We start from the raw sequence: 57,134 nt of genomic DNA on the forward strand, positions 1-57,134 counted from the left end.
AGACTAATATCCTTGTAGATTGTAAGCTCTTTTGAGCAGGGCCCTCTTCACCTCTTGTATCGATTATTGATTGCTTTATATGTTACTCTGTATGTCCAATGTATGAAACCCACTTATTGTACAGCGCTGCAGGGTATGTTGGCGCTTTATAAATAAATAATAATAATATCTAAAAGTGTATGGCCAGCTTAATGAATGAGCGGATCTTCTCCCGATAATCCCCAACTACGGGTGGTTGATATCGGGGGAATTAAGGCTAATTCGGTTGTTTGGCCCTGGGGGGCATAGGCGCAGTCGGTTCGAGGACTGCATCAATGAGCGGTCCCTTAGACCGATTCGGCAGCTAATTAGCCCGTGTATGGGCACTACCGACGGGCCTGCCCGACCGATATCTGGCCTGAAATCGGCCAGATATCGATCGGGCAGGTTCAAAAATCTAGTCGGATCAGGGACCGCATCGGCTCGTTGATGCGGTCCCCAAACCAACTTTGCCTATACCCGACCCCCAGGGCCAAACGACCGAATTAGCCTGGATTCTCCCGATGTCACCAAGCGAGCGGATCTGAAGGTGTATGGCCACCTTAAGGGACTGATATCGGCAGCTACAATCGGCCCGTGTATGGCCGCCTTAACAGGCCATTGTTCCAACAGGGGGTAAAATTAGAACTCAGTATTGTGTGTGATCTTGATAAGGCTTTCTCCTCCTACCCCCAATCTGTTATTCCTTCTTTGATCAACCCCCCCAAGAGATAAGTAAAAATACAAGGACATCAAGGGCACCATGTAAAAATGAAATACCTCTGTATATAATGGTGAGGGGACCACAAAGCAGGTATTCACAGTAGAAGGGAATGAGTAGGTGCTGATGTCTGTTTAATGAGAATATCATTGTTTGGTAAAAGGGGTGTGGGGCACAGTCCCGTATGTGGATCTGACACCAAACGCTGGTAAGTTTCCCCTTTAAGCTAGCCATACACATTAAGATTTTTAAAAGTTATTTTCCTTATCGCAGGACCAAGCTTATAATGAAACAATCATTTATTTGTCCATCAACCAAAGCGACCATTTGAAGCTATATCTAGTCGAAGCTACTGTCGGTAACTACCTGCTTGGCCCTGCAAACAATTGTACAATTGATAAATTGAATTGTTATTGACGAAAACTATCAATTTAATTTCTTTAGATGAATGATTGTTCGGTGCCCACTAACCTCATGATAATTTGCTAGATTTGTCAGATTGTACTAAAATTGGTTGTTGGGAATAGAAAAATCTTAATGTGTCTGGCAACCTTTAGACAGTATCAGGCCCAGACTGGGATTCTAAATAGGCCCGAGCAGTTCAAGTACAAATGGCCCCCCATCAGCCCCCCATGGGCCTGGACAGTATATTAGGTAAATATTTCATGGACTAAAAACTGAACTTCTGGACCTTAGGTGACATGAGAAGGGGTGTGGTGCATCTGTATAAGGCGAGAGAAGAACCTGCTCTACTGTATTCTGTATATTGGAGTAGAGGTGCCCTGATGGCTTTTTGTAGTTTAAAAGAAAATGACCAAATATCTGTATTTTAGGCAGGAGAAGTGCCCTTGTGCCCTTGTGCTTATATGTGATAGAAGATGATGTTTGACGTCTGTATAATATAGGGATTTGGCCAAACCGTAAATCCTTTGTGAAAGATTCGGCTAAATACCCTAGGGCTAAACGATCAAATTACTACATGAATGAGCTGATACGGTCCTTGATCCAAAGGGAATGTCAAACCAAGCCGATTTTCAGCCAGATATCTGTCAGGGTTACCCATACACAGGCAGATAAGCTACCAAATTGACTCAAATTGGCAGCTTAAATCTGCCCGTGTATGGCCCTTAGGGCTCTGGCACACGGGGAGATTAGTCGCCCGTGACAAAACTCCCTGTTCGCGGGCGACTAATCTCCCCGAGTTGCCTTCACCTGCCATCCCACCGGCAACAATGTAAGTCGCCGGTGGGATGGCACACGCGGCGGCGCGATTTCGGGAAATCGCCGAAAAAGACTCACAAACAGGGAGTTTTGTTGCGGGCGACTAATCTCCCCGTGTGCCAGATCCCTTAAGAAAGTGCTTTCATGCAAATTTCTGTGGTCGGGGTGATATTTTGACAGTTGCCTGTATGATATGGAAAAGGATGCCTGTTACTTGGATGACTGGTTCATGGACGTGTTAATGGACATCTGGTCACAACTCCATACACAGCATGACTTAAGGTGGCCATACACACTAAAGCTGGCCATACACGTGGCGATCTGACGATGTTCACGAAACATCGTCAGATCTGCCACACACAGTCAGGGCTGAAACAGCAGATAAGGAGGTAGAAACAATAGGATTTCTACCTCCTTCTGCCGATTCAGCCCTGACGGCAGATTTTGGTCAGGCGCCTTCTATGGCCCCCGATCAAAATTTTCTAACCTGGCCGATCGGCGAGTCGACCGATATCAGCAGCTTCCTGCGATATCGGTCGACTCGCCGACATGCCATACACGCACCGAATATCGTACGTAACGAGGTTTCGTACGATAGTATCGGTGCGTGTATGGCCAGCTTTAGATCCGCTTGGGTTGGCTCAGTTCTCCCATTATCCCCACCTACTGGCCCCTGGGACCAAACGATTGAATTAGAACGATGGGTATAGGCGTCTGTCGGTTTGGGGACCACATCAATGAGCCCATGCAGTCCCCGATCCGACTACATTTTTTAACCTGCCCGATCGATAGATGCCCGATTTCAGGCCAGATGTCGGTCGGGCAGGCCTGTCGTTAGTGCCCCTACACGGGCAAATAAGCTGTTGAATCAGCCGATATCGGCAGCTAGAATCAGCCCGTGTATGGCAGCCTTAACACTGAACCACAGAAAATATTTACATTAGGTATTTATCACATTTATTGTTCCATCATCCCCAAGTGTATCAGTGTTTCAGGACTCCTCCTTCCCTTTGTTGGGCAACAAAGTGTGAACAGACCACAGTGTTTAAAGATAATTAACAAATAATCATCTTCCCTAGATGACTCCGTGAGTCATTTATATACATCTGTCTCTACCACTCAGATTACTGCACCCTATACTCCTGTTGTACAGAAAGCCTATTCATAAATATATAAAATCATCTGAGACTTGCTGCTGTTTAACTGGAATTATCTTTTAGTATGATGTCGAGAGTAATATTCTGAGACAATTTCCAATTGGTCTTCATTTTTTAATTATTTGTAGTTTTTTAATTATTTCACTTTTTATTTAGCGCCTCTCCAGTTTGGAAATTCAGCAGCTATCCGGTTGTTAGGGTCCAAATTACCTTAGCGACCAGGGAGTGGTTTTATTCAGAGACTGGAATATGAAAAGTAGAGAACCTGAATACAAAAATAATTAATACAAAGTAACAATAACAATAAAACCGGAGCCTCACAGAGCAATAGTTTTTGGCTGCCGGGGTCAGTGACCCCCATTTGAAAGCTGGAATGAGGCAGAAGAGGAAGGCAAATAATGAAAAAACTATAACAAATTAATAATGAAGACTTAGCATTGGTCATTCTATATCATACTAAGAGACAGAGTTTCAGGCTTAATACATAAAAACTCACCCACGTTCTATTCATTCCTATGGGATAAATACCCCCATTGATAAATACGCTTCTAAAAATCCCATAGGAATGAATAGAACGTGGGTGAGTTTTTTTTGTATTAAGCTCTAAACTCACATTTTGACACCCCTAAGAGTTAACTTAAAGGTGAACCACTCCTTTATTAAACTCCTGTTTAAACTGAATAAAACAGAACTGCACAAAAGATACAGTTATGTGATTTGCCTACTTGTATCTGTAAGTTACCCTCCCATCTAGATTGTAAGCTCTATGGGGCAGGGACCTCCATCCTCTTGTGTCTTTGACGCTTATCCTATTGCAACTGTATCTTGTATTTATTGTTATACTTTGTATTTATCTATTATTATCTTAATAACCCCCTGTTTGTATTATTATATCCTACTGTACAGCGCTGGGTACACAAGTAGCGCTTTATAAATAAAGATATACATACATTTGTGCCGGCGGTTGTGCCCCAATGTGGGTGAGGGCATTAATGGTGCCCTGATTTCTTTATACTAGAAAGAATCAGGAGGAAACGACTTGGGTGTATACAAAGGTGCTGAGAGGGGCACACCCTAATGGTTCTATTAGAAGTGGGACAGTAGTAGATACCCTTGCTGGCACACAGGGGGCAGTTAGTGCAGCACAGGCAGCATATTCATTACCTGCCCCACAATGTGAGGGGTTAGTCTCTCCCTAATCCCTGTGCATTCAGTGCCTGCTCCTCCTCCTCCTCCTCTCTCCCAAGCTAAATATCCAGCCGCCTGTTTTCCCTCTCTCCAGTCTCTCTCCGAGCCATTGATCACTGCTCAGGGACTAGGAACAGGGGCAAGATGTGAAGGAGGAGCAGACAGGACCTAATCGTGGGGTGCAGGGGGCCCTCCAGCCATGCACTACAAACTTGCAAGGTCAGTGAGGGGATCTTTTTGAATTATTCCACTTATCAGCTCTCTTTTCCCAAGCACCATTTCTTTTTGGCACCATTCATTTTGCTGGGATAGCTACTCTCCCGGATTTGATAGATTGTAAGCTCTTGGAAGCAGGGTGCCCTAAACCTGTTTTTTTTATTCTATAACCCTTGTTTGGTTAAATTAATGTAAATAGCACTAACTAACTTGCTGATGCTATAAAGGTAAATGTCAGTATATTCATATATAAAGAAACTATTCTTTCCATTGTTCAGACTGAGGCGGCTGATGTGCCTGACAAAAAGCACTTGGTTTGGTTACATGGGAGTAGGATCCCCTTTGTTGTAAAGTAGGGATCTCCAAACTAAAGCTCAGTTCCTGCTGGCAAATACAGCTTTTAGATTGTAAGCTCTGAGGGTAATTTGTAGGTTTGATCCGTATATGCCCAGTTCTGTTGTAAAGCACTGTGACATATGTTGGCACTTATATACTGTATGTATGTGTATATATATATATATATGTGTGTGTGTGTATATATAAGAATAATAGTAAAGTAATACAGGTACAGGACCTGTTATCCAGAATGCTTTGGACCTGATGTTTTCTGGATAAGGGATCTTTCTGTAATTTGGAACTCCATACCTTAATTCTACTAAAAATAAGGATTAATTATATCTTAGTTGGGATCAAGTACAGGTACTGTTTTATTATTACAGGGAAAAGGGAATCATTTAACCATTAAATAAACCCAATAGGACTGTTCTGCCCCCAATAAGGGGTAATTATATCTTAGTTGGGATCAAGTACAGGTACTGTTTTATTATTACAGAGAAAAGGGAATCATTTAACCATGAAATAAACCCAATAGGGCTGTTCTGCCCCCAATAAGGGGTAATTCTATCTTAGTTGGGATCAAGTACAGGTACTGTTTTATTATTACAGAGAAAAGGGAATCATTTAACCATGAAATAAACCCAATAGGGCTGTTCTGCCCCAATAAGGGGTAATTATATCTTAGTTGGGATCAAGTACAGGTACTGTTTTATTATTACAGAGAAAAGGGAATCATTTAACCATTAAATAAACCCAATAGGACTGTTCTGCCCCAATAAGGGGTAATTATATCTTAGTTGGGATCAAGTACAGGTACTGTTTTATTATTACACAGAAAAGGGAATCATTTAACCATTAAATAAACCCAATAGGGCTGTTCTGCCCCAATAAGGGGTAATTATATCTTAGTACAAGCTACTGTTTTCCCGTGATTCAGAACTTTCTGCATAATCGGTTTCCGAATAACTGGTCCCATGCCTGTACTGGAGGAGATGTAAACCCAAAATAAAAACGAAAGAAAATATCAGTTCCAATATGCATTCATTGAACGTTTTCAGTGGTTTTAATATCATTTATAAATGCAACTGCTAATGAAAGCAGTGTCCGTCTGTCCCTTTCTGCACTGCTGGTTCTGGCCCTTTACACAATGTAACAAAGGTCGGCCCTGCGTGTTTCTTCACAGGTCTGTTAATCAGCTGGCTTCTGCTGCATTGTTTCACAAGTCAGAATAGAAAGGGACAGACATCGCTTTCAATAGCAATTACTTCACACATCACATTAAAACAACTGGACGTTTGCTATGAATGTATATTGGAAAGTTACTTAGAACCGCATTTTCTTAAATTAGGCAAACTGTATTTTTGGGTTTACAATGACAAACGATAACACCGCACAAATTGTTTGGTCTTTCGTGCTGTCGCCACGTCCTTGTTACTGTTGTTAAATAACATACAGTCACTTCCTACGTGAAATAATTACGTCAGAAGGGAACAATTTATTTGTACCTATCTTTTTGTGGACAACAGGATGCTACTAATGGCCCCCTATTGTGAGGCTGCTATATGGGACAGCAGGATATTATGTGAGGATACAACATTCCCAAAACAAAAAACAAAGCCAGGCGGCAACTGTCCCTTCTCGGCTCCTTATAGCAGCACATGGATTACAAATAGGGATTTACCGAATCCAGGATTCGGTTCGGGATTCGGCCTTTTTGGCAGGATTCAGCTGAAGCCATGGTCCTAGCCAATCATGTGACTTTTCAGCACATAAACATAAATGCAGAAGATGAGTTCTCTAAGTTTTTTTTGCACCTTCTACGCCTTAAGCTGGCCATACACAGCCACGTATGGGTGGCGATATCGGGGAGGCATGTAGGCGAATTCGATCGTTTGGCCCTGGGGCCAAACGATCAAATTCTGCACGCGGCAATGGGGCAGTCGGTTCGGGGATCGCATCAATGAGCCGATGCGATCCCCGATCCGACTGGATTTTCTAACCTGGCCGATCAATATCTGGCCAATTTCAGGCCAGATATCGGTCGGCCAGGCCCCTTGGTTCTGCCCCTACATGGGCCGATAAGCTACTGAATGCATGTAATTTAGGATTCAGATTCGGTTCGGTATCGAATCTCAAAATAGCGGTACCAAAGTTAAAATGTAGATTTTATTTATGGTGAGATTTGCAGTCGGTATTATGTGTGGTTTTAGTGCAGGATTGTTTACCCTTTTTTCCCAACTGGATTTTGGAACATTTTTGGGACTTTGGGACATTTGTAAACCCGGGCAAAGATGTTAAGGTGGCCACACACTGGCAGATTTTAGCTGCTAATTCGAGCCTTTAGACCAATTCAGCAGCTTTTCCCCCCAATCGATATCTGGGTGAAAATTGGCTAGGTGTCAATTGGGTAGGTTAAATTTTTCCTGTCGGATCGGGGGCCACATTGGCTCATTGATGTAGTCCTTGGTCTAATGACTCCTATAATTATATAATTGTAATTTGATTGTTTGGCCCTGGGGCCAAAGCTGATATTGCCCACCTAATGGTCCCCATACACGGCCGATTCTAGCTGCTGATATTGGTCCCTTAGACCCAATTCGACAGCTAATCAGCCCCTGTATGGGCACTACTGACGGCCTGCCCGACTGACATCTGGCCTGAAATCGGTCAGATATTGATCGGGCAGGTTAAAAAATCTAGTCAGATCGGGGACCGCATCGTCTCGTTGATGCCTATACCCATCGTTATAATTCGATCGTTTGGTCCTAGCATGGATTCCATATATTGCCCACCCGTAGGATCTGAAGGTGTATGGGCACCTTTAGGCACATAGGGAGAAGATCTGCTTATTTGGTGACCTTGCCAAACAAGCAGATCTTAACTTGTATTAACATCCAGGCCTGGATAGTAATTGGGGTTCTGATTCATCCCATGGGTGTTCAGTTGGGTTGAGATCAGGGCTGATTCTGCATGGACCTGACTTTGTGTATGGGGGGCATTATTGTGCTGAAACAGGATAGAGCCTTCCCCAGACTGATGCCACAAAGTAGGAAGCACAAAATTGTCATGGCGTCCTATGATGTATCCTTTAGGTTTGATTCTATTGGAACCACAGGCATAATGGATAAGTATGGTCCCTGCCCCGTGCAGCTTACAATCTAAGCATAAGTTGGCTTTACTGATTCAGCCAGGTAGTGTTTTCCTGATATCTGCCAAAACCCTGTCCTTTCCATCGGGCTGCCAGCTGCAGAAATTCCACTTATCACTCCAGAGGACGCGCTTCAACTGCTACAGAGTCCAATGGCAATGACCTTTACGTCAGTTTGGCATTGCACATGGAAATGTTAGGTTTGTTTGCCTCTCATCGCCCATAAAAACCCCTATGCTGTCTATGGATAGTTCTTGTGCTGACGCTGCTTCTGGACTCAGTTTGGAACTCAACAGTGACTCTTCCAACTGGAAACCTGTATCTAGAGCGTCCTTTTTCGGAGCAGTTTGTCACTCGCGATAGCAGAGATCTATCTCGGGGGACTCAACTGCTCCGTGGGTTCTTACCCTTAAAGTGTCCCAGTCACCTGTATGTGTAGGTGCACCTTGGCTATGGGCACAAGGGACTCTTTCTCCAGCCCCAGATACAGCTGATCAGCTGCGCTTAGCTTGGCCTGGGTGCAGACACACACAGCGGATTTCGGCACAAAAATGCATAGTTTTATTTCTGTGCCGAAATGTGCCCTTTGTGCACCAACGCAGTGCCCATGAATGCAGGCACAGGAGCGGGCTGAGTGTAGTGGATCAGAAACAGCCCTGTGTGCCCATAACCTTAGGGCAGTGGCAGACGGGGAAATTAGTCGCCCCGTGACAAATCTTCATTGCCGCGGGCGACTAATCTCCTCGCAATTCCATCCCACCAGCAAGAATGTAAATCGCCGCTGGGATGGCATACGCATCGCAACAATTTGCCGAAGTCGCCCAAAGTTGCCTTGAGAGGAATTGCGGGGAGATTAGTTGCCCGCAGCAACGAAGATTTTTCGCAGGGCGACTAATCTCCCCATCTGCCACTGCCCTTATATATTAGGGTGAAGACACACGGAGCTACTAGTAGCAGCTACTTGTTGTGGCTACTAAAATAGACAATGCTGATCATTTACTGATAATTGTCTCTACGTGTGTTAAGCAGAGGCAAATCTCAGTATTGTCTATGGCAGGGAGTTTAGTAGCCTTCAAAAAGTAGCTGCTACTAGTAGCCCAGTGTGTCTTCACCCTTACACAGATGGTGCTTTGTTTGCCACAGTTCTCTATACCTGCCTAAGGGCCGTGACACGCGGGAAGATTAGTCGCGCCGCGACAAATCCCTGTTGCCGCGGGCAACTAATCTCCCCGCAATGCCATCCCACTGGCTAGAATGTAAATCGCCGGTGGGATGGCATACGCGGTGCCGCAATTTGCCGAAGTTGCCTTCCCACCGGCGATTTACATTCTAGCCGGTGGGATCGCATTGCGGGGAGATTTGTCGCGGCACGACTAATCTCCCCGTGTGTCATGGCCCTAATGGGCAGCCTTAGTAGCCTGGGCACTTAATGAGGATGGCATTTGGATGGCCTTGATGGCCCTGAGCCTAAATGAAAAGTGGGAAGCCATGGCCTAGAATCTCAATGGACATATTGCATTGCCCGACAATCTGCCGTGCTGTCCGCAGCTGGCACAGAACACTCAGCTCATTGATCTATGACCCAACTTTCTGGGCACACGTGCCTCGCTTCCTATGGATCTGTGCGATTTCCCGAGTCAGGAAATGGCAAGAGAAAATCTCCTACCTGACCCCAAGGCTTATACCGAAACTGTGTCACTTGCATCAAATAAAATCCCTTCTCTAATCAGAAAACGCCATCACGTGTTGTGCCCGGATTAACATCTCTGCCCGTACAATTAAAAAATCCCAATGCCTTTCTAAGCTACAATGTACTGAATTTATATTAATTAACATTTACAGGTTTAGGGTTCGTTATCCGGAAACCCGTGATGCAGAAAGCACTGAAAAATGGAAAGACCCTCTCTCATAATTTTTTTTCTCAGTAATAACAATAATATAATAATTACTATATTAATAATATAATCACTCCCTCCTAGGCCCGGACTGGCAAACTGTGGGTTCTGGCTAATGCCAGAGGGGCTGCTGTAAGATGCCATAGGCACTCACTATTTATTGGGCTGTTTGGGCCTCTGTGTATTGGAAATGCCAGGGCCTGTTTTGACTCCTAGCCCAAGTGGTTGGCAGAGGGCCACACGTAAAGTGTTAGAAACTTTGGTAAGTTTTGGTAAGATTTTATTCCATTTACAGCAAAGGACAATGCCTATGAACACCACTATTATATATAATTGTATTTGGCATGTCTTTCCATTGTGTCATGTTTTATTTGCCCTTGCATAAAACTAATTTTCCACTTTAGAAACCTTCCATAAAGAACTTAACAAGTCTTATTTGGTGCACAAAGTACAGGGACATAGTGATATTCACCCAAGGTGGAACTGAAACCAGCTTCCCTGAATTAAAGATCCTAGCCACAGCCATGTGACCTGTGCTCTGATGAACTTCAGTCACACTTTACTGCTGCGCTGCAAGTTGGAGTGATATCCCCCCCACCTCACCCCCAGCAGCCAATCAGCAGAACAATGGGAAGGGAGCAAGATAGCAGCTCCCAGTAGGTATCAGAATAGCAGTCAATAATAAGAAATCCAAGTCCGGCTTGGGACTCCTCCAGTTACATGGGAGTAGGAGAAACAATAGGCTAGCTGAAAGCAGTTCTAATGTGTAGCGCTGGCTCCTTCTGAAAGCTCAGACTCAGGCACACTTTACTGCTCTGCTGCAAGTTGGAGTGATATCCCCCCCTCCCCCCCAGCAGCCAATCAGCAGAACAATGGGAAGGGAGCAAGATAGCAGCTCCCAGTAGGTATCAGAATAGCACTCAATAGTAAGAAATCCAAGTCCGGCTTGGGACTCCTCCAGTTACATGGGAGTAGGAGAAACAATAGGTTAGCTGAAAGCAGTTCTAATGTGTAGCGCTGGCTCCTTCTGAAAGCTCAGACTCAGGCACACTTTACTGCTCTGCTGCAAGTTGGAGTGATATCCCCCCCCTCCCCCACAGCAGCCAATCAGCAGAACAATGGGAAGGGAGCAAGATAGCAGCTCCCAGTAGGTATCAGAATAGCACTCAATAGTAAGAAATCCAAGTCCGGCTTGGGACTCCTCCAGTTACATGGGAGTAGGAGAAACAATAGGTTAGCTGAAAGCAGTTCTAATGTGTAGCGCTGGCTGAAAGCTCAGACTCAGGCACAAGGCACTGAGATGGCGCCTACACACCAATATTACAGCTACAAATACATTTGTTGGTTCAAGAATAAAAGGTTAAATGGCAGAGGGAATTATTTGCTGTGTAACAGTGTCATTTAGAAATAAAAAGTACCCCATAAATATGATGGAATCCCTTTAATAGAATCCCATATCTTTACCTGCTGCGTAAGGTGTGCACATTGGATACAAATGAGACTTGCCCTGGACAAGAGATAGTTAAAAAAGTGCCTAAGTTGCAGACCTCTCCTCCCCTACTAGGTACAAGGTTTGATCAGGGGATCAGAGCCTTATCGAGGGATAATTGCTGAGTAAGCAAAGCCAGTGTTTGTGGGGGCTTTGCAGCCCAGTGGTTAATTATTACACCTCTGTGGTAATTGTGTCCCCTATCTGCAGTATCATGTAGTTTGCAAAGTTCCCCCTCCTCCTGCTTTGTGGCCCAGAGCTGAGGGCCCTGTTGCTTTTTAGGCCTGTGGGTGAGGGAACTAAAGTGGCCATACTCGGGCCGATATCAGTCCTTTAGACCAATTCGGCAGCTTATCTGCCCGTGTAGGGGCAAAACCGACGGGCCTCCCCGACCAACATCTGGCCTGAAATAGCCCTGCTGCTTGCAGGCTCAAGCGACAGGGCTCCTGGGTAAGTAGTACACTCTCCGGCAGCAATATTACTTGGCCCTGCTCATTGCTTGGCCCTGGTCATCTTGCACATCTGAGCAGCCATTGTAAGGGGCATAACCAGATCTCCACTGCTTACACAGAAGGCAAATTGTGGTTAGATCCCTGCATATGGCACAGTAAAGGTGGCCAAACACATTGCTAACCACTAATTTGGCAAGATCAGCAAACAAGCAGATCTTCTTCTGATTTGCCCAACTTAATACACACTAAGATCCACTTGCTTGGCAAGGTCACCAAGTGAGCGGATCTTCTCCCAATATCCCCACCTACGGGTGGCTGATATTGGGCTAATTCGGTGGTTTGGCCCTGGGTATAGGCGTCTGTCAGTTCGGGGACCGTATCAACGAGCTGTTGTGGTCCCTGATCCGACTAAATTTGAAACCTGCCTGATCGAGATCCTCCTGATTTCAGGCCAGATGTCAGGCAGGCAGGCCCGTCGGTAGTGCCCATACACGGGCAGATAAGCTGCCAAATCTGTCTTAGGGACCGATACTGGCAGCTAGAATCAGCCTGTGTATGGCCACCTTAAGGTGGGCAATATTGGCTAATAGTGCCAAAAAAATCATATTAAAACGTTGGGGATCCAAGGTCCGCATCAAGGAGCCGTTGTGGTCCCCGATCCGATGGAAAATCAAACCAGTCCGATCAAGCTCTGGATAGTTTTAGACCAGATGTTGGTTGGTCAGGCCCGTCTGGGATTCCCATACATGGGCAGATAAGCTGCTGGATTGGCCTAAAAGGCTTTGGGCCCCCTTAACTATAGCAGTGAGGGACATTTTTACTAAACCTGGTCCTATTTTTGGGCTCATAGAATCCCGTGCAACCTTAATAAATGAGCCCCAGAATACGTAGCTTCTCAGGGCGAGGGAAAAACATTTTGTCTTGTCAATCACAATGTACATATCCTCTGTACTGAGTAACGAGTGTGGCATCGGGCAGTCTGTGTGGTGTTTGAGATACCCTCAGCTAACCATATACAAGGACAAACGAGACTTTGAGCTGAAAAACATTGTGTTATCGATATCTCCGGATCTCCCAAGGAGCCCAGCAGCCCTTTCATCATCCCTCCGGCAAACAAAGGCCCAAGTGCAGCCTCTTTGTAAATGGGTCGTTTTATTGCCCGCGTTTAGCATTGAATCTTAATATCCTGTTTGAGTAAGGGATACACTTTAACTAGTCAACACAAAGGGCCCCTGTCCTTCCTGTGCTGATGGGTTTTCATTCCCCCCCCCCCCCCCCCCCCCCCGGCTTTTATTCAGTTTATTTGTATTTTTTTAAAGGTGTAGGAGGAGGATCCCCTGAATGGTGCCAGTGTAATTGAATCCAAATTTACAATTGTGTTTGTTTCTCCAAAAAGACAACTGAATTTGTTGCAATTGTACCAAAGTTGATCGGGCAAAATAGTAAAGTAGACTTAAGGCTGAGATCGCCAAGCGAGCGGATCTTCACCCAATATCCCCACCTACGGGTGGGCAATATCGGGGAGCATGTAGGTGAAAAAAACAATAATTCGATTTGGCCCCAGGGCCAAACAATCGAATTATATTAGCGTCAATGGGGCAGTAGGTTCGGGGACAGCATCAACGAGCCGATGTGGTCCCCGATCCGACTGAATTTTCTAACCTGCCAAATTTCAGGCCAGATATCGGTCGGCCAGGCCCCTCGTTTCTGCCCATACACGGGCTGATAAGCTGCTGAATCTGTCCAAGGGACCCATATCGGCAGCTACAATCGGCCCGTGTATGGGGACCTACACAGTGGCCATACACAGGCCGATTCTAGCTGGCGACATCAGTCCCTTAGACAGATTCGGCAGCTAATCGGCCTTTGTATGGGGACTACCGACAGGCCTGTCCGACCGATATCTGGCCTGAAATCGGGCAGATCTCGATTGGGCAGGTTAAAAAATCTAGTCGGATCGGGGACCACAACGGCTCGTTGATGCGGTCCCCGAACCGACCGAATTAGCCTGGATTCTCCCGATATCGCCCACCCGTAGGTGTTTCCGGGGGGGGCATCATCAGCGCCAGATTTGTCATCGGATCACCCCGTGGCCACCCCCATTCACACACCATTCCGCTCGTGCAAGCGCATTTGCGCATTCATTTAAACTTACATAGCAGTGGGGAGAGCAGCACCTGGGGCTCCGCATCCCCCAAGGATCACAGCCCCCCACAGGTCCTCCCACCACCTGCCCTCCCCAAATGTGGCCAGAGGGAACGCCCGCGGGGATCGGGTCTGGGCAGCAGGACCCACCAGGTTTTTCTCCAGAGCCCCGCCGGCCCAGCCCGACCCTGGGTATACCCGAGCACTCGCTATAGGAGGGTTACATAGGATTTCCCAGGATGCACCCCAGTTAGGCAAAGAGTTAATAGTAATAGAGGAAAATGATGGACAAGCAGATGGCAAAGGTGTGACCCGAAGAGGAAGAAAGACTAATACAAACACACAGTAACACACAGTAACACAAAGCGTCAGGGAGTGGCCGGGTTATGGGCAACACATTTATGAGTACACAGTAACCAAGCAATGTAAATAATCAGCACGGGAAGGGACAAGGGTCAGGCCAACGCTGGGGACACTTCCGCTTTCCTTAAGGGAATCTATATCTGTTGCCTGCAGGGAGTTGCAGTAAAACGTTGCGTGTAATTAATATGTTACAGTTACTGTTTGGGTCAATGCATTTGGCTGCCTTATTGGCATTTGTGGCTACTGACTAGACACTGGTGGGCCCATTGTTTGGGCAATTTCTTTGCCTTTCATTATCATCCCCATACCCCCCCGGGGCATTATGTGCCACCCCCTGCTGATATTAATTCCCTATAGAAGGGGTAGCCTAAAGTTGCTCTATTCTTAGAAGATGAAATCAGCGAGCAGAGTCATCTAATCTTTCTGTGATCAGTTCAAAGCAGAGCAACATCACATGACGTTTCTTTTCTCAACAAATTAATTTTCAGCCGAAAATGAGCACCAGGTGGCACTGTTGTCTCAGAATCACTGTTTTAGTAGTTTAAAAACTGCTAATATCTTTAAAACTGGAAAAAAAACTATAAATGTGTTGCTCAGAAGAGCGCTCTAATGTCACATGGTTTTGTATTGAGATTTTATATTTCATTTTATTTTCCACAGCAATTCTTACCCATTATATGCCCATAAATAGATGTCTACCTATAACCTTGGGTTGTAAATGATCCTTAGGTCTGTTTAAAAACGCAATAACATTTTATTGTATTTCCAAGAAGGAAATGCGTTTTTATTGCGTTTCCCAGAATTGCATTAGCAGTTTATCCTCCGTCCAAAAAAGGGGTGGATTTCCCTTTAAAGAAGGAAGAAAATAGCATATTTACTGTGTTTAATTGTAGTAGATAATAATTGTTTGATAACAATTAAGCTGAATGGTCACAAAGTAAATGAACTTAGACTGAATTATAGAGAAGTGTAAAAAAAGCATTATAATGCTGCCACCTAGTGTTCCGTGACTGTAATTGCAGCACTAGCTGATAAGTTGAAATACTCCAGACAGAATAGAATATATCTAATAGAATATATCTTTATTGTCATTGTCACATAGTAAACAACGAGATTTAAAAGAAGCAAGCAACAACTCAAAGCAGTGGCATAGTAAAAGATAATATCAGTCTACTGTTACATATTTAAAGCCATAATTGCTCTTGGATAAAAGCTGTCTCTCAGACGATTAGTTCTGGCTTTAAATGCTCTATATCTCTTCCCTGATGGCAAGAGCTGGAAGAGACAGTGGCCAGGCTGAGTCGGGTCGTGTGCAATGCCCAGAGCTTTTTTCCGGCAACGGGAGATGTAAATGTGTTCCACGGTTGGGAGCGGACAATCAATTATCTTCTCTGCAGATCTAACAACCCTCTGAAGTGCCTTAACCTCTTTGGAGGTGCAGGCACCGAACCACACACATAGTCCATACGTAAGTATGCTCTCGATGGAACAGTGATAAAAGGCAAGAAGAAGATTTTTAGGTAGATGGTTTTTCCTCAGAACTCTCAGAAAGTACAGTCTTTGCTGCGCTTTCTTTACCAGCCCCTTAAGGTGGCCATACACGAGCAGATCCGCTCGCTTGGCGATGTCGCCAAGCGAGCGGATCTTCCCCCGATATCCCCACCTACAGGTGGGCGATATCGGGGAGCATTTAGGTAAAAAAAAAAAATAATCCGATCGTTTGGCCCTGGGGATTATGTGGGCGGCAATGGGGCAGTCGGATCGGGGACCGCATCAACGAGCCGATGCGGTCCCCAATCCGACCGGATTTTCTAACCTGGCCGATCGAGATCTGGCCAATTTCAGGCCAGATATTGGTTGGCCAGGCCGCTCTGCTCTCCCCATACACGGGCCGATTAGCTGCCGAATCGGTCCAAGGGACCCATATCGGCAGCTATAGTCGGCCCATGTATGGGGACCTTTAGTGTTTACACTAATGTCAGATCATCCTCCAACTCCATTCCTAGGAATTTCAACACTGAAACCCTCTCCACCTGCATTTTATCAATGATGAGTGGTTCAACGTTGGTCTTTTTTTCCTAAAATCAATGACCAGTTCCTTGGTTTTTTCAATGTTCCGGAGCAGGTTATTGTCTTTACACCACTCTGACAGCCGTTCCACTTCATCCCTGTAGTCCATCTCACTCTCTTTTCCAGAGATAAGTCCGATCACCGTAGTATCATCCGCAAACTTAATGATTTTATTTCCAGAGTGTGTAGGAACACAATCATATGTGTATAAGGTATATAATAGCGGACTTAACACACAACCCTGGGGTGAGCCGGTGCTTAAGCATAGAGCGTTTGAGATGTGTGAGCCCAGTCTAACCCTCTGAGAGCGACCGGACAAAAAGTCCAAGATCCAGCTACACGTAAGAGATGGAAGACCCAAAACTGCCAATTTGGACACTAATCATTGTGGAAGTATGGTATTGAACGCCGAGCTAAAATCCACAAAAAGCAGCCTCGCATAACTCCCCCGTTGCTCCAGATGGGTCAAGGTAGCATGAAGAGCTGTAGCCACGGCATCCTCAGTAGATCTTTTTGCCTTGTAAGCAAATTGGAATGGATCTAAATCTACTGGCAGGCACGCAATGATATGATACTTGTTCATTTTATAGGACATATTTCTGCTGCTATTTATTCATTAGCATTGGATTTTTAGGGGCATATGTATCCTCTTTGATAAACAAAACCCCTTCTGACCTATGGGGAAGTCTATTTAACCCTTTCATAATTATGGCCAACGGTCTGCAACATCTTTCTGGACACGATAGGCTGAAGGTTGTACAATTCAGTTAGTTATATATGTCCATGTTCTGCCCCCAATATGGGGTAATTATATCTTAGTTGGGATCAAGTACAGGTACTGTTTTATTATTACAGAGAAAAGGGAATCATTTAACCATTAAATAAACCCAATAGGGCTGTTCTGCCCCAATAAGGGGTAATTATATCTTAGTTGGGATCAAGTACAGGTACTGTTTTATTATTACAGAGAAAAGGGAATCATTTAACCATTAAATAAACCCAATAGGGCTGTTCTGCCCCAATAAGGGGTAATTATATCTTAGTTGGGATCAAGTACAGGTACTGTTATATTATTACAGAGAAAAGGGAATCATTTAACCATTAAATAAACCCAATAGGGCTGTTCTGCCCCAATAAGGGGTAATTATATCTTAGTTGGGATCAAGTACAGATACTGTTTTATTATTACAGAGAAAAGGGAATCATTTAACCATTAAATAAACCCAATAGGGCTGTTCTGCCCCCAATAAGGGGTAATTATATCTTAGTTGGGATCAAGTACAGATACTGTTTTATTATTACAGAGAAAAGGGAATCATTTAACCATGAAATAAACCCAATAGGGCTGTTCTGCCCCCAATAAGGGGTAATTATATGTTAGTTGGGATCAAGTACAGGTACTGTTTTATTTATTACAGAAGAAAGGGAATCAGTTTTAAAAAATTGAATTATTTGCTTCTAATGGTGTCTATGGAGTTTCTGGATAATGGATCCCCTGCCTGTACAAAGCAGGCTTTTTCCCCCCAGAAAAAGTGACAGTTTGTCAAGAGTGAAAATGTGAAATGCACAGCTATATGGGTAAAAGTTTCAAACCCAATGTGGTGTGTAAGAGCTGAAGGATAAGAGGTGATGTCTGGTTCCTTCCCTTTACATTGCCTTTCTGGGGACAAACAGTGCTTGGACTGTAAGCTCTGTGGGACAGGGACCTCCTTCTTCTTATGTTGATTTACACAGGACCCTACCCTAGTGACCCTGCCCTAGTGACCCTACCCTAGTGACCCTACCCTAGTGACCCTACCCTAGTGACCCTACCCTAGTGACCCTACCCTACTGACCCTACCCTAGTGACCCTACCCTAGTGACCCTACCCTAGTGACCCTACCCTAGTGACCCTACCCTAGTGACCCTGCCCTAGTGACCCTGCCCTAGTGACCCTACCCTAGTGACCCTACCCTAGTGACCCTACCCTAGTGACCCTACCCTAGTGACCCTACCCTAGTGACCCTGCCCTAGTGACCCTGCCCTAGTGACCCTACCCTAGTGACCCTACCCTAGTGACCCTACCCTAGTGACCCTACCCTAGTGACCCTGCCCTAGTGACCCTACCCTAGTGACCCTACCCTAGTGACCCTGCCCTAGTGACCCTACCCTAGTGACCCTACCCTAGTGACCCTACCCTAGTGACCCTACCCTAGTGACCCTGCCCTAGTGACCCTGCCCTAGTGACCCTACCCTAGTGACCCTACCCTACTGACCCTACCCTACTGACCCTACCCTACTGACCCTATTTGGCCTCACTTTGAATCTCCCTATTGGTTCCTTTGCTTGTGCTGCTTTGTAGAGAATATTGCTGATCAGGAAAAAAAGTAAATCCTATATAAATCTTCTTATTAATAGACTTTGTGTCTGTTCCAGGGGTGCAAGCGGCGGCCTCGCTGAGGGGAGACCCGGGTATCTGTTCTGTCTCCCGGACCAGGGGGTAGTGAAAGCCTCGGTGCATGGCAGCCTGCTCCTCCCGCTGACTCCTGCCAAGCTGGACCCCTCGGCACTGTGTCCGGAGGCAGCCAGTACCCCAGCCACCAAGTCCGCTCACCTTCAGCCAACTGCCCCTGTCTGTGCCTCCCAGGGCAATGAGACCTTCAGAGCAGCACCCAACAAACATGGCAGCCACCGAGATGCCTCCACTATCACAGGTAGGGTTATCCGGAAGCTTCTAGGGACCGATACTCATTCCAGTAAATATATACCCATCTGAGGCTACAATTTTCTTGTTATTGTTACTTTTTATTACTTATCTTTTTATTTAGGCCCTCCTCTATTCATATTCCTGCCTGTCTTTCAAACCAGTCTGGTTGCTAGGTGAACTTGGACCCTAGCAAGAGATAGTTCCTAAAGAGGAGCAGGAGAGCTGCTGAACAAAAAACTGCAGATAATAAAAAATGAAGACCAATTGCAAATTGGCCTCTGAACCAACATGTGTTAAAGAGCCCCACACAACACAGAAACCCCCTCGCTGTAATCTGTTATATGCTGAAATTCAGCTCCTTCTCTTTCTGCATCAATTGAATTCCTGGCAGGGGAGGAGGGACTAAAACACTGATGTTACACATTGTAACAACTTCCCCACAGCTTACAGACAGCATGCAGGAACTACATAACCCACAATGCATTGCACTGGGATGTTCCTTTCCTTATTGACATCACGTGTGCAGCAGGGGATTGTGGGATTGGGAGGAGGCAGGCTGAGGGACAGGCGCTACTGTTACAGTTTATTTGAGTCACAAAGTAGTCAGCCAGATCAGCAGGGGAACAGGGGGCGGGGCTTAGGGAACAGGGAGCGGGGCTTAGGAAACTGTTCCAAACCAGATTATTACATTAAACATCATGAAAAGCACCCCCCCCGGGTTTCTATTTATATGTTTTCCAAGCACTAGCGGCTCCAGCTTTGGCCAGCAGAGGGCAGTGCTGAACCTCTTGCTATTTTGCCTATTTCACTTTCCTATGGCAAGAAGTGAGGTTTTTCGTTACATAGATTCACTGAGGTACAGAATGCCCTGTTCCGAGCAACTCTGCAGTTGGTCTTCATTATTTATTTCTTATAGTTTTTAAATTATCTGCTTTTCAGTTCTGCCTCTTTTTAGGTGGTCAGTGACCCCAGCATTCAAATAACGATCGCTCTGTGAGACTACAATCTCATTCAAACCACTGCCTGGTTGCCAGGATAAATAAGACCCTAGCAACCAGATAGCTGCTGAAATACTCAACTGGAGAGCTGCTGAACAGAAAGCTAAATAACTGAAACCCCACAAAAAAATCAAGACCAATTGCAAATTGTCTCAGAATATCAATGTCAACATCATACTAAAAGTTAATTTAAAGGTGAACTTAAGCTTTAATAAAGGTGTTTAGGCCCCTGATGACTTATTTAAAGCCCTTTTTCCCCATAGAGACCAGGCACAGGCAACCTGCGGGGGGTCCATTCACTAAAACTAGAATATTTCTCATTTTTTTCCATTTGCAGATGTGTGCACTAGCGGGGATGTGCCCGAGGTGGAGATCATTAGCCTGCTGCAGGAACAGCTGCCCCACTACACCCTGCGCGCAGACACCTTGTTCGGCTACGAGCACGACGATTGGCTGCACACACCCCTCCTACCCCAGGAGCTGCCCCTCCAGCTCACCACTGAGCAGATAGCAGGGACCCTCAACTATTTCCGTAAGTCTGAGTTGGTAGTTATCTACCATTGGCACGTAGTATAGGCTCTTTATGAAGAGACAAGTTTGAAAAAAAAAACAAAAACAGATTAAAGGCTAAGTAAACCTTGTTTAGGTACTTTTTTGCAATTTACGTTAATTATTTTTTTGTTTGTTCAGAGCTGTTTGGGTTTTTATTACTGGCCAATATATTGAATTTGCTAACAACAAAAACAGTGCCATCTGCTGGTCAGTTCTTATAACTGTACAGTCAGATATGGTAGGAAAACAGAGAAGTGTTCTGGTGTTGCTCAGGAAGGAGATAGGAAAGCGCAGCTGAGGCTTCTGGTTTCTTTTCTGAGCAGAGCAACATCAGAACTCATCTCTGTTTTCCATCTCTTGGACTCTACAGTTACAGGAACTGACCAGCAGGTGGCGCTGTTGTTACAAATTTCTATTTATCAGCAGTTATTATTAACATTTATTATTAACATTTATTTATAAAGCGCCAACATATCCCGCAGCGCTGTTCAATAAGTGGGTTTTATACATTGGACATACAGAGTAACATATAAAGCAATCAATAACCGATACAAGAGGGGAAGAGAGCCCTGCCCAAAAGAGCTTACAATCAGTTAATAAAAACTTCTGAAACGGAAAAGTGTTTAGAAATGCACCCTGGGCAATTTTACATGACATATTTCTATGTGAGATGGTAAATCATGAGAGTGCAGTGCATTGTGGGAGTTTAAATTCATGTACGTATGTACTGTATTCTGTTCTGCCACAGATACATACAGAATCACCCACAGGTACATACAGAATCACCCACAGGTACATACAGAATCACCCACAGGTACATACAGAATCACCCACAGGTACATACAGAATCACCCACAGATACATACAGAATCACCCACAGATACATACAGAATCACCCACAGATACATACAGAATCACCCACAGATACATACAGAATCACCCACAGGTACATACAGAATCACCCACAGGTACATACAGAATCACCCACAGGTACATACAGAATCACCCCACAGATACATACAGAATCACCACAGGTACATACAGAATCCCCAGGTACATAACAGAATCACCCACAGATACATACAGAATCACCCACAGTACATACAGAATCACCCCACAGATACATACAGAATCACCACAGGTACATACAGAATCAACCCACAGATACATACAGAATCACCCACAGATACATACAGAATCACCACAGGTACATACAGAATCACCCACAGATACATACAGAATCACCCACAGGTACATACAGAATCACCCACAGGTACATACAGAATCACCCACAGATACATACAGAATCACCCACAGGTACATACAGAATCACCACAGGTACATACAGGAATCACCCACAGTATACATACCAAGAAAGTCACCCACAGATACATACAGAATCACCCACAGGTACATACAGAATCACCCACAGATACATACAGAATCACCCACAGATACATACAGAATCACCCCACAGGTACATACAGAATCACCCACAGGTACATACAGAATCACCCACAGATACATACAGAAATCACCCACAGATACATACAGAATCACCCACAGGTACATACAGAATCACCCACAGGTACATACAGAATCACCCACAGATACATACAGAATCACCCACAGATACATACAGAATCACCCACAGATACATACAGAATCACCCACAGATACATACAGAATCACCCACAGATACATACAGAATCACCCACAGATACATACAGAATCACCCACAGATACATACAGAATCACCCACAGGTACATACAGAATCACCCACAGATACATACAGAATCACCCACAGATACATACAGAATCACCCACAGGTACATACAGAATCACCCACAGATACATACAGAATCACCCACAGGTACATACAGAATCACCCACAGGTACATACAGAATCACCCACAGATACATACAGAATCACCCACAGATACATACAGAATCACCCACAGGTACATACAGAATCACCCACAGTACATACAGAATCACCCACAGATACATACAGAATCACCCACAGTACATACAGAATCACCCACAGATACATACAGAATCACCCACAGATACAATACCAAGAATCACCCACAGATACATACAGAATCACCCACAGGTACATACAGAATCACCCACAGGTACATACAGAATCACCCACAGATACATACAGAATCACCCACAGGTACATACAGAATCACCCACAGGTACATACAGATCACCACAGAACATACAGATCACCCAGATACATACAGAATCACCCACAGGTACATACAGAATCACCCACAGATACATACAGAATCACCCACAGATACATACAGAATCCACCCACAGTACATACAGAATCACCCGTCAACCAGATACATACAGAATCACCCACAGGTACATACAGAATCCACCCACAGGTACATACAGAATCACCCACAGGTACATACAGAATCACCCACAGGTACATACAGATCACCCACAGGTACATACAGAATCACCCACAGATACATACAGAATCACCCACAGATACATACAGAATCACCCACAGATTACATACAGAATCACCCCACAGGTACATACAGAATCACCCACAGGTACATACCAGAATCACCCACAGGTACATACAGAATCACCCACAGATACATACAGAGCCACCCACAGATACATACAGAATCACCCACAGATACATACAGAATCCACCCACAGATACATACAGAATCACCACAGGTACATACAGATCACCACGGTACATACAGATCACCCACAGTACATACAGAATCACCCACAGATACATACAGAATGCCACCCACAGATACATACAGAATCACCCACAGGTACATACAGAATCACCCACAGATACATACAGAGCCACCCACAGATACATACAGAATCACCCACAGATACATACAGAGCCACCCACAGATACATACAGAATCACCCACAGATACATACAGAATCACCCACAGATACATACAGAATCACCCACAGGTACATACAGAATCACCCACAGGTACATACAGAATCACCCACAGATACATACAGAGCCACCCACAGATACATACAGAATCACCCACAGATACATACAGAATCACCCACAGATACATACAGAATCACCCACAGGTACATACAGAATCACCCACAGGTACATACAGAATCACCCACAGATACATACAGAATCACCCACAGGTACATACAGAATCACCCACAGATACAGGAGCAGGAGAATCTATGGGCGGCAGTGATACGAGAAGCAAAATACAATAAACTATATTGATTCACATTAGTATCTGTTTTACTATAGAAACTGGTGTCATGACATAGCCCTGAGATAAGCTTTGCCACAAGCTGGCCAGTCACTGGCTAATAATGGCTCTGTTTGGTCACTGGCTAATAATGGCTCTGCCCAGTGGCATAACAATAGAGGAAACAGACCCCACGGTCGTGGATGGGCCTGGGGAACAAGGGGTCCCAGAATGTGGGGTCTGCTTCCTCTATTGTTACATGGCCCCCTTTCCTCCACTTGCTCTCTTGCCTCCCCCAGCAGGGAGCTATACACAAGCAGCCTAGGGGATGAGAGAGAGGGGATGGAGGGAAGAGGGCCAAGGGCTGTTATGCTTTGCTAATCTGCACCGGGCCCCTCTGAAGATTTTTTTGCAGGGGGGTCCAGCCCAGAGTAGTTACACCACTGGCTCTATCACAAGCTGGCCAGCTACTGGCTTATAGTGGCTTTTCTAGAAGCTGGCCAGTTACTGGCTAATAATAGCTCTGCCATAAGATGGCCACTCGCCGGCTAATAATGGCTCTACCACAAGCTGGCCAGCTACTGGCTAATAATGGCTCTGCTATACACTAGCCAGTAACTGGCTAATAATGGCCCTGCCAGAAGCTGGCCAGTCACTGGCTAATAAACCAGCGCCTCTGTTTGTGCTTCCTTTATATCACGTGTGAATGTTCTACCGGATACACAATATATATTATTCTCTTAGCTGGCCGTACGCCTCGGTTACAGCCCTGTGGGGTAAATGGGCAGATTGTTATTTCCCAGTTTTGGCCAGGGAGGTGCCCAGGGAGGGAGTTTCCATGTTTGTGCTGAGGGCTCAGTTAGAGGTTGGGCTGTTTGTGTGACTGAGCACCTAGTCCCTTATCAGCCCAAGGCAGTAAATCGTGGCCTTCACTTCCCTGCAGACTTTAGACCCCACTCCCCATAGACAGGGCATGTGTAGAGCCTCTCTGGGTCTCATACCCTTGTGCTTTTACTAGAGAAAAATTCATTTGCTCATGTCCTTTGGGGGGTAAAGTCATAAATGGTCTTCATTTTTACTAATTGTCTAGTAACCCTTAAGGTCCCCATACAAAGGCCGATTGTAGCTGCCGATATCGGTCCCTTAAACTGATTAGGCAGCTTATCGGCCCGTGTAGGGGCAGAAACAACGGCCATACCCGTTTATGTGGTCCCTGAACCGACTGCCCCACTGCCGCCAGGACCAAACGATAGAATTAGCCTACACGTTTCCCAATATCACCCACCCTGTAGGTGGGGATATCGGGTGAAGATCCGCTCGCTTGGCGACCTCACCAAGCGAGTGAATCTTCACGTGTATGGGGACCTTTAGGTTGAAGACACACAGAGCTACTTAGTAGCAGCTACTTGTCATGGCTACTAAATGCCAGAAAATCCCCTGCCATAGTCAATACTGAGAATTGCCTCTGCTAAACACACGTAGAGACAGTTTTCAGTAAATGATCAGCATTGTCTATTTTAGTAGCCGCAACAAGTAGTGGCTACTATTGTGTCTTCACCCTTAGCAACTGATCGGCAGCTAGCATTTACTATTTGACTTGTTTGTAAACAAACATCTCATTGGTTGTTCTGGGTTACTAGATGTGGTCAGACTTAAGGCTTTTGGTTACATTACCTTATTCCTAGCAACTTTTCAGCTGGTCATTTTTTATTTGTTGTAGTTTTTTTTAATTATTTGCCTTTGCCTCTTTTGACTCTTTCCAGCTTTCAAATGGGGGTCACTGACCCCGGCAGCCAAAAATCTATTGCTCTGTGAGGCTCCAGTTTTATTGATTACTTATCTTTTTTTATTTAGGCCCTCCTCTATTTATATGTCTGTCTCTCTCGCCTGCCCGATCGGCATCTGGCTGCCCATGTATGTGGCCCTGTTATAGGCCCCATATATGCCAAATCGGTCTGAAGGACCAGTAAAACTGCCCGTGTATGGCCACCATTAGTAAAGGATAAACACTTGTTATTATTATTTTATAACTATTTTATAATTATGTCAATTTTGCTAAATATTAACGTGCGGTGCAGGTATGGGATCCCTGAAACCTGTTATTCTAGAAGCTGTGAGATACATCGGTTCCATTTCCCATAGCGCCTATTTAAACAAACAATTCTTCATGTTTGACAGCTTTGTTTTTCCTCTTTGTTAATAAAACATTACACTGTACTTAGGGGGAACTGAGCTGCATGGATCCATATTGGAGGCAAAACAATCTTATTGTTTGTGTTTAAGTGGTTAGTAGCCTTCAGGCACGGAGAGCCAAATGACCCAGAGGCCATTGATAACGTGCCTTACGCTCCCGTACGTGCACTCCCGTGCCTTACGTTCCCTGGCCTTACGCTCCCCGGCCTTACGCTCCCCGGCCTTACGCTCCCGTACGTGCACTCCCGAGCCTTACGTTCCCTGGCCTTACGCTCCCCGGCCTTACGCTCCCGTACGTGCACTCCCGAGCCTTACGTTCCCTGGCCTTACGCTCCCCGGCCTTACGCTCCCGTACGTGCACTCCCGAGCCTTACGTTCCCTGGCCTTACGCTCCCGTACGTGCGCCCCCGCGCCTTACGCTCCCCTGCCTTACGCTCCCGCGCCTTATGCCCCCGCGCCTTACACTCCCGCACCTTACGCTCCCCTGCCTTACGTCCCCGCGCCTTACTCTCCCCTGCCTTATGCCCCTGCCCCTTACGCTCCCGCGCCTTACGATCCCGTGCCTAAGCCCCCGCACCTTACGCCCCCGCGCCTTATGCTCCTGTGTCTTGCGCTCCCGGCCCTCCCGCTCCCCTCGCAAGCGCCTCTTTTCCAGAGAAAACAACCCCAACCCTGACAGTCTCACCTCATAGTTTAACCCTTCCATCCCCTTTACCAGTTTAGTTGCAGTCTCTGCACTCTCTCCAGCTCATTAATATCCTTCTTAAGGACTGGAGCCCAAAACTGCACTGCATACTCAAGGTGAGGCCTTACCAGGGACCTATAAAGGGGCAAAATTATGTCTCATCCCTTGAGTCAATGCCCTTTTTTATACAAGACAGCACTTTATTTGCTTTAGCACTTTGCACTTATCAACATTGAACCTCACTTTCCAGTTTGCTGCCCAGTTTTCCAATTTTGTCAAATCGCTCTGCAAAGCGGCACATCCTGCATGGAACTTATAGTTTGGCACAATTTTGTGTCGTTAGCAAAAATAGAAACAGTATCCTATCTATATACCAGCCTCTCATTCAAACCACTCCCTGGTTGCTAAGGTCATTTGGACCCTAGCAACCAGAGAGCTGCTGAAACGCTAAACTGGAGAGCTGCCGAACAAAAATTGAAATAACTTTAAAACTATAAAAAATGAAGACCAATTGCAAATTGTCTCAGAATATCACTCTCTACATTATACTAAAAGTTAACTCAAAGGTGAAACCCTTTAAACGTGGCTGCGTGATAATAAAGAACTTTTCCTAAAACTTCATCCAAAAAGTTGCCCTGCACTGGCAGTTATATTCAGTACATACTTTAAAGTGGTAAATTCATTTTTAATATGTTATAGACATTGATATTCTGAGACAACTACCAATTGGTCTTCATTTTTTTATGGTTTTTCGGGTATTTAGCATTGGGTTCAGCAGCTCTCCATTTGGTATTTTAGCAGCTATCCAGTTGCTAGGGTCTTTTTTACCCTAGTAACCAGGCTGTGGTTTAAACGAGAGATGGGAATATGGATAGTAGAGCCTCACAGAGCAATAGTTTTTGGCTGCTGGGGTCAGTGACCCCCATTTGAAAGCTGCAAAGAGGCAGGAGAGGAAGGAAAATCATTTTGAACTGTTTAGCTTTTTGTTCAGAAGCTCTCCAGTTTTGAATTTCAGGAGCTCTCTGGTTGCTAGAATCCAATTTAACCTAGCAACCAGGCAGTGGTTTGAAAGAGAGACAGGAATATAAATAGAGGAGGGCCTAAATAGAAAAATAAGTAATAAAAAGTAACAATAACAATAAAACTGGAGCCTCACAGAGCAATAGTTTTTGGCTGCCGGGGTCAGTGACCCCCATTTGAAAGCTAGAAAGAGGCAGAATAGAAAGGCAAATAATTTTGAACTATTTAGCTTTTTGTTCAACAGCTCTCAGTTTGGAATTGCAGGAGCTATCTGGTTGCTAGAATCCAATTTAACCTAGCAACCAGGCAGTGGTTTGAAAGAGAGACAGGAATATGAATAGGAAAGGACCTAAACTGAAAGATAAATAATAAAAGATAACAATAACAATAAAACTGGAGCCTCACAGAGCAATAGGTTTTGGCTGCCAGGGGTCAGTGACCCCCATTTGAAAGCTGGAAAAAGTCAGCAGAGGAAGGCAAATAATTCAAAAACTATAAAAAATAAATAATGAAAACTAATTGCAACATTGCTAGGAATAGGGAATTCTATAACCTACTAAAAGTGAATATGAATTGTGTGGTTTCTGGGGATAAGTAGGGGACAGTGGCTGAGACAATGGCTGCCGAGGGGGTCAGTATAAGGGCAGTGTGTGTGGGTCAGTGCTGGCTTTGTGTTAGTGTTTGTGTACATGGGCTGCACTCCGGCCGCCTATTATTGTTATTATTGCTGCAGTCACACAGGGTGTTGGGAAGGGGAGATTCCTGAAGGGCAGGCTGGGGTGCGTATGTGCTGAGCCGCACGTAGGCAATGGGCGGAGCTACAGGAGGGAGGGGCCTGACACCTGTCCCCTACAGCAAATCCCAGTCTTGGCACTAACACCACAATAGTGATATCAGCTTTGCATTGCCACAGGGCCGGAAGCAGAGGCTGCTGGGAGTTCTCTACCCACCCAGCCCTGCCTGCACTTGTTCTGTTGGTTTATTACCCTGCAAGGCCGCTCGTTAGCGCTTATTACTCGCCTTACGCCCTCGTTAGCTCAATTACTTCTGCTTCCCAGTTTTATAAACACTGCGGCCCCGACCAATCACGTGCCAACGCTACAAAGTGCAGAAGGAAGGAATCTCAAGGGCCGGTTCACTTTTATAATAACTTTGAGTATATTATAGAAAGGCCAGTTTTAAGCAACTTTTTAATTGGTCTTCATTATTTTTATCTTTTATAGTTTTTCTTCTGACTCTTTCCAGCTTTCAAATGGGGGTCACTGACCCCCGCAGCCAAAAACTATTGCTCTGTGAGGCTATAATTGTATTATTATTGTTACTTTTTATCATTTATCTTTCTGTTCAGCCCCTCTCCTATTCATATTCCAGTCTTTCATTCTAACCACTCCCTGGTTGCTAAGGTAATTTGAGCCCTAGCAACCAGCTAATGGCCGAAATAACAAACTGGACAATTTATGAGCAAAAACTGGAATAATAAAAAAAACTCACAAATAATAAAAAATAAAACCAATTGCAAATTGTCTTAGAATATCACTCTTTACATCCTACTAACTTAAACGTAAACAACCCCTATAAATTAATTTTTAGTGTGATGTAAAGACTAATATGCGATTGATCTTCATTTTTTATTATTTGTGGGTTTTTTAATTATTTAACTTTCAACGTAGCAGCTCTCCAGTTTGGAATTTCATCAGCTATCGGGTTGCTAGGCACCATATTAACCTAGCAACCAGGCAATAAAATATAAAGACCAAATGCAAATTGTGTCTAAATATCAATGTCTGTTTTATAGAACTACCCCTTTAAACCATTGCCTGGTTGCTTGGTTAAATTGGACCCTAGCAACCAGATACCTGCTGAAATTCCAAGAGCTGCAGAACAAAAAGCTAAATAATGCAAAAGCTACAAATAATAAGAAATGAAGACCAACTGCAAACTGTCTCAGAATATTACTTTCTACATCATACTAAAAGTTAATTTAAAGGTCAACAACCCCAAGAATGTACAGTGCCTTGCATAGCATTATCTTACGTTACAACCTGAAATTAAAAATAATTTTATTGGGATTTGATGCCAGTGACCTACAGAAAAAAAGTGGAAAAATTAGATAGTTTTCAAAATTATATAAAAAAAACAAAAACAATATAATATAAAAAAAAAAAAAGTATTGCATGAGTATTCACTGACCCTTCCTGTGACCCCCCCATAAATACCTTATAATTTATGGTGCAGCCCATTGGCTGGAGAAGTCACATGATCAGATGAATGGAGTCCACCTGTGTGCACTGACATTGCCACATTGATCTTTAAATAAATACAGCTGAGTTTGTGAGTAAATATACCCCTGACAGCAGCATGAAGGCTAAGGAGCTATTAAACCCAGTCGGGGGGGGGGGGCGCCATTTATTACATAGCAATGTCATTCCCATAATGCTTTGCAGGTTGGCTGATTGAAGCTGGACGTACATCTACCAATAATATCGTAAGAGACGTTGCTTTGCATGATTATTGGTATGTGTATGGTGGGGTATCCTGACCGATATCCCTATTCTATAGACATTGGTCGACCCCATGGGGGGCCCAGTTCAGCTTTCTCTGTAGGGGAACCCTGTTTTTTTTTGAGTGTCATGGGTGTCATTGGTTATTGGGCCCCACAGCAACATCACTGGGCCCCTACTCTTACGCAGTTTACGTAACTTATGCACAAACTTACGTTGCTTTCAAAGAAACTTACGTATAAACTCCACTGACCCCCAATTGAAATACTGACTTATTAGCACATAGATTAGTTTTACTATTTTACTAACTACTACTGACTGGTTATTGGTCCCCACAGCAACATCACTGGGCCCCTAAACTTACGCTGTTTACGTAACTTATGCACAAATTCACGTAACGTCCATATCAAGCAATGACAGCGCAGAGCAGGGGCAGGTAGGTGAGAAGGGGTTAAACTTAGGGCCACTGACCCCCCAATAAACTGAGTGACTTATTAGCACATTAAACAATGGAACTCTTTATATGAACGGCTTATTATACAGTAACATCAGCTGTTTTCCAGTGCAGTTATTTTTTTTTACAAAATTGGTATGGGATCCCTTGTCTGGGAATCCTTTATCCAGAAAGCTTTGATAAAAGGGTAAGAAACCACATCCTAAGAGACTTAGCAGTAAGTGTTATATTGTATGATGTACCCACCCTGCCTTTGTTGTTTTTCTGACTTCCCTTGGTCTCTCGTCACGCTAATGACATGTGACATAGCCAGCCAATCGCAAATAACTGCGTGGGATCTTCAGGCCACGCCAGGCTCCCCCGCTGCCCTTACTTACCCTTTGAAGGACCACGCTCAAGATGAAGCCCTCATTTGCCATTGGTTTGTCATGTGTTTGTTTTTATACCGTGTATTGAGGAGAATTCACATGGATTTGCCCTATTTTTATTCAAATAGGCTCCTCCCCCCTTTTCATTGTCATTGTTTTTAGTCCTTGCCCATATGATCCTACCAGATACAGATGGGCCCAGGGAACAAAGGAATTCCCTCCTGGAATTATCCATGCCACTTATTCTCCATTATATTGTATAATACTGTTTTGTAGTGTAAAGGGATAGTTCACCTTTATATTAAATATGATGTAGACATTGATATTCTGAGACAATTTGCAATTGGCCTTAATTTTGTATGGTTTTTCAGTTATTTAGCTTTTTGTTCAGCAGCTTCCCATTTGGTATTTTAGCAGCTTTCTGGTTGCTAGGGTCTTTTTTACCTTAGCAACCAGGCAGTGGTTTAAACGAGAGATGGGAATATGAATAGGAGAGGGGCCTGCATAGAAAGATAAGTAATAAAAAGTAACAATAACAATAAAACTGGAGCCTCACAGAGCAATAGTTTTTGGCTGCCGGGGTCAGTGACCCCCATTTGAAAGCTGGAAAACTAAACCCTAAAAATAAATATGGGTAGAAATGATACATTTTATATACTGAATGTATTGCAGTAAGCCTAAACATTCATCATCTCTATAGTAGGAATGATCCAGGCCTTTGCAGTTGTCAAAGGAGTTTCCCATTTTGGATTCTGTTAGGAGTGTCAGTGACACTGCACGTGCTCAGTGGGCTCTGGGCAGCGGCTGAGAAGCTAGGCTGAGGGAGTTGTTTCATATTATGAAGCAGAAAATGAGATTTGTCTGTCATATAACCTGATACCTAATGCTAATGGCTTTGCTTTAAAGTGGGTGAAAGTAGAAAGCATTGGTGGGTGAGGCTTATTACAGTTGTGGGTGTGGTTTATGATTGTTGGTGGGGTGGGCCCGGTTTTGACATGGGCTGTCTGGGTCAAAACTGGGCAGGTGGAATAATAAATTGGGCAAGAGTGAAGAACTTTTCTAAAATTAACCCTTTAGAGTGGTCCGGTCCAACTGTTTCTGTATTGGGGGACCAGTAGTTCTGCTTGTTTGGGGGTCCCTTACATATATATATGGATGAGGCCAAAGTGTACTTTATTATAATATACAAGTTTCAGTGAGTCATGTGACAAATGACATCACTAAGCTCCGATTATAACTGATGACATCACTAAGCACCGTTTATAAGGATATAATATACAGTTTGATCCCATAGGGAAATGACCCAACTGTATATATATATATAATGGGTGAGGGCAGAGAGCCTCTTGTTTCTGCTGTAAGTGCACTTGTATGGTTTCTTGCCAGAATAAGATCAAAGGATTTTATGTGTTTCCTGCAGAAAGAAGAATGAAGTTATTTGCCCCGTGACACCTGTTTCTGTATAAATAGGTTGAGGAACTTGTGGAGTAATAATATGGCACCTCATTCTCACAGCTGCTAAAACACAGCCACTTTCTTCAGGTCTGACCCGGTTATATTATTATCTGCCTCTCACTTAGTGACTTTACAGGGTCATTTACAAACGCAAAGTGCAATTTCTGATTGAATTTCCAATGCAAACCTCTAAGTTTTTTATCCATAATCCTAATACAGGGCCCCAGCAACCCAGGCCTCATCCCTGTTGCTGCCTATGTCCTACCCTGACGCGTTTCATGTTTAAATGATTCCCTTTTCTCTGTAATAATAAAAAAGTACCTGTACTTGATCCCAACTAAGATATAATTACCCCTTATTGGGGCAGAACAGCCCTATTGGGTTTATTTCATGGTTAAATGATTCCCTTTTCTCTGTAATAATAAAACAGTACCTGTACTTGATCCCAACTAAGATATAATTACCCCTTATTGGGGCAGAACAGCCCTATTGGGTTTATTTAATGGTTAAATGATTCCCTTTTCTCTGTAATAATAAAACAGTACCTGTACTTGATCCCAACTAAGATATAATTACCCCTTATTGGGGCAGAACAGCCCTATTGGGTTTATTTAATGGTTAAATGATTCCCTTTTCTCTGTAATAATAAAACAGTACCTGTACTTGATCCCAACTAAGATATAATTACCCCTTATTGGGGGCAGAACAGCCCTATTGGGTTTATTTCATGGTTAAATGATTCCCTTTTCTCTGTAATAATAAAACAGTACCTGTACTTGATCCCAACTAAGATATAATTACCCCTTATTGGGGGCAGAACAGCCCTATTGGGTTTATTTCATGGTTAAATGATTCCCTTTTCTCTGTAATAATAAAACAGTACCTGTACTTGATCCCAACTAAGATATAATTACCCCTTATTGGGGCAGAACAGCCCTATTGGGTTTATTTCATGGTTAAATGATTCCCTTTTCTCTGTAATAATAAAACAGTACCTGTACTTGATCCCAACTAAGATATAATTACCCCTTATTGGGGCAGAACAGCCCTATTGGGTTTATTTAATGGTTAAATGATTCCCTTTTCTCTGTAATAATAAAACAGTACCTGTACTTGATCCCAACTAAGATATAATTACCCCTTATTGGGGGCAGAACAGCCCTATTGGGTTTGTTTAATGTTTAAATGATTTTTCAGAAGATTTAAAGTATAGAGACCCAAATAACGGAAGGATCTCTTATCCGGAAAACCTCAGGTTCTGAGCATTGTGGGTAACAGGTCCCATACCCGTACAAGTAATTGCATGATATAGTCAGACCAGGCAGACCAATATGTATGTTAGTGTGTCAGTGCAGACACGTGCACGTATGCAGTTTGTTTATTCCCAGACGGCGCTGGGGCTGCCATACAGCACGTGTGTGTGTGTGTGTATATAGGTGTGTGTTCTTCCACTTTGGCTCAGTTTGTTCCTTGTTTTTATTGCACTGATAAGGGCGGCTGAAGTGATAATAAATTGCAGCCTGGAACATAACATGCTGGAGAATGCAGGGGGGGTGGGGGTGTGTGTGCCTGTATAATCTCTATGCTGATAACTCCCTGCTCCTGGGACCACCCAATAGGCGGCAGCAGCAGGGGGGGGGTGGTTTTACCATGTGAATAGGATGTCCGTTTCATTTCGGGGTGGGCTTTGTTATGCTTTTTGCCAGTTTTGCCTCCTCCCCCATAACAGCTTTAGGACTGCCCCGGCCAGGTGTATGTACAGAGTTGTAGATAGGGTTGTTATTGTGGTAGAGCAGGCTGGGCAGCTATAGTGTCAGTACAACTCCCTGCACTGCCCCAAGCAGCTCCCTATGGTCTGATGCCTACAGGCTGCCCAATACTGGATATGAGCCGGCCCGCTGCTGGCACCTACCTGCTCCCGGGGTGCCACTCTCCCAGCTTCCCCCTGCCCACGGTGCATATACCCCACTGAGCTGAATGCCTTAGGGTTTGTAGTGGGATCCCAAGTGACTGGCAAGCCATGGAGTTCTGGAATAGCCCCTCGACTTACGAGGACAAGTGCAATGGGAATCTCATCTTTGAAATTGACCCCGACACGGTGGCAGATCATATGGAGGAAGGTAACATAGACCAATGTTATCTGTTATATTTTATACATTCAGGGCAGTCTCTGCTGGTGTATCTATTGCTGGGGCACTTGCTGTACTGTGCCTTTGCCTCTAGGGGCGCCAGATATCTCTATCCCTAGTACTGCTTTGTGCCACTGGGTATGCTGGGGTCAGTAGGATGTTCTGATGTTTTATGTCATGTTTAACTAGTTTTCTTGATACTTACGATCATTAATAACAGAAAGGGTAAGATTGGCATTGGTAAGTGGTGGCTCGGTGGTTAGAACTCGTGACTTGCAGCGCTGGGCTCCTGAGTTCAGTTCCAGGCAGGGCACTTGTCTTCCTGTGCTTACGTGGGCTCCTCCAGTTGCGATTTTAAAAACATAGGGGCAGATTAACTGGCTCCTGATAAAACTGACCCTAGTGTTATAGGAACTTTAGATTGTAAGCTGCATTGGGGCAGGGACTGATGGGAATGTGATAGGGACCTTAGATTGTAAGCTCACTGGGGCAGGGACTGATGGGAATGTGATAGGGACCTTAGATTGTAAGCTCACTGGGGCAGGGGCTGATGGGAATGGGATAGGGACCTTAGATTGTAAGCTCACTGGGGCAGGGACTGATGGGAATGTGATAGGGACCTTAGGTTGTAAGCTCACTGGGGCAGGGACTGATGGGAATGTGATAGGGACCTTAGATTGTAAGCTCACTGGGGCAGGGACTGATGGGAATGGGATAGGGACCTTAGATTGTAAGCTCACTGGAGCAGGGACTGTTCTGTTTCTCTGTAATAATAAAACAGTACCTGTACTTGATCCCAACTAAGATATAATTACCCCTTATTGGGGGCAGAACAGCCCTATTGGGTTTATTTAACATTTACATGATTTGTTTAGTAGACTTAAGGTATGGAGATCCAAATTATGAGTTATGAATTAAAGACCCCTTATACAGAAAACCTCAGGTTCCAAGATTCTGGATAACAGGTCCCATATCTGTACAGGTATAGGACCCATTATCCAGAATGCTCGGGACCAAGGGTATTCCGGATAAGGGGTCTTTCTGTAATTTGGATCTCCATACCTTAAGTCTATTAAGAATCAATAAAAAATTAATTAAACCATGGGATTGTTTTGCATCCAATAAGGATTATTTCTATCTTAGTTGGGATCAAGTACAGGTACTGTTTTATTATTACAGAGAAAAGGGAATCATTTAACCATGAAATAAACCCAATAGGGCTGTTCTGCCCCCAATAAGGGGTAATTATATCTTAGTTGGGATCAAGTACAGGTACTGTTTTATTATTACAGAGAAAAAGGAAATCAGTTTTAAAATTCTGACTTATTTGATTAAAATGGAGTCTATGGGAGACGGGCATTCCGTAATTCGGAGCTTTCTGGATAACGGGTTTCCGGATAAGGGATCCTATACCTGTACATGTTTTTAATGAATGAACACTCCCTATAGCCTGGATAACTGTCCCCTGCAAGGGAAATGCCATGTTTTCTTTAAGCAGCTGCCTAAGGACTAGTCAGTGTCCTTGTTGTCTTTTAGTGGCCTAATTGCCCCCGAGATAACATTTCCTGCAATCTGCCAGCCTGTGTGGCCCATTACCTCTCCCCCTTATCTACTTCATTCATTTAGGGCAGATGAAAGAGGCTGCCAGGGGCAGAAGGGCAGCAACCAAAAAAGAATAATATACAGGAGGAACTGATAGTAGAGATAAAGGAATTTGCCCCAGTGAATGTGTATATTTCTTTCATCCCTATTAGTTCCTGCCCAAAAGAGCTTACACTCTAGCAAAGTACAGGTGTATAACAGAAGCTGTTCCTTTGTGGATAAATATTTTGACACAATCACTGATAAATTCCATTTTATAAATGAAGATTTCATTTTTCCCTACACCGTAGGAAAAGAGAGGTTAATAGGCGCAATTAAAGGTATTTACACTTTTTATTATGTGTGTAAGTCAAGTAGCGTTTGTTTTGTATTGCGCGGGGCAGGGCTTCTACCCGAGAGCGTCTAATCCACGTATCCACATAGGATCAACAGCTTCCCGAGCAGATGTCTCCTAACCAGAGCCTATTACTCCTGCTGGGCAAAACCATTCCTTACAGTAATAAAGTTCTTTCGTATTTTAATGGGAATAGGCCCTATTTATATTCATGGGTTGGATCTATTCACATACATGGGAGCTGCTATACTGCTTCCCTGGGGGGCTCTGGCACACAATTAGTTTCTGGCATTTTTCCTGCTGAAAATGGAGGGGGTAACTACAGGGGAAGCAAGCAAGGAAGTGAGCAATTTCAAAATACAGGTATGGGATCTGTTATCCAGAATGCTCAGGACCTGAAGTCTTCCAGATTAGGGATCTTTCCGTAGTTTGGATCTCCATGCTTTACTAAAAAATCATTTAAAAATTAAATGAACCCAATGGGATTGTTTTGCCCCCAATAAGGGGTAATTATATCTTAGTTGGGATCAAGTACAGGTACTGTTTTATTATTACAGAGAAAAGGGAATCATTTAACCATGAAATAAACCCAATAGGGCTGTTCTGCCCCCAATAAGGGGTAATTATATCTTAGTTGGGATCAAGTACAGGTACTGTTTTATTATTACAGAGAAAAGGGAATCATTTAACCATGAAATAAACCCAATAGGGCTGTTCTGCCCCCAATAAGGGGTAATTATATCTTAGTTGGCATCAAGTACAGGTACTGTTTTATTATTACAGAGAAAAGGGAATCATTTAACCATTAAATAAACCCAATAGGGCTGTTCTGCCCCAATAAGGGGTAATTATATCTTAGTTGGGATCAAGTACAGGTACTGTTTTATTATTACAGAGAAAAGGGAATCATTTAACCATTAAATAAACCCAATAGGGCTGTTCTGCCCCCAATAAGGGGTAATTATATCTTAGTTGGGATCAACTACAGGTACTTTCCTTCATTTTTCTTCCACACCTTAAAAACATACAGGCAGCCTAAATAATGGAAATAACCTTAATGTGTGTTGTGTTAATTTTAGACAAATGTATGGAAAATGCTGAGTAACATTTCAGTGGAATGTAAATAAAGAATAATAAAAACATACAAACTATGGCATTCTCTAGCTAGAGATGTGCTGGCAAGTGATTGGTTGGAGGCCTCTCTTTTTAGCAAGAAAGAGGTACAGGTATGGGATATGTTATTCCGAAACCTATTATCCAGAATGCTCTGAATTGCGGAAAGGCCATCTCCCAAATAATTCAAAATTCTAAAACTCATTTCTTCTTTTTTGTAATAATAAAACCGTTCCTTGTACTTGATCCTAGCTATAAATAATCCTTATCGAAGGCAAACAATCCTATTGGGTTTATTTCATGTTTACATTTTTTGGTAGACTTAAGGTTTGAAGATCCAAATTATGGATAGATCCCTTATCTGGAAAACCCCCAGTCCCGGGTATTCTGGATAACAGGTCCCATACTGTATATGTATACTAATTGTTATAACAAAAACCAGCAGCAGTTGATCCCTTGAGGATGAAATGACAGCTGGCCTTCTTGGGATTAGTTTGCCTTCATTTTGGTACATTCGCTAAGGGTTGAACCTGATGAACAAGCAGGGGCTTATTTACTAACATGAGCGCTAACGTGCCAGTAACAACCAATCGGGCTTTAATCCTCCAACCTGTAACAGACTGTTCCAAACTAACTGCTGGTTGGTAGCTATCGGCAACTGCACTTCTTTGTACAACAGCCTCCCCTCTGTTTCTTATAATATAACCATAGGCAACCGTTTTCTTAGTATATATTTTCTTATTACAAAAGGATGAAACAATTTCACGTTTATACACAGCCACATATTCAGCAAGTTCGTCACATATAATTCATTTCATGTTTTTGGCTCCTTATTGCACCTCTTGTTTTGCCCCATTACCAAGGTCAGGCTTGTCTGTTCAACTTAAAGCTTACAGCCGTTAAATCCCAATTATTCCCAATTAGCGTCTCATTTGTGTGACAGAAAACATCCTCTTTGCCCTCTCTGAAGTCCGAAAGCCCCGCGCTCATAATTGGATGTTTTCCAGTACGTGGAACATTCCAAACTTCTAGGAGGGGTGAACAGTGTGGTTACACCCAATTATTTTGGTATAACCACCATATACAGCGATGGGAAGAGGATAAGCCGCCGGGTTTCTATAGAGTGGGCTGGTTGGTTAATAAAATACATGTAATGATATAATAATGTCATTCTAAGAAGTAAAAATAGAACTCTTGATTCTGAGACAATTTGCAATTGGTCTGCATTTTTTAATTTTTATGGTTTTTACGTTATTTAGCTTTTTGTTCAGCAGCTATCTGGCTGCTAGGGTCTTGCTTACCTTAGCAACCAGGCAGCGGTTTGAATGAGAGCCTGGAATTTGAACAGCAGAGGGGCTGAATAGAAAGATAAGGAATAAAAAGTAACAATAACAATAAAACTGGAGCCTCACAGAGCAATAGTTTCTGGCAGCCGGGGTCAGTGACCCCCATTCTATAACATACTAAGTCACATTTGACTGAACCCATTTGGTTTAATATATACTTTAAATTAAAAGGCCCACTAGGTCTGCAACATTCCCCACAGCCACGGGACCTACCTGGCAGGGACGGAGTTAATACAATTAAGAGAGTGTTTGTGCATGGGATATGGGGTTTCCGCCCATTGGGGACTTGAAATTATTTGCTTGTTTTAATAATAATAATAATAATAATAATAATAATTATAGGGGTGGATATAATTAAGCCCTGTGTAGGTTTCCCAGAAACCCCTCCTACAGCTGCAGGATTGTGCAAACCTGGCATCTCGTTATCCATGAACTGCCTCATTGTATTGGTTAATTTCATGTCATTAATCCGCCTCCGCTAAGTACTTCTATTGATCAGGGCCATCTTTGTTTTGCAGTCCTCTGTTCCGAGCGCGTGGGCCGCATCACCAAGACCTACCGGGACATCGAAGCCGTCACCAGTTTGCTTGAAGAGGTTTGTATTCCAATAGGGCTGATCTGCCCCCAATAAGGGGTAATTATATCTTAGTTGGGATCAAGTACAGGTACTGTTTTATTATTACAGAGAAAAGGGAGTCATTTAACCATGAAATAAACCCAATAGGGCTGTTCTGCCCCAATAAGGGGTAATTATATCTTAGTTGGGATCAAGTACAGGTACTGTTTTATTATTACAGAGAAAAGGGAGTCATTTAACCATGAAATAAACCCAATAGGGCTGTTCTGCCCCCAATAAGGGGTAATTATATCTTAGTTGGGATCAAGTACAGGTACTGTTTTATTATTACAGAGAAAAGGGAGTCATTTAACCATGAAATAAACCCAATAGGGCTGTTCTGCCCCCAATAAGGGGTAATTATATCTTAGTTGGGATCAAGTACAGGTACTGTTTTATTATTACAGAGAAAAGGGAATCATTTAACCATTAAATAAACCCAATAGGGCTGTTCTGCTCCCAATAAGGGGTAATTATATCTTAGTTGGGATCAAGTACAGGTACTGTTTTATTATTACAGAGAAAAGGGAATCATTTAACCATGAAATAAACCCAATAGGGCTGTTCTGCCCCCAATAAGGGGTAATTATATCTTAGTTGGGATCAAGTACAAGGTACTGTTACAAAAAAGAAAGGAATTCATTTTAAAAAATTTGATTAACGTGGAGACTATGGGAGATGGTTTTCCCATAAATTGAATAATGGGTTTCTGGATAACAAATCCTATACCTCTATACCTGTGTGTATATATATAAGTGAATAAAGTACCCCCTATTGTAACATATAGGGATATTATAAGCCCCTGAGGAGTTCCTTATAATATATAGTGAATAAAGTACCCCCTATTGTAACATATAGGGATATTATAAGCCCCCGAGGAGTTCCTTATAATATATAGTGAATAAAGTACCCCCTATTGTAACATATAGGGATATTATAAGCCCCTGAGGAGTTCCTTATAATTTATAGTGAATAAAGTGCCCCCTATTGTAACATATAGGGATATTATAAGTCACAGAGGAGTTCCTTATAATATATAGTGAATAAAGTGCCCCCTATTGTAACATATAGGGATATTATAAGTCACAGAGGAGTTCCTTATAATATATAGTGAATAAAGTACCCCCTATTGTAACATATAGGGATATTATAAGTCACAGAGGAGTTCCTTATAATATATAGTGAATAAAGTGCCCCCTATTGTAACATATAGGGATATTATAAGTCACAGAGGAGTTCCTTATAATATATAGTGAATAAAGTACCCCCTATTGTAACATATAGGGATATTATAAGTCACAGAGGAGTTCCTTATAATATATAGTGAATAAAGTACCCCCTATTGTAACATATAGGGATATTATAAGTCACAGAGGAGTTCCTTATAATATATAGTGAATAAAGTGCCCCCTATTGTAACATATAGGGATATTATAAGTCACAGAGGAGTTCCTTATAATATATAGTGAATAAAGTGCCCCCTATTGTAACATATAGGGATATTATAAGTCACAGAGGAGTTCCTTATAATATATAGTGAATAAAGTACCCCCTATTGTAACATATAGGGATATTATAAGTCACAGAGGAGTTCCTTATAATATATAGTGAATAAAGTACCCCCTATTGTAACATATAGGGATATTATAAGTCACAGAGGAGTTCCTTATAATATATAGTGAATAAAGTGCCCCCTATTGTAACATATAGGGATATTATAAGTCACAGAGGAGTTCCTTATAATATATAGTGAATAAAGTACCCCCTATTGTAACATATAGGGATATTATAAGTCACAGAGGAGTTCCTTATAATATATAGTGAATAAAGTGCCCCCTATTGTAACATATAGGGATATTATAAGTCACAGAGGAGTTCCTTATAATATATAGTGAATAAAGTACCCCCTATTGTAACATATAGGGATATTATAAGTCACAGAGGAGTTCCTTATAATATATAGTGAATAAAGTACCCCCTATTGTAACATATAGGGATATTATAAGTCACAGAGGAGTTCCTTATAATATATAGTGAATAAAGTGCCCCCTATTGTAACATATAGGGATATTATAAGTCACAGAGGAGTTCCTTATAATATATAGTGAATAAAGTGCCCCCTATTGTAACATATAGGGATATTATAAGTCACAGAGGAGTTCCTTATAATATATAGTGAATAAAGTACCCCCTATTGTAACATATAGGGATATTATAAGTCACAGAGGAGTTCCTTATAATATATAGTGAATAAAGTACCCCCTATTGTAACATATAGGGATATTATAAGTCACAGAGGAGTTCCTTATAATATATAGTGAATAAAGTACCCCCTATTGTAACATATAGGGATATTATAAGTCACAGAGGAGTTCCATGACCATATAAAGATACCAGGCTGAAGGGTGAGAGCTTTTATACAGGTCATGGAACTCCAAGGTGACTTCTAATATCCTCATATTTTACAACAGGGGGTAATTTATTTATTATAATACACAGGTTTCAGTGAATCATGTGACAGAAATGATATCACTAAGCACCGATTATAACTGATGACATCACTAAGCTCTGTTATAAGGATATAATTTACAGGACATTCATGGCTCTTGTGTATTAAATATATATATTGAGAATCTCCATTTGCTCATTATTTGAAAATGTATTGTTGGTGTGTGATTGCAGAAAGAGAGAGACCTGGAGTTGGCTGCCCGTATTGGCCAGTCGCTGCTCAAGCAGAACAGAGAACTGACAGAGAGAAATCTGCTCCTGGAGGAACAGCTGGAGGCCTCTAAAGAGGAGGTAAGGAGATAGGATTTGTAAGCTTAAGCTCTTAAGTGCCAGAGCCCTGGGGATCATCTGAGGACTATGTGGGCAGCAACAACATTAAGCCCACAGCAGCCGGGGATATTACATTACCTCTATATATTCACCTATTCACCTAATGTAATACACCTGGTAAACAACACTGTAAAATGGTGTAATATATATATATATACAAGGACAAACGGAGCACTCCCTATACAGAATCAAAAGCCCTGGGTGCTGGCAAAAAAGACAATAATACAGAAGCAGAGAGCCGCACACGCTGGGACTTTGCAAAAAATAAGATATTTATTGAAAAAAATCCGACGTTTCGAGCACTAATGGTGCTCTTCCTATATATATATATATATATAGTGTTCTCTATGGTGTTTTACATCATATATATATAGTATATATAGTATGTTAATGCCACTGTCCTCCACAAATAATTCTAAAGTGGGCAATGCAAGGGGCATAGGATAACTATCCTTGAGTATGATAATCATCGTGCCCAGGATTTTATATATTGTGTAAAAAAAGAAATGTGCCAGTGCATTATACTCCACTAAATACAGAAGGAAAGTGCTTCAGAAAATAGTGTTTCGGGTTGATTTATTGAGAAATTTCCCCAAAATCCCTACTAGCCCCGCCCATCTGTGCCACTTCCTGCTGCCGCCTTACCCAGGCTGTGCAGGGGGGCCGACGGCACTCAGCACACCATTAGGACACGCCCACCCCTCATTTGAAACACAGACAGGGACCTGAGAGGATCTATAGGGAGCTCCAATAAAGGGGCTATTTTTACAGATAATAATATATTTTAGCTCAAAGTGAAACCAGCCCCATATATTATTTATAATTACCTACAAGATTGGGGGAGGGGGGGTCACATATTCTATATGTCTCCGTTGAGGTCTCAGAAATACCCAGAGTGGATCATTATCACCCCGATGACATGGGTTTAGTAGACATTTCTGCTTTAGGCAAGGTCACACAGGCAACACTGAAAACTGGTGCAAACCACTTCCTGTAGTGGGAGTGTCTGTGAGTGTAGGTGAGTGTAGGTGATTGTCGCCTAAACGGTTTCAGTGAATAATTACACCTGTGTGTCTAATCTGGAAAAAGGCTGCAGGGAGTTATGCCCTCTAGTCCCTGCTGTTTTCTCTGTTAAAGCTCTGTGTGCCTTTTCCTACAGACAAGCCAGCTCCGCCATGAAGTCTCGATGCGAGAGGACCTCCTTCACTTGTACATCAGTAACACTGAGAGCGAACCCGTGTCTGCAGTCTCCACCCCGTGAGTTTCTTAGTGAGACAGTCTGTGTGGGTATATTTAATGGGTGCCCTGGGATAAGCTGGTAGGCACATTAAAGGTCCCCATACACGGGCCGATTGGCTCGCTCTGCGAGCGGATCTTCTCCTGATATCCCCACCTACGGGTGGGCGATATCGGGAGAATTCAGGATATTTCGATCGTTTGGCCCTGGGGGCATAGGCGCAGTCAGTTCGGGGACCACATCAACGAGCCAATGCGGTCTCCGATCCGACTAGATTTTCTAACCTGCCCGATCGATATCTGTCCAATTTCAGGCCAGATATCGGTCGGGCAGGCCCGTCGTTAGTGCCCCTACACGGGCCGATTAGCTGCTGAATCCGTCCGTGTATGGGGACCTTTACTGACAGTGGGGTCTGTTTAAGCCCTGTCCTGTTGATTAGAGGTTAAGTGTGAGCTACTAAGGGCTCTGGCACACGGGGAGATTAGTCGCCTGCGACAAAACTCCCTGTTCGCGGGCGACTAATCTCCCTGGATTGCCATCCCACCGGCGAAAATGTACATGGCATTTTGGGGAGATTAGTCGCCCGAGACACAGGAGATTTGTCGCAGGCGACTAATCTCCCCGTGTGCCAGAGCCCTAACAGTTGCTGCCCATATCTTTAAGGGTAAAGACACACAGAGCTACTAGTAGCAGCTACTTGTCGTGGCTACTAAAACAGACAATGCTGATCATTTACTGATAATTGTCTCTACGTTTGTATAGCAGGGGCAATTCTCAGTATTGTCTATGGCAAGGTAATTTCTGGAGTTTAAAAGCCATGAAAAAGTAGCTGCTACCAGTAGCTCTGTGTGTCTTCACCCTAAAGGGGTAGTTCACCTTTAAGTGAACTTTTAGCATGTTATAGACTGTCCTTTTGCTAGCAACTTGCAACTGGTCTTCTTACTTCTTATAGTTTTTGAATTATTTGCCTTCATCTTCTGCCTCTTTCCAGCTTTCAAATGGGAGCCAATGAAACTATTGCTCTGCGAAGCTATTTTTATTCTTATTGCTGCTTAGTATTACTTACCTTTCTATTTAGCCTCTCTCCTATTCATATTCCAGTCTCTCGTTCAAACCACTGCCTGGTAGCTAAGGTAAATAAGACCCTAGCAACCAGACAGCTGCTAAAACACTAGACTGAAGAGCTACTAAACAAAAAGCTAAATAACTGAAAAGCCACGAAAAAAAAAAAAAATCAAGACCAATTGCAAATTGTCTGAGGATATCACTGTCTACGTGTTTTTTTATTTTTTGCATTTACCCCAGTTTGTTAATCATATATCAAGTGGTAGTAACATGTACATACATGGCTGGATGAGATGATTGAGTGCAATGCATGGTTTTTATTGCTAGTTGTAACTATATTGTAGCTCTCAGTGTTCCATTTCAATGACTCTTTGGCCTCCGGTAGGTTGCGTCGGAATGAATCCTCCTTTTGCCTTCAGCACAACATCCAGCTGGATTCCCTTCAGCAGAAACTCAAGTATCTCGAAGACGAGAACAAACAGATGCGCACCGAGGTAAGGGAGAGAAGCCAGTGGCACTTCTGCCTCTAGTAAAATATAGAATATATATCCACAGCTACTTACATGTCGCTTCTTTTCCACTCAGGCCAGTGACCTCCTCAATGCCACCTGTGAATATGAAGACCAGGAGAGTTCTCTGATGCTGGACTGTGTGGAGCAATTCTGTAAGTGTCATGGTGTACCTTCTGTTATCGGTCATAGCAGGGATCCCCAGCCTTTTTCACCCCATTCAAATGTAAAAAGAGTTGGGGAGCAACACAAGCATAAAAACTGTACCCAAGGGTGCCAAAAAAGAGCTGTGATTGGCTATTTGGTTGCCTCTATGGGGACTGGCAGCCTACAGGAGGCTCTGTTTGGCACTACACCTGGTTATTCTGCAACCACAACTTGCCTCCAAGCCAGGAATTCAAAATTAAACACCATCCAAGAGCTATTGATGCCTGTCAGTTCTCATTGCCCTGTTCTGTTTTCCATTGGCAGCGGAGGCCAGCAGGCACGTGGCGCTGCTAGCGGAAGAGGTGGCTCGGAGAGGGGAAGATGTGGCTCGGCAGCAGGAGGAGATCAGCCAGCTCCTGGCTCAGATTGTTCATCTCCAACAGAAATGCCGCAATGTAAGTGTCTCATCGCAATTCTACTACACACGGGTCCACCCTTTATATGCCAGAGGGGCAGTGAGGGACAGCTGTACTCTAGAGCTAAAAGTGGCCATACACTGGAAGATTTGCTCATTTGGCAATATCAGGCTAATTAAAACATTTGGCCCTAGGGCCAAATCATCGAATTACAATGACGGCATAGGCACTGTCGGATCGGGGACTGCATCAACGATCCAATGTGTTCCCTGGTCCGATGGAAAATCAAACCTGCCTGATCAAGATCTGCCCAATTTTAGGCCGAATCTCGGTCGAGTAGGTCTGTCGGGGGTGCCCATACACGGGTAGATAAGCTGCCAAATCAGTCTAAAGGACCTGAAACGGCAGCTAAAATCTGCCTGCGTACGGCCACAGGAAGTCCATTCTCTTACTCAATGGCCATGGAGCCAGAAGTGTGGCTTTCTTATGACATTTCATCCTCAATATGAGATCCCAAAACTTCTATGTAAAAAGACACTTAAATGACACGGATATAGCTGCCGCCATTTTCCCCATCATCTCAGTTTGCCATTGCGACCATGAGTCGGCAAATAGCAGACATGCAGCTGATTGGCGGACGATCCGTTAATTAAATTTAGCCTGATGTGAGCGTCAGCATTGATATACTTGGTGCTCAATGCAAGATGTAGAAGATGTAGCAAATCTGTGAGACTTCTGCAGAGATAAATGCATGTAAATAGCTGGAATGGGTCAGCACAATTCCAGTGGTAACACGGGAAATAGGTCAGTTTTAGCCGCAATGCACAGTCACTAACAGGGCTACTTTCTTCTTCCCCAGTATGTAACAGAAAATGAAGAGCTGCAGCAGCATCTGGCCGCTACTAAGGAGAGGGAGCAAGATCTGAAGACCGAGGTAACAATTCCCCCTTGTCCCAACTATATAAAGATACTATGTAAAGAGACCGTTCTAATTAAAGTTGGTATACATTTTCTAATTTGTGACTCTAGACCAACCTAGCATAACATAAACAGCCAAAAGGTGCTGGGAGTTGCAGTGCAACAACAACTGGAGGCTCACAATATAATATAAACTATCTGTTGGTTAAGTATTCATTCTAAGGGTAAAGTTTTCCTTTAACTTATATATACCCTTGAAATTGTGGAGTGTGGCAAATACAGAATTGCTGTTTGCTCTGTGCCATTGTTTGTGCCATTATTGCTGTGTCCGTCCCTGTTATGCAGCACTGGGTGCCATGTTGATTGAATGGGTATAGTGCCTGGGTATGGGGTTCGGAGGGGAGTTGCAGTTGCACAGATAACACTAGCATAATCCTGGGTTGATAAAGCACAGAAGGGAGGCTTTATTTAAGATATTTGCGTGTATTCTAAATGCAGCTGCAGTACCTTCTGGAGAAGCACAAAGAGTGCGAGGACATGTTGCACGAGGCCCAGGAAGAGCTGAAGAACCAGCGCAATCGCAGTCTTCCGAATAGCATTGTCAGCAGATACAGCACCCTGAATATCTTCCCACTGGTGAGCTGGCACTGGGATTTGGTAGTGAATAATATTTCCCAACAAGTACAATAAAAGTCATATATACAATCATAATTCATTGTAATACATTTCTTTGTGTGCAGGATTCTCTGGCTGCCGAAATCGAAGGCACCATGAGGAAAGGGATTGATGCCTCTTCAGAACTCAAGTAAGCATTTTCCTTCTTTATTTGTATTACAGTTTGCAAGACTGGGTGACCGGATCACTTGAAAATTCAGGGACATGTCTAGAACATCCAGCCAGCAGGGCTGAACTGATTGCAGTTTGATTTAAATGCCCTGCTACATGTATGTATTAGACGTGTCCCTGAACATTCAAGTGATCTTGGCACCCTAATTAGAACTATGGTATTGTATTTAGGAATAGGGTCTTATGTATCGGACCTTGTGAGCCCCGATAAACAATCTCAAGGCTCATCCAAGCGAGTTTCTAACCACAATATAATGTTCAGCCCCAGCCACTGCCATTTAGCTAAATGTAACCTGGCCTTTTATGATTTTTTTGGAATAAAATGTTTTATATTGGAGTATAAAATAAGTCTGGCATTGAAAAGGACATTACATGAGGAATTACTAACATATAAACTCTATTAATGCTAGTGGTGCATAAAAGCAGGAATGAATGTTATATGTGACCTGACTTATAGGAGCTATAAGAGAGTCTTTGAGACCGTGAAAGCAGCCAATCAGGTGGTGAGGGCCAGATCCCGCTGCCAGTCGCCGCAGAATGTATTTGGATCCCGTGCTCCATCTCAGAGACCCTCAGCCGCCCCCAGTCGCGTTGGTACCCCACCCCTGAGCTTCTGTGAGATTGAAGGCTCCGGTTTAATGTTCATGGAGGAGGAGACACTGTTACCGGGGCCAGAGGAGGATCCTTCTAGGTAAGAAGATACAGGTGCATCTCCTTCTCTCTCTGGCCCTCACTACATATCTCTGTGCCCAGATAATTGCTTTTTTTCTATCAGGCAAAGCCTCATTAACACCTCCAATAGACATTTGTCTCGTTGACCTCCATAACTAGGCCTGTATTTCTCCATAAGTTTTGCTCCAAAATGTACCATTTTTGGGGACATTCCTATAGGCTAAAGCACAGCCACCGAGATATTGATCGGATCACAACTACAGACTGGTTTTGCCCCTGACCAGGGTGAAACTGGGCTGTAATTGGCTCTCATTTTGCAAGTTTTGCATGAAAACGGACAATTCTGGAGCAAAACTTCTCCTGTTCTGCACACTAATGGGGCCGGGCTCTGTCCAATACACATGCAAAGGTTTCAGTGAATCCACATCTCTGGCTTTGCTTATGCTGACTGTATGTAAAGTAATTCATGTTCATTGAATATAGACAATCCAAATCCTCCAGACTCTATAAATGGGGGTCACTGACCCCGGCAGCCAAAAAAATATTGACGTTTTACTTTTTATTACCTATCTTTCTATTCAGCCTCTTTACTATTCATATATCAGTCACTCTCCCAAACTACTCCCTGGCAACTAAGGTAAATAGGATCCTAGCAACCAGATAGCTGTTAAAACTCCAAACTGGAGAGCCGCGGAACAAAAAGTAGTAAATAGTTCAAAAACTACCAATAATGAAAAATGAAGACCCATTGCAAATTGCCTCAGAATAGCACTCTCTACATAGTACATAGTTACATAGGGTTGAAAAAAGACCAGAGTCCATCAAGTTCAACCCTTCCAAGTAAACCCAGCACCCATAACCTATACCTACCTATCTATACACTCACATACATAAACTATAAATACAAACACTAATACTAACTGTAGGTATTAGTATCACAATAGCCTTGGATACTCTGCTTGTTCAAGAACTCATCCAGTTTGCTCCCTCTGCCGTAGTGCCGGAGAGAAAAAGCTGGGGAGACCCGGAACGCCTGGAAGTCAAGACCTTGCAGCTGCTCTACAGAGGCTCCACGCTCAGAGGAACTGTCACGTCTCTGAGAATCTGGATGAAGAGCCTGAGTTCAGAGACGGAGAACACTCCAGTGGGCTCCTCACCCCCAACGAAAGTATCTTGTCCACAGGCACCAATTATTCCGGCATCTCCGAGGTCACCGGCAGCTCAAGCCTGTCCTTTGGGTCCCGTGCTGGTCTGCCGGAGAAGCTGCAGATAGTGAAACCCCTGGAAGGTGAGTCCAGAAATGATGGCTTTGAGTTCTGCTCGGAACAAGGTTGTTTCCATATAAACACACATCTTTTAATTGTACCCGATTGGGCTGGATGCTTAGCAATAACCAATCACCTCTCCGCTGCAACTTTCTATGCTTTTCCCCAGGCTCAGCCACACTCTTGCATTGGCAGCAGCTGGCCAAGCCCAACCTTGGGGGTATTTTGGACCACAGACCCGGTGTCCTCACCAAAGACTTCCAAGAACTGGACATCGATCAGCAAGATGTTTATAACCTCAACGATTTCGAGGAAGATGATTTGGAGCCCATCTCCTTCCATGCTTTGGCCTCATCCACTCCAACAAAAAGCAAAGACAGGAATGGCTGTGAGTATCCATTTTCGGCGCTGATGCAAAATGCCCGATCGTTCCCATTACCCCCACCATTACAAAGCCCTGTGTGCAGCCAGTTCCACTTACTGGTATTGCATCCATGTAACACAGTTCCACATTCCATGTCCCATTCATTTACATCCATATAACATTAATCCGTGTCTACAATGACCATATACCAAGTCTATCAGAACACTAAAGGCCCCCATACACGGGCCGATAGTAGCTGCTGATATGGGCCCCTTGGACCGATTCTGCAGCTTATCTGCCTGTGTAGGGGCAGAAACGACAGCCATACCCAACCGATATCTGGCCTGAAATTGGCCAGATATTGATCGGGCAGGTTAAAAGATTCAGTCGGATCGGGGACCGCATTGGCTTGTTGATGTGGCCCCCAAACTGACTGCCCCATTGCCACCAATATGATTTGATCGTTTGGCCAAACAATCGAATTAGCCTACACGCTCCCCGATATCGCCCACCCGTAGGTGGGAATATCGGGTGAAGATCCGCTCGCTTGGTTATCTCGCCAAGCGAGTGAATCTTAACGTGTATGGGGACCTTTACTCTGTGTTCTCCATTAGACAACTTGCCTCTGATTAATCCATAGCTCACTTGTGTGTTTCAGTGTTCCATTCTGTTAACAACCTCCCTCAGACCCAATCTACATTCACCATAACCACATGTCGCAAGTCCCTCCCTATGCAGGACATCACGATGGTCACGTCCAGGTGAGTGGGAAGCTCCAAACTTGTCTCTCCATCTTCCACCCTCTTCTCTTTCATGTAGTTTTCTGTTTGTCTGGGCCTGCAGTTGATATCCTTAGTTTTCATGCTGATCTTTCCTTTGATATATAATGGGATAAGCAGCATTGCTAATGGAAAGGTGATTTGGTGGTTTGTGCCAGCACTTTATGATATTTAAAGGGGATCTAAACCCCCAAAAATATGATTTTTTTGTCCTTTTTGCAGTTTCTGGGATATTAGCAGTTTTAGACTGCTAATACCAGATCCTTGGTTAAACAGCGGAACCTTGGTTCAGAGTGTCAGCAACCCTAACTGTGCATTTCCTATATAGTCAGTTAACCTTAGGGGTGCTGACTCAATCCCCCAGGAGCAGTAACCCATAGCAACCACTACAATGTTTTCTTTTAAACAGGTGACCATAAAATCCTACCTGCTGATTGGTTGCTATGGGTTACTGCTCCTGGGTAAACTTAGTGCCTTTTATTACATAACCCCTTTTGATTGCCATTGCTGAGCACAAGCAACGGTATCAGCAGTCTAAAACTGCTAATGTCTTAACAACCACTAAAAATAGAAAGATAATAGAAAATAAAAGCGCGCTCAGAGTATTTTTGCACCCATTAAATTGATAGGGTTATAGAGCAGAAATGTACAACCTACAGGGCTCTCCTTCTTATTGAACTGCTGTTATGTGCTTCTCTGTTTCTATTTACTACAAAAATGCATTTATATAGTAGGCGATTTAAGGGGCATATGGGAGACCACATACAGTATCTATTTACAGTATATTTATATATAAAAATCTAAGCAAAAAAAGGCCGTGTCCCTGTCGTTATTGCCCTTGGGTAACAAGCTTATTGCCTGGTTGTATTGTATGGAATGTTGAAAGGGAAGGGCTGCTTGGCCAATGGGATTTCTCGCAGCTGCCTGGGTGCATGGCTCCCCGCACACATTCTCCCCTTTTTCCCTCTCATTCATGTGTCCATTTTCCATCCTCACAGTTTTACGTCCTGGTGGAAACGCTTTTTCCAATGCTTGACTTTCTGAGAGGCGACCAAGACCATAATCACTTTCCCCAGCGAGGCTCCAGGTAGCTCCCAACACAGTGGCCTTTTGGTGTCTCAATGGCGACTCAGTGACCAGTCGTAGAATCTCTTACTCCTAACACTAAGTTTGCCCTGGGGCAGTAACCCATAGCAACCAATAAGATGTTTGCTTTTAAACAGGTGACCAGTAAATGTTACCTACTGATTGGTCGCTATGGGTTACTGCTCCAGTGCCTTTTATTACATAACCTCATTACAGTGATACTTTCCTAAGGAAATCAATACAAATGTGCCCATAATATTAGATTTAGACCATGTTACTAGGTATAGTATAATAGTCTTCATTTTGTATACAAGCCCTGGGGTACCCACAGTCATAGGCTGCTTCCTTTGTTGAAGCTTTGCTGCAGTACAACTATATATACATATATATATATAAGTCCCGCAACTGACTGAAGGAAGCCTGGGATGTTGGAATGTTTAACTATAGAATACAATTAATCATTAACAGACATTGTAGAAGCAGCAGAATTAATTCTTATTATAGCTGTTTCTTTTATAGTGTACAACATCGCCACCTAGTGGCGTAGTGTAGCACTACAATTACATTGGAATTGGAAGTATCTCAAACTGAGGGGGAAAGGTTAGAGACGGCATATTTCTAGGGTTGCCCAGTTGGTATTTGACCAGCTTAACCAGCAAATCGCCAGCTAGGGCCGTTGCCAGTATTACAATTACTAACAGATCTGCCTGTAAATGTTTAAGGGTGGTGTATATAATCCCTCCATTCCCTGTCCTTCTGCAGCAGATCACCCCCCTTTTATATAGAGGCTGGCATCTCTATCCATTCCCCTGCTTAGCCCATTAAATGCCCCCACCCCTAACTGCCTACCCCTAACTTAAATGCTGGTATTAACTCTTAATAGGATCACAATGGAGGGTAAATGTAAATCTGTGTATGTAAAACCATATTATTACAGAGTAAGGGAATAGGCTATGGAAGGCTTGGACCCCCTGGGGGATAGTCTGGTCACTGAGCTGCCAGGCAAGGGGTTACTGCAGAGATTGTATTGCTCAGGGCTTAATTACCCCACCGTAATGGCTGCAAACACGAATGGCATCCCATCTATGGTAACAATCCCGGCCCATTATAACAGTCTCACTGCAATAAATATAAATATTGTCACTTCTGATTTCCCCTTTACGTTAAACTGCCTGCGAGCTGAATGCCATTCCTGTTACGCCGTGTGGGTAACGCCGCTCTGATCCGTAGTGAAGTCCTATCCTCTCTAACCACTAACCCTTTCTCTAGTCTCTTGCATGCACTTACCCACAGAGCTAACACTCACGCCTATTGGCTTTATAACAGAACCTCGCACTATATCACTGGCCTCTCCTCCCAAATGGCAAAATTATTAAAAAAACCTCAGTCCTCCATTACTTTGTATAGAAAAATCACAATCTGATTGGACGCCAGAAAAGCTGCGCCAATGCATTGGCATCTCCCATGCAACAACAATAAAGGGGTTGTTCACCTAATGGACTTTTAGTATGATGTTAGGCAATTGGTTGTCATTTTTTATTTTTTAAAAGTTTTTCAGCTATTTAGCATTTTTTGTTCAGCAGCTCTCCAGTTTGGAATTTCAGCAGCTATCTGGTTGCTAGGGTATCATTTACCTTAGCAACCAGACAGTGGTTTAAATGAGAGACTGGAAAATGAATAGGAGAGGGACTGCATAGGAAGATAAGTAACAATAATAATTATATTGTAAGCTCACAGACAGGGTCGGACTGGGCCCAGACCCGACCCTTGCCGGCCCGCCCCCTCCTGACCGCTCCTCCATGACGTGTCAAATTTACACGCTTGGGAGAGGACGCCGGGTGGGGGGCCCTGCGAGGGGGGTTAGGGGGGCCCCTGCGGGGGGGGGGTTAGGGGACGTGCCTGGCTGGGGGCACCTGCAGGGCCCCTGGGACCCCGGTGGGCCCTTCACCCCCCACCGACCCTGCTCATAGAGCAATCGTTTTTGGCCCCATTTGAAAGCTGAAAAGAAGCGGAAGGCAAATAATTCAAAAACGATAAAACAAATAAGACCAATTGCAAAGTTGCTAGGAAATAGGATATTCTGTAACATACTACAAGTTACCATAAAGGTGAACCACCACTTTAAGAGTAAGTAGTTAAAAGGTACATGTAAAATATCAATAATAAAGGACTTCTGTATCTATATCAGTAACGAGCACCAATGCCGAGGTGCCTGAGGCCGGGGTCATAGTGCCGGGTTGATGTTGCTGGGTCGGGGGCAGGGTGTATGTGCTTCAGTGTTGCTATGGAGGTGCAACATGGCACTGCCTGGGCTTCGCTTTGATTGTATTCAACATGTCTGCAGTACAACACAGTATCACTATATGGTCCCGTATATGTTCTACCTCAAGCTGGTTTGCCTGCAGGACAGGCGTTTGAGCCACTTAGTTGCCAGCTGGCTACATATACAGACTGGCGGGTTAGTCCCAGAGCTACTGGACCCGAGGTTAATGCCTAACTAAGCTATGGAGGTAACTTCTCACTTTTGCTTCTCTCCATAGTCTTCGTAATACAGTTCTTCCCTCTTGCGGAAGCTACGAGAGCCTGAGTTCACTCAACCTGGAGCCCCAAAGACAAGCACCAAAGAGCTCACCCCCTTCTGACTGTGCCCATACGGGCTCCGGAGACAGCACCCCCTTGGGACTAGTAACCCTCCTGCAGGAACATGGCATTTCTGCCGCCGATAAGCCCAATATGGAGGCCGCGGTGCCAGCTCCTATCAGCCGGCCAAGCTTCCTACAGTTGGGTTGGACGAAGACTTTGGGGAGTCTGGGTTTTGCCAGGGCCCTTGTGGACGGTGCTTCTGCTAAAACCACTTCTGACTCCGTTCGGAACCACAAAAGCATTTTTAGTATCAATCTAGTGGAGCAGCTGAGGAGGCTCCGCCTGAACCAGGTGGTGGAACGAGGTATCGTCTCCTCTCCGAAGGCAGAAGAACCCAAACAGCCTCCGAGCTAAATTGCCGCCATTTTATTGGCACCGTTGCAGAACTTGAATGGCACCGAACTTCATGATTGGGCAGATTTTAAGCAAAGACTTGACTGACAGCCGATCAAAGTGTCGGAAGGATAATTGATCAGCAGGGGGCGCTTCTGGTTTAAAGTAGCCCATAAATACCAAACCCAATAAAGCATGAAGGCTGGTTGCTATGCCCACGTGACTATCACTACACCCATCCTCAGGTAGCCCATTGGCCGGCTGACAGCTCTCTTCCTATTTGCTGGTATATATAGTGACCATTGTACCCCCTGTTGTAAAATATAGGGATATTATAGGTCACCGAGGAGTTTAATGACCATGTAAAAGCAATGAAGGCTGAAGACTTCTATTATCCTTATATTTTACAACAGGGGGTACTTTGTTTATTATAATACACACGTTTCAGTGAGTCATGTGACCGATTATAACTGATGACATCACTAAGCTCCATTTATATGGATACAGGATATTCATGGCTCTTGTGTATTATATATATGTATATATATATATCACCTCTCTGATTGTAAGGAGTCACATACACTGGCGCTGTACTTCCCAGACCAAATCCACAGCACATTGCACTGCAACATTGGGTTAACTCGCAGGTCGAATAGTATCCAATACATTATATGGCGGTTATACGTGATCGGGAGTTGCCATACTGATTGCCTTAGGGGCTATAGAATCAGATCAGTCCAGGCAAGCAGTATGGCATCTTCTACTCATATAAGGGTAACTGTGCTGGGAAGGAACATACTGGGGATGTAGTTACTAACATTGGAGACAAACATCACCGGGGATGATGCCCATAGTAACCAGTGACATCTTTGCTTTTGTTTTCTAACTTGCAGATGACCGTTCAAATCTAATTTCTGATTCCCTCTGTCACATGTTGTTAGCATGTTGTGTGCATTTACAGCCGTGTTACAGCCATGCACGCACATTTACACGCTACCATTGCTACATTTTTGCCAGATTTATTCCGGCCCCCCCCCCCCAGGTAAAGATGTAACTGTTCTTACTGTATGTACATAGCTGATCCGAGATGTCGCCAATGGCGCGGGAACCACGTGATTTTAATTCCAAAGAGCGAAATGGCGCTGACTGGGTGCTCTGTGCCGGGGGGAGCTGGGAAACGCGGGGGAGCTTTCTATCTGATGCTGCCGAGGCAGGCTGGGAAATGCCTCAATACCATATGGGAGTGGCACAACTGATGTGTAAATATCGACAGCAACACGAATAAATCGTTATTTCTGAATGTGTTTGTTTGTCTCTGGTTGGGGGTCAGTCTGAGCGCTGTTTGCATTTCAGCTGCAGGGTCCTGTGGTAAGGCTAATGGTACGTCCCACCCACGTGTCACTGCTCTGTAAAGGGGTGGTGCACCCTTACGTTAACTTGTAGTATGTTATAGAATGGCCTATTCCTAGCAACTTTGCAATTGGTCTTCATTATTTGTTTTTTGTATAGTTCTCTTCTGACTCCAACTTTCAAATGGGGGTCACTGACCCCGGCAGCCAAACAACTATTGCTCTGTGAGGCTCCAGTTTTATTGTTACTTTTTATTCCTTATCTTTATATTTAGGCCCCTCTCCTATTTATGTTTCAGCCTCTTATTCAAACCACTGCCTGGTTGCTAAGGTTAGCAAGACCCCCGCAACCTGATAGCTGCTGAAGAAAATGCTCAATAACTATAATATACTAAAAATTAACCTGAACCACCCCTTTAATCATTATTGGAGGCTTAACCCCTTATTGGGGCAGAACAGTCTTATTGGGTTTATTTAATGGTTAAATGATTCCCTTTTCTCTGTAATAATAAAACAGTACCTGTACTTGATCCCAACTAAGATATAATTACCCCTTATTGGGGGCAGAACAGCCCTATTGGGTTTATTTAATGGTTAAATGATTCCCTTTTCTCTGTAATAATAAAACAGTACCTGTACTTGATCCCAACTAAGATATAATTACCCCTTATTGGGGCAGAACAGTCTTATTGGGTTTATTTCATGGTTAAATGATTCCCTTTTCTCTGTAATAATAAAACAGTACCTGTACTTGATCCCAACTAAGATATAATTACCCCTTATTGGGGGCAGAACAGCCCTATTGGGTTTATTTCATGGTTAAATGATTCCCTTTTCTCTGTAATAATAAAACAGTACCTGTACTTGATCCCAACTAAGATATAATTACCCCTTATTGGGGCAGAACAGTCTTATTGGGTTTATTTCATGGTTAAATGATTCCCTTTTCTCTGTAATAATAAAACAGT

General features: G+C 43.7%; 1 protein-coding gene across 6 annotated transcripts; it reads left to right on the forward strand.

Annotated features, from left to right (window-relative positions):
- Positions 1–4,338: 4,338 nt before the first annotated feature.
- Positions 4,339–56,117, forward strand: hap1 (huntingtin-associated protein 1). 6 transcript variants are annotated; one of them, XM_012971495.3, is made up of 18 exons: positions 4,339–4,524; positions 18,835–19,112; positions 20,441–20,635; positions 39,602–39,678; positions 42,382–42,498; positions 43,697–43,794; positions 45,225–45,333; positions 45,425–45,503; positions 45,820–45,950; positions 46,771–46,845; positions 47,328–47,465; positions 47,570–47,634; positions 48,133–48,366; positions 49,346–49,635; positions 49,782–50,000; positions 50,635–50,737; positions 51,754–51,842; positions 54,382–56,117. In XM_012971495.3, the coding sequence occupies exons 1-17, from the start codon at positions 4,505–4,507 to the stop codon at positions 51,797–51,799; spliced, it is 2,274 nt and encodes a 757-aa protein (XP_012826949.1). In that variant the 5' UTR covers positions 4,339–4,504; the 3' UTR covers positions 51,800–51,842; positions 54,382–56,117.
- The last annotated feature ends 1,017 nt before the right edge of the window (positions 56,118–57,134 follow it).

The sequence above is a fragment of the Xenopus tropicalis genome, chromosome 10, assembly GCF_000004195.4.
Source record: "Xenopus tropicalis strain Nigerian chromosome 10, UCB_Xtro_10.0, whole genome shotgun sequence".
Classification (NCBI taxonomy): domain Eukaryota; kingdom Metazoa; phylum Chordata; class Amphibia; order Anura; family Pipidae; genus Xenopus; species Xenopus tropicalis.

Excerpts from the sequence above, each read along its gene's own strand:
- hap1 (XM_012971493.3), top strand. The coding sequence starts at position 4,505 with ATGCACTACAAACTTGCAAG. Across the intron at positions 4,525-18,834 it reads ATGCACTACAAACTTGCAAG|GGGTGCAAGCGGCGGCCTCG; the intron begins GTCAGTGAGGGG and ends TGTCTGTTCCAG. Across the intron at positions 47,466-47,569 it reads CCCTGAATATCTTCCCACTG|GATTCTCTGGCTGCCGAAAT; the intron begins GTGAGCTGGCAC and ends CTTTGTGTGCAG.